The 68,282-nt window shown below is 54.5% G+C and overlaps 3 protein-coding genes across 5 annotated transcripts in view; 2 read left to right on the top strand and 1 right to left on the bottom strand.

The window, feature by feature from the left end:
* ANKS1A (ankyrin repeat and sterile alpha motif domain containing 1A) overlaps nt 1-6,196 on the top strand; it is a 109,795-nt gene extending 103,599 nt beyond the window's left edge. For 2 of the 3 annotated variants that reach the window (XM_010584661.1, XM_010584665.1), the window contains one exon: nt 835-6,196. In XM_010584661.1, coding sequence (XP_010582963.1) covers nt 835-954 — 120 coding nt within the window. In that variant the 3' untranslated portion in view covers nt 955-6,196. The remainder of the gene's footprint in view (nt 1-834) is intronic. The other variant, XM_010584662.1, reaches the window with a different exon arrangement.
* Nucleotides 6,197-8,437: 2,241 nt separating this feature from the next.
* On the bottom strand, nt 8,438-15,887 carry TCP11 (t-complex 11, testis-specific). The gene is made up of 10 exons (XM_010584792.1): nt 15,153-15,887; nt 14,969-15,059; nt 14,681-14,816; nt 13,842-13,962; nt 12,887-13,107; nt 12,372-12,508; nt 11,464-11,684; nt 10,968-11,152; nt 10,281-10,444; nt 8,438-8,676 (listed from the first exon to the last, which is right to left on the bottom strand). The coding sequence occupies exons 1-10, from the start codon at nt 15,885-15,887 to the stop codon at nt 8,438-8,440; spliced, it is 2,250 nt and encodes a 749-aa protein (XP_010583094.1).
* A 13,383-nt stretch (nt 15,888-29,270) lies between these two features.
* On the top strand, nt 29,271-64,864 carry SCUBE3 (signal peptide, CUB domain, EGF-like 3). The gene is made up of 22 exons (XM_010584660.1): nt 29,271-29,355; nt 38,382-38,504; nt 39,508-39,633; nt 42,749-42,883; nt 46,068-46,193; nt 47,116-47,232; nt 54,967-55,083; nt 56,695-56,817; nt 58,693-58,809; nt 59,948-60,070; nt 60,675-60,791; nt 61,123-61,215; nt 61,301-61,417; nt 61,503-61,664; nt 61,942-62,145; nt 62,252-62,413; nt 62,712-62,879; nt 62,980-63,141; nt 63,394-63,591; nt 64,060-64,212; nt 64,403-64,482; nt 64,657-64,864. The coding sequence occupies exons 1-22, from the start codon at nt 29,271-29,273 to the stop codon at nt 64,804-64,806; spliced, it is 2,958 nt and encodes a 985-aa protein (XP_010582962.1). The 3' UTR covers nt 64,807-64,864.
* Nucleotides 64,865-68,282: the final 3,418 nt, after the last annotated feature.

Here is a 68,282-nt window from a genome sequence, read left to right as displayed (position 1 = left end):
TCAGGTGCCGCTCCCTCCCGACACTCGCTGTTGTTACTGTCACACCTGTACAACACACCGCCCCTCCTACCTGCCGCTGCAGTCTGTTAGTCCTGGAGCTAAGGTCTTTACCCTTCTTCCTGCCATCTTCCATTACGAACTGACCCGGGCTGCCCCAGCTGCCACTGGCCCGCCTGCCTCCCCGCTTCCCGCGTCTCCTGCTGTGGTCCCGTGTCCTGCCTCGCTGCTGTCTTCCCTCCCCGCTCGTTCCAGGGCCGTGCCATGGGCTCAGATGAACCCCAGGGATAAACCGCTCATGTCCGCCCCCGCTGATGTAGAGTGGCAGCTCTCAACTAACCACGTTGCTCTTTCTGGTGTTGTTAACCTTCCTGTAGGATCCTGATTTAGGAGGACAAGATGAAAGAGCCATGCTTGGTCAGGAGAGTAAATCACATGGGAGCTCACCTGCCAGGAGCTGTCTCCCTCTCTCTCCCTCTGCCTCTTTTTTTGTTTTTTGTTTGTTTTTTTTTTTTTTTTATAGTGCCATCTTTATAGTGCTCAATTTTTCATGCTTATTTGTGAGATGAAGCGAAGCTGTCGCTAATGGTAATAGGGGCTTGCAGGCCTAACGCAGGAAGTCATCTCAGGGTGCTGGGTTGAGACTGACGTGGCTAGACATGTTCTGGCTGTGAAGGACTCGAATGCCTCCCCAGCGAGAGCTGCTTCCCTGCACACGTGCACGTTTTTGGGATGGGCGTTAGGCAGAGCAGCAGCCTCTCCGTGCTTTGAATCCCCACTTGTTCTATCCTGGAAGCATGGGTGACCTAACATGCCCTTTCTCTCCTTATTTTCTAGCTGGAGCCCCCTGAAGTGGACCAAGATTCCCAGTCTCATGCCAGTGTCTCCTGGGTCGTGGACCCCAAACAGGACTCCAAGCGGACCCTCAGCACTAAGTATGAGACCACTATCTTCTAAAGCAAACACACCCCGTGTCCACCTAGTCTAACCGTGCCTTTGCGATCTGATCTGTCTGCTGTTCTAAACTCCCTCTTCCTCCAGCTGCTCGCACTGAGCCCCGCGTAGGCACTACGTCAAAGGCAGCAGCACTTAGGAGACTGTAGACTTAAACGGCTTTTGTACCTGATCACTACTGAACACTGTGAATTCTCCTTACTCGGAAACAAGGGTAACACACTGTTAGATATCTGTGAGGTGGGAGGTGCAGAGGGATGCAGGCTGGGGGGAATCAGAGATGTGGATCCAGGAAGCCGCCTGCCGTTTTCACGTCTTTCCCCTCGCTCTGGCACTGTGAATCCCTGGGGGAACGTGACACTCCCCAGGCCTTTTTTTCTATTTCACCTTCTTATCCTTGGACTGATGGAGACTTCTTGTCTCTGCGGTGCACGCACTCCCTCCTCCTAGATCCTCTTCTTCCCGACTGAGCCACGGCTGTGTACTGTTCCAGTGAACTCACCCCTCTTCTTACCTGCCATTCGAATCGACACTAACCACTGTGATGCTGTCTGCAAATAACACACGTTCACTAGATTTCCTCACGGGGACCCTTGCCCACAATCTCTCCCCTCAAAGCCTGGAGCAGAAAACCTGCTCTGACGGGAGCACTGGTTTGGGCCGGGTGTGATCGTTCCCACTGTGAGCTCTGTCCCCTCTCAGAGACGAGGTGCAGTTTTGGTTGCATGCATTTCAGTCCCTTGTAGGATATTTTTCCCCGCCATAGTCCTTCTGTTTACACTCACCAGACTTCTCGTGAGCTTTGGGCGTAGTTCTCACTTGGCAGATTGTAAAGAGGTTAAGCTTTTAAAGGCACATGTTGTTAGCCCCGTGTTGGGAAGGAAAGGTTTTTGAGAGGGGCTGGTTACTGCGCTGTTAGAGGTCTGATAAAGCAGACGGAGCTCTGCTGTGTTCAGCAGGCTTACCGCAGTTGTACTTTTTTTGCTGAAGGGAGAAATGTGATTGAAATCAGTCTGCTGCTGATCCCAAAGCTTGTTTTCAGTCTACAAACCATTGCGTGATGAGGGCTATAGGGATCTTGAAACATCTGTCGCTTTCCATCCTTGAGAGTGAGGATTTCACTGAGAGATGGCCCTGCAATGGGCGCCTCTGCCTTTTCTGGCTGTTTCTCAAATGCGCATGTTTTTCCTCTGGGAAAATGTCCCCATTTCTGTGTATCTCAGTAGAAGCAGCTTTTAATTCCAGAGTATGACTGGGAATCGTTTGCGTGAGACCGCAGGGCATTTGGCACAGGTTGGAGCAGAGCTGGGACAGGTCTGGGAATGCCGTACGGCGGTTCGCAACCCAGCGAAAGCCCCTATGAGTCGGCCATGGCCCTACCCCTGGTTCCTTCGCTTGCGTTTGCAAAGCTCACCGAGATGAAACTGAGGAGGAGGAGGATCTGATGAATAACAGCACTGGGAGGCAGGACTCCTGCCCTGGTGCTGCTTCTCCCTGACTTGCTGTGCGTCCCAGCGACTTTGCCTCTCTTTACCTCAGTTTCCCCGTATACAGGATGGGGACGTACTCACCTACCTCTCGGGGGTGTAAGGCTCGCTCCGTTTGCAGAGCACTTTTAAGACCCTTTAGTGAAAGGCACTGCAACTTCCACACCGTGGCAGCAAACCCCCGATGCTCAGCCTCGCTCTCCTGACAGATGAAGTACTTAACTCGCACAAACGGCCTCGTAGCAAAGCTGCATCTTGGACCCCGACCAGCTCCTCGCAGGCAGCGGCTGTCGCACCTTTCCCAGGGAGAGGGCTGAGCAGATGGAGCAGCGGGAGAGGGGGTTGCAGCCGTGCGGTAGTTGGGCTGTACAAAACTCACTGATGTGCACCTTGAGGTGAATGTGAACTCACCTTGGGTTTTGCATCTTGGCAAAATCCCCTCGCAGCCCAGTTTTGGAGAGGTGGTTGTGACGGTGGGTCTGTTAGAGAGCTGCGAAGGAAGGTGGACGGCAGCTACCCACTCACCTCTGCGTGACGTGTCTGGGTGGACATCTTAGACATAAATGGGGAAGAGGGTGCCTTCGGATCTCTGGTGAAGCTCCATTTCCAAAACAGGTTTTAGGGTTTACCCTGAATCTCCCTTCGCGATCACCAGTTGGCATCACTGGGGAGAGGTCAGAACAGCAGCCCTGGCTTATTTGCACCTGGTATTTAGGGGCTGGAAGAAGCTTGTCCGAGTTTTGCTGAGGCTTTGGAGCTGTTGGCTCAAAGCTTCTGTTCCCCCAGACTTGTGGTGAAATCTGATGTTTCAAAATCTTTATTCAGCCCTTTCTCAGGAATGAGTTTCATCTCCCAAGTCACTTGTGGCGTGATGGCACTGAGTGGCAAACTGACTTCAAAATAAGGGCCAGGCTAGTAAGAACCCAAGTGAGAGGACTGAAAGGATTTTGTTAAAAAAAAAAAAAAAAAAAAAAAAAGGGTAGTTCAGTCTAGTACATGTATTTCATATGCCATGGAGCCTTTTAACATAGAGCCAGCGCTCTGCCTAAAGAAGGGCTGCAGTGCCATCCTGCCAGGCAAAGCGTTGTGGACAGCAGAATATTACTGTGTCTGAGGGGCTCCGAGAGATTGGGTTTGGGTTCGATCAGCATCTTTCCAAGCTGTAAGAGTGCCCTGAGGGTTTCTATATCCTTCAAAGAGAAACTGAATTAACCGTAGCAGTGGTAGTGCAGTTTCTGTGTGTAACTATTCACGGTGCAGTTGTCCACACGTACGCCTGACTTTAGAGGGTCTGAGCTCATGCATCTCCCCCTGCTTTCAGCTGGGCAGGGAAGATTCCTCAGCACCTCCTAAAACCGGGTCACTAGAGCATGTGCCTTTCTAAGGGTGACCGTCCAAACCCAGCTGGGATCACAGGCAGCCCTACCTAAACTACAGAGCTTCCGCTGTGTGTCCATAACCCTCACGGTTGTGTCTCATCTCCTGGCCGTATGCCTCATCTTTCCCAGCACTTGTTTTTGTATGACTCGGAAATCATTCATTCCATTATCTTCCTTTCTGTTTGCCTCTGAAAAGCTGATCTCCGGGCAGCTGTCTCCTACCACGGAAATGTAGTAACGGGGCAGAGACCTAAGAAGCAGTGGCCTGCTGACACGAAGATCATCTCCATCTGGCACTGGTGTCTGCCTCGGAGTGGGTGCATGGCTGCTCAGTGAGGGCTCCCAAAGCAGAGGGGGGAAAGGGATCCCAGCCACCAGCTGAGAAAAGCAGCTCTCTCCATTTCTAGCAAAGGAAAGTTGAGACTTCCGAGGCTGAGAGCGATGTCACCTTTTCTAGTTTGAGACAAACGTCTTTCGACCCGTTTCTTTTTAAACGTGCAAAATGATACAGAGCAAATCCAGTTCATGGTTTAAATGTAGCACTGCGTTTTTTTGGTGAGGAAAAAAAAATATATTCTTATTTACTGAGAATCCACGCAGTCCGCAAGGAGTACAATAGAAAGTCTTAGCAGTGGGAGTGGTGTGTGCATCTCTAACGGTACTTAAATTTGCTTCAATTCTGGGTGAACAGTAGAGAACGCCAAATTCTTGGAAATAACTTCCTCCAGTGTGAGAAGCCTTGCAGGGTAAGTCTGCATCCTTCGTTTTCAAAGCTACTCCACACTTTTATAGCAAATGGAAATAACTTAAAGAAAAGAGTCTGCAAAGGATCTTTCACCCCAGAGTGGTTGTGGCCAAGTATTACCGATGGTACAAAGCTTGCTTCCCCAACAGAGAACTGTTGTATTGCAATACTTGACATTTCTATGGCAAGGACACAATTTCTTCCCATTTAGGCACTGACTACCTGGAGACGACTCCCTTCTCCAGCCTCTTGTGCACCTGTCTTGTTTTTAAATGCAGTTATGCCCTGAAGGGTTGGGGGGTTTTTTTAAGTATATTCAATTGTGATTTAGCACTTTTTTGATACTAGCTCATTATTTAATTAGTGCGACAGTTTCAGAAGATGAACAAATAAGGAGTTAAATTTTGGGCATTATACTGAAACAGTCCATACCTGAGGATAGATTGTATCAACCTGAGGATGGCTTGGCCCCCTCTAAGTCGGGTATCCCCAAATACCACCATCTCGAAGGTGCTGTGTGCTTACTTTTCTTGCAAATTACCAGAGTGTTTAACAGTAGTTTTGGCTGACTGATGTGTTTTCACAGTATGGTTCCCCTCAAGGGAGAGATGTTAAAATGGTTGCAATTTTAATTCTTCAGATGCAAAAATGTAGCGCAGCACGTTTGTTATAATCTCGACAGGCATTGTAATGGTTGGGGATGTGGTACCCTGCTGCTTTACTAGAATGATATGCCCAAATAATTCCTGTTTAACTCCAGTTGCTGCTGTATGTCAGGATTTCATTTAGTCTCTCTAGCCAGTAAGGCTGGGAGAGAAGTGAACCGTAATCCCAAGGGCATAGACCTGTAAATGATTAGGAGGGGGAAGTGGAGATTTTTTTTTTTTAAGTTGATGAATTTAGGAAACCTAACATTCCTTGTTATGCATATGTTGCAATTCATACTGGTGTAAGTGTAAATATTTGGTGTGTTGGCAACAAGTCTTTTTGGAGAGATTGCAAATTGAACCTCTGCTTGGGAGGAGGGACACCTTTCTTTTTGATGCAATGAGCTTTTTGAAGGTTGGCTTGGAGGTGATGTGGTGATGAAGACTCCAATCTTCAGGGGACTGGGCTTGGTGACCCTGGTGGTCCTTTCCAGTCCTGCGTGTAAACCTATGGTTGTCTTTAGTGATCCAACAGTTCTTTAGCCAGATACTCTCTTTCTCACTTCATAGGCAAAGCAGTTGTTTTGGCAGTGCATCTCCCCTTTTATTTTGATGGGTTTTCTCAAGGTACTTGCATGCTGGAGCCTGATCCCGGACCGTGCCCATTGCTGACTCCCAGTAATCTGTTAGCCCATCCATTGCACAGTATTGTGGCTTTTCCTCTCTACAGGGTTTTGTGGTAGCTGGAGGAAAGTGCCCTAAATTTCTGGTGCTGAATATGACTTTGAATCAAAACGCATCTGCTGTATTACCTGCCTGGGAAAAGGCGGTGCTGCCCTGGGCCTTGTTCCCCTTTTTAAGGACAGATTGTATTTTACAGACTTCGGTTTGTGCATGGCATGAGTCCAGGCAAAGAACTCAAGATAGGTAAACTAAGATGCAGAGTTGTCTTTTTTTTATATAGGAGGGGATTATTATTTTTTTTTCCAAAATTTAAGCTGCTTTATCCTTTTTAATTTTGTATTTACAAAAAAAAAAAAAAAAAGCTAATCTTAGCACTTCAGCTGTCTTTGAACTTGCTTTGGGATTGTTCTTTTAAGAAGAAATGATGCAACTTTTGCAGGGTACATGCCTGTCCCCCTCCCAGGGAGGAGATACGGCACCTTCCAGGATGTACCTCCAGTGAGGATTTTGTACCTTCCTGAGGCTGCTGAGACACAGACCAGATGCCAAATAGTCCCTTCGAACCCCTCCAGTTCTGGGTGCAGCTGAAGTGGAGTCAATGGCTTTAACGCTCCTTCCGCCCCACTTCAGAAGTTTCTAGCAGCAGACTTTCCCCTGGCTTTCTTCTGCTCACATCACTTCTGTGCAATCAGATCTTTTAGAGCAAGCACAGTGTTTGCAGCGCTGTCTTGTTGCAAAAAGTCTCCCTTTTATGTCTCATATTGGCATTACTTACTGCATTTTTTTTTCTCCCCCAGAAGAAAGTAACTGTGCTGCTCTTGCAAAGTCCATCTAGCTCAAAAATTTTTCTTACCCATGGAAGAATAACCTGAGATTCCCTAACAGGGCAGAGAACAGTCAAGTTCAGTTTGCAATGTAGACATTTTTGCTAATTGTGATGTACGGCAGTGGGACTGATTTGTAATACAAATGTTATTTAATCTGTCTGTATTTTGATACTTGAATTTCCTTTTATTTCCTGTATATACAATTGTTAATCTGTTCAAATTTGTCTGAATTTTAAACATCTTGTGGTACCAAACATAACCAATCTGTGCAACAACATAGACTGACCTCACTACAACAAGGCGAGATTGTAAATATTCCTGGGCTTCCAGCAGTCGTTTTGTTGTTTTCATAATTGTACAACTTAGAACAGACTGAATTAATAAACAAACTTAGACACATATTTGTCCTGTTGTCACTGTGACCTCAGTGTTACATCGAAGCCTCTTGCTCGTGTGTGTTAAAGCAATGCTGTTCTCGTCCTCATCTAACAGACCTGACCTGCAAAGGTTAAGAGAAAAGGGGTGAGAAAAGGGCGGGAGCTGGGGGGTGTTGAATTAGCTCAGTCGAGCACTGCACCTGCTTTGTAAATCCAAGGAACAAGAAAACATCAGAGGGTTGCGCAGAGATGACATGCTGCAGTTGTGGAAGCAGGGCGCAGGATGCTGATAAAGCTGGGAGCAGTCCTGCTGTAGTTCTTCGGTAGCGGAATCAGGGGTTTGTGCTGTCCCAAGGTGTGTAGAAGGGAGAGCACTGGCTGCCAAGTAGTCACTTTGGTTGAAGCTGCTGCTCTTGCAGTTAGTCATAACGACCGCAAATATTGAATATTATGATTTTGTGACAAACTAATTTATGCATAAAAACACAGCCACGTGTCTAAAGGTAGACCTACCTAAGCACGATGGTCTCCAACTGCTTTGTGTATGCTCTCCACATGATGGTGAGAAAAAGCTCATTTTTAGCCCCGTTAATGTAACTCTGCAAGGATTGTTCCATTGGGGACTGTCAGGACCCTAATTTACTCATGATTAACAGTAAAATCGCTTTTCTGCAGTACGGCAGCAACTGATTCATGTAACAACTGTAAGAGTTTGGGCAGCCACTGTATATAGTATTTACCCAGCAAAGATTTTTGGCTTTCCAAGAAGTAGGACGTTTTCATTATGTAAAATTAGAGCAAGAAATCCAGACACTTAAATACAGGTTAAAGATCAGGTTTTCATGTCAGGTAAAGTATGTCTGATGTAAAATACTAAATACACTGGGGATTGCTAAACTTATACCATATGTTCCATTTCTAATAATTCAGTAAGTCAGGTTTTCAAGCTAACATTGAAATATATTGAGCCGTTTTAATGATTTTAAATACCATGTGGCTTTATCAAATGCAAACAGCGTCCCTGGGCTGTGACTAACGTTTCAGCAAAGTAGGTTACAGGCCCATGGCAGAATTAACGCCTTGAATTAAAAAAAGCCTAAGCTGCACTGCAGTTTTATAAGCTCCACATCCCATTGCCTTCCCCACCAAATCATGGCAGTTTTTTTGGGAAAAAAAAGCCACTACCTTTTGTAGTTGAGAGGTTTATTCAGATACTGACATGCCAAGAGTCACTTCCCAGTAGCAATGCTGGCCTTGGTGGATTTGTCCGATTGATTTTTAGAAGCTGATGCATGATATGAGAAACTGTTCCACCCCTGCCTGGTATGTGGTGAAGATGATCAGAAAGAATCCATCCCTGTGTCCAAGTCTGGTTCTGCGTCTGGAAGAAGCACCTTCTTGAGAATTCCTGAGTAGTAAGGTGCAAACAGCTGCCTGTTGTGCTGGATCACGCTTCCAAACCTGTGCCCAACTTCCAACAGCTCTTCCTGAATGGTATCAAGGCCCTTTGGGAAATCTTTTTGAGAATTCAGTCCATCAGGGGAAATGAAAAGGCTGAGGAAGGAATGAATCCGCTGCTCAGTAGGGAGCAAAAGTATGAAAACAAAAAAAAAAATCAACAGTCAACCTTTGCACAGAAAGCTAGTTTTGAGACAAAGCCTTCCTCACGCAGTCAAGAGCAGATCGGAAGACAGCCGCGTCGTGGCAGGATGTTGTGGACAAGTGATGCTCTGGATGGATTCAGGGACACAGTGGATAACTAGTCCTCTTCCAAACACTACGCAGATGAAACAGTACCCAGCACAGGAACCGAGGTGAAACTGTGACACAAGGAGAGCACCCAAGTATCAGGTGTACTTGCCTTGTTCTCACTTTGTCCTGGGTAGCTGCTTCTAATGATGGCTATTGCTGAGGTATTGGGCTGAAGGACTTAAGAATGGTCAAATCTAACATTAGAGTGGAGCAGGTCAACAGTAAAGATTTTTTTCACCCACTCTTGAGAGTTTTTGTACTGCATTGAAGTGTCAAGCATCTTAGAAGCATAATGGAATACAGAACTTGAGAGCCCAGGATTTATCTTGCCTGCCACAGCAGCATTTTGAAATTGAAAGCATTCAGGAAGACTCTCTGAGGAACACAGAGCTGAGATTCAACTACCCGGCTGCTTCAGATGTTCTTGCACTTGAAGTGAGTATGTGGAAAATGTTGATAGTGGCCAAGAGTGCAGGCAAGACACAGGTTTGATTTTCTAGACACGGAGCAGGGGAAGGCTGTCTAGTTCTGCAGCTTCTAATGCTACACCATCAATGAGTCACTGCCATCACACACTGCCCAGCCTGTAGTTTATCGAGGTTCGGTTTAGGCTGTTAATTCAGCCTTCTGAATTGCATCAAAACAAAATAGCCTGTTCTGACATGGAAAGAATAAACCCAAATAAACAGTGTGGTGGAGTCTGCACAGGCTGGGAAGGATACTTAACTAGATGAAGCAGTGGGCAGGAAGAGCCTCACCTTATTTTCATAGCTGATACAAGCTAGTCTTCCATGTGGAAATAATCCTTCCTGTAGTGTACCCGCTGCCTGTGGCACTGCAATCTGATGCGGAGTTAGCGTTCAGAGTACTAATAAGAGGTCAAAACAACCAGCTCTTACCCAAACCATTTGAATAAATATTTTGATGGAGCAGCATTGTAGGGCAGCTGGTTAGCTGAATACCAAGCAATGCACTGCCTAGGGATAAATATTATTTAAAGCTCTAAGCATGGTGCTTTACTACAGCCAGTGATTAAGCTCTCACTCCACATCCTAGCCTGAAGATTGCAACACTACCTAGGAACAGACCTTGCACTTGGGCCTGGTCAGTTTTTAGCAAGGATGGGAGGCTTTAAGAGATTTTTCAAAGCAATTACTGTTTGCGAGTGTTTCACAGTTAAATAGGAAAATCAAGGCAGTTTTGAAACCTAGCTTCCTGACCCTCCTCTCCTGTGCAGACTAGGTGGAGCGGCCAGGCACTGAACTTGGCTCCCACCCTCAAGCAGTAGTTCTGCTCAGTGCAAGTTTGTTTTGCTAGTACCAATCCTAGACCTATCCTGCATCCTCCAGCATCACTAGCCTCAACCTAAGTTGTGGCCTACGAGTGCAAAGTGGCTTCAAGGTCCAGTTAGAGATAAGCTCAGAGACTCACTGATGATGTGCCGGACTGCATTGCCCTTGTCTGCAATGCTTTTTATCTGGCCTTTCAGGGAAGCACACTTGTCAGTGGTGAAAGCAGGGTAACCCAGCTGTGAGAGAGTCCTGCTGACTTCCTGGAGCACTTGGTCACCAACATCTTCTAAAGCTTCTTCACACCTAAATCATACAAAGGTACATGTGCTCTGGCCACGACTCGCATTGGTTGGGTGGTGGCATCTCCAAGAAGGGACACTGGTGGCCAAGGGATGGACAACTCGCATTGGTTTGGGAAGGGGTCTTGCAGGCACAGAGCAAGGAGGGAAGTCTCCCCATGTGCCCGTGGAGTGTCACCACAGCCAGCTAGCATAGGACAGGCAACATTAAGCCAGAGCTCTGTGAACTAAGCTTCCCTTCCTGGCTTTTTGGCAAGCAGTAGGCTGCCCTGCAGCTAACTCATGAAATAGTGATCAGCACTACTAAGTATCCCCTGTAATCAAGAAGGGACTATTGCTCTAGAGAGTTAACTCCCAGCTAAAAATGCTGGCCAGCTTCCCCCACTCCTTGCAGTAGACCTAGCTGCTATTTGGATCTCAGATCCTCTTCCACTCCTGGGAGAGATTCCTGCTGCTCATCCCACAACAAACCAGTGCCTGCATACTCACTCTTCTCCTTCTGGAAAAGAAAACTCAAAGTAACCCACCTGGTACAAGACAGCCCTTCCAAGAGGACCTTTGTTACCCGTTTCAGCCTAGCTACAATCCCAGGTGAGCCACATAAGGTGCTTCCACACATGCCACTGGTCACTAGCAGGACTGCAGCTATGATGGTAAGCTGATTCACCTGCGCTTGTACTTCCTGCAGTCGGGCCTGATCCATCAACAGTGTCTGTGAACAGAAACCAAAGCAGCCTGAGGGCATAGAAACGGCAGCTGTGACAGCTCAGCAGATCTCAAGCCATGGAGCAGGGCTGTAACATGCCCATGAAGCCGAGTGGAAGGCAGCTGCCTGGCAGCAGGGAGGTTTAGGTTTGTGAAAAATCCCAATTTGTTTCACATAGGGAAAAAACACATGCAGTGACTCATAGTGTACAGGGGACAGGGACTCTGGCCAGCTCTTTCTATAGAAGATGCAGAACCAGTACACTTGTTCATTTTGTATATCTTTATGAAAAAGCTGTGTCCAAGCACATCTCCTACCTCAGGGTATTCCTTTTGCCCAGGCTCCCAGCAGAGCAGATTCATGTATCCTCGATTTAGCACGGACCCAAGACTTGGCACAGTTGTGCTACTGCTGGCTGCCCCTGGCAAGTGTGTGGCAGCTGAGCCACTGACTGCGGGGTGGGGTGGCGGCTGCGAAGAGGATGCAGACACTTCTGCTGCTGCTTTGCACAGCCACTCTCTCGTGAGATCCAGGCTATCTGCAGTGGGGTAACAAAAATGGATGTTTCCAAGAACAGACTGGTCAGGCTAAGTCAGTAAGAAGCGGGTATGCTATACTGCAGGCTGAAGGGGATGTGCGTTTGGAAGGCGAAGGCATCGTGCTGGCTCCTGGAACGGTGAGGAATGGCTTAACACACAGTATTAACGTCCTGTTGCCAGGGCACAGGGTTAGGCTGCTGAGACTGGTATCCAGAGAATGTTACATTGTATAGGGGATTTCAGTCTCCAAGAAGCACCTTTAATGGAGTCTGATGAAGGAGAGAGGCAGCCAGAGAGAAATCCTCTACAGCCTAGCAAAAAAGAGATGTCTACATCAAATGCAGGCTTTCCTCTTTAAATATGCCTCCTAACAACATTTGGCTTGTTCGTCTGAGGACCTCAAAACACTTTAAACTCGTGAGAACTTACAGTTCATCATGAGAGAGCTATTAGCTCTGTCTTATGCATGCAAAAACTGAAGCACACTAACTTCTTTTCTGCAAGGTATGTCCGTGAAGAGCCTTGAGGAAGGGACCCAGGAGAAGTCCAGCTTTTAGAGGCATTTCTCTCATCTGTTACTGAGCACAGGATGAAAGCATCAGCTTTGGAATACTTGGGTTCCGTTTTAGTGTTTTAATAGCTCCTGTAGGAGTAGCAGTTCTCCTCTCCCTTCCCCACTGACTTACTAGGCAGCTTATCCAAGAGTTGCTCGAATTTCTTCCGTTCATACTGGACAGTGTGGTCTTGCAAGTGGGTGCGGAGGGTCTGGATGGTAAAATTTAGCATATCCATTTTCATCAGGCCCAACACCCGGAAAATCTCCCTGGGATGAGACACAGTGAACTGAAGGTTCAATGCTGCAGTAAATGCTGTATTTGGGGCCATTTTAAAATGCTGAGAAAGGGGAGTTCAGATCCTCTGATGTGATTCCATTTTCTCACAAAAGGTTCACTCTAATTGGAGTGGTCCCTAAAAATTACTAGATCCACCAGATTTACTTCACTAAAGACTCTTCTACCATCTAAATTGCAGCTGGGCAACAGGAATATGTCTACACTGAAAAACAATAAGTTGTAGCCCAGAACGCACAAAAGGGTCCTTGGGCCATAATCCAAGGCAGTTACCTCTTATCCCAGTGTTTTATTGTTGAAAGTTTTGCCTGCTGGTCTGTGTAGACGAAGGCAGAGTCAGCATCACCCACCTGAGAAGTTGAGTTGGGTCTGTGAGGCTTTGCAACCCTTGTACTTCCTCATCTCGAATGGGCGCGCACAGCCTTGCCATTGTGCCAAGGACATACGTGGTGAGACCGTGGATATCCAGAGCACCATGCTCAGCCTTCTGTCTAATCAGCTCCATGTCCAAGGCCTCTTCAATCTGGCTTCGCAGTTGGTTGTGCCATGGCAGCAGCAATGATAGCAGGGCCTGCCCAAAGAAGCAGCAGTCTCTTTTTGTTCCAGGAACTCGACAGTTCTCCAGAGTCGCTCAGCAGGAATCGAGGCTGGCCTTGTATTGAGGCTAAGCTAACTAGTCAGTACGCAAATTCTGGGGCACACAAGCGCTTTAAGGGAACGCTCAACTCTAATGACTCACTTCAGGATGTCTGGCTGCTGTTTCAAATCTTGCAAAACCTCCTTTGCTGTCATGCATGAAAGAAGGGAGTTATCTGTCTGGAGTCTAATGGGAACGCATAGACTGAAAAAGCAAACTATACACGGCTTCACGCCCTGCTAAGAACACACATCTTTTAGTGCTAAACCATGTTCTTATTCACTACATTGTACATTTACATAGTAGATACAGCTCCTCATATACCTAAAGCGATGTCTTTGTATAGAGAACTGCAGTTTTTGTTTGGCAGACCCTGCACCAGGAATGGCCTATGGCTATTACTATAACCAACAGTTCAAACAAAAGCTTTCCATCCTTTTGGTAGATTGTGTTTTAAAGATCCAGGACCAGAGAATGAGTTTTCTTCTCAGACAGGTTTTAGAAGGTGCAGTTGTGTAATTTGTGTCTCCCTATAAACTACAGGGAGCCTATTTTCTCCTCCCTCTTACGCATGTTCACATAGGAATATTGGATGTAAGGGGTGAGGTAATGATTCAGAGAAGACTCATTCTAAGGTAACTATCTTCTTTGGTTCAGGAACAACTCACCTCTTTTATCTCCTGCAGCAGCTGGATTGCCCAAGTGTAGTCTGGGGGACTAGCAGAGAGCTGTTCTTCCAGGTTGTCCCAGAAGGCTTTGTGCAAGGTCTCCTTCACTCTGTTTTCCAGGCTAAGACAGAAGAGAGGAAGGGAGGGGTTTTCTGTTAACATCAGACAAAACACAACCTCTTGGCTTTCACTGTGGTTCAGGTCTTTCGACATGTTATTCTGTTGGTCTTTATTCCCATCTGGCAGCAATGCACCTCACCTTTCTCCAGCTCATGGAAATCTCTCTCAACCTAAATTTCCTATTCTTCTAAAGTGGAACTCCTTCCTTTTAACCCTGTTCATAAAATGCAGCACTTACCCTGCCTTAACTGAGGGGTAAAAAGAACATAGCATTTTTCAAGGAAACTCTCCAAGCCCTCAGAGAAGATCAGCAGAATGTTTTTCTAGCTAGTGCTTGTTTTTTGCAAAGTCACTTAAACAGATCTTCAGCTAAAACATAGGCACCTCAGAGATCTCCACTGCAAAGTCTGCTTTGTTCATGCTGAAGTCACAGTTTACGCAGCTGAAGCCTCTAAATCTTTCAATATTAGGAGTCATATCTGACATTCATTGTATTTAAGAACTTCTTAGTAAATCATGGAGCAATGAATAAATAAAACAAGCTTCAACTTTTTTTTTATTTCAGGAGCTATCTTGTTTTCTTGTTACTTCTGCAGTCAGATGCAAACCCACCTCTTTTCCACATTCTCGCGTTTTCTGTAATGTGACAGAGAGAAGCCAAGTCTGAACACACACACATAGATATATATATATACACACACACACACCCACACACACACCCCCCTGTCTGGGAGAAGCTGGCCGCTTGCAGTTTGAAGTCACTGTTGAGCACAATTTCATGCACAATGGTCAGTTTGGAAATGTCATCGGTTATTTCCTGTAGCTTGTTCATGGAGAGAACTTGGGGAGGGATGGCTGTAGAAAAGCAGAATAAAAGTGAGTAAGGGAAGGAACGCTAACCACAGTCTTGTGAGAGAAGAGGGTTTAAAACATTACTGAACAACTTTTAAGTGACAAAGTGAAAACGCGCAGATTTCTTTATCGACAATACACCTCACTTTCTGTACGTGCAAAGGGACCCTCCTCCCTCTCAACGTCCCCCCCCGCCCAGCGGCGGCCGAAGCCCCGCGGGCCGGTCCCACGGAGCGCGGCTGACACCTAGTGACGAATTAAATATCCAAATCTTAACATTTAACTCCGTTTGAATATCGGCGGCAGGGCTGTGGGAGAAGCCCCGAGGCCCCCACGTACGATGGCCCCCGGCAGGTCACCGCTTCCCCGCTCTCCGAACCCCCCTCGCCCCGCCTTCTCCGTACCGGGTGACGGTCCGGAGGCCGGCAGCTTCTCGCCGCGGGACCCGCCGTCCTCCCGCGGGGGCTGATTGTCGCCGGACCGGGCCCGGGGCCGAGGACTGGGCATGGCGGTGCTCCCACGGGGCGGCCGGGCCCGGGCCGGCGTCTCTCCCCTCACAGAACCGCCGTTAGCCCCGCGGCGCGTGCCGGCCCCGGCCCGCCACACCTTCAAATGGGGCCGAGCCACGGCGCGGCGGGCTGGGGGGAAACCGAGCCCGCTGCCGTTGCTTCGGGGGCGTCCCGCAGCCACCCTTACGGCGGCTGCGCCTCGCCAGCGCCAGAGAGCCCCCGGCGTTCCTCGGGGCGCAGCGCAGAGCCGCCGCCACCCGGGCGCGGCCTCGTTGAAGGAGCCCGGCGGGTCGAGCACCCCTCCGCGCTGGCGCCGATGGGCCGCCCCGCAACGGGAACGGCCGCAACGCCGGGGTCCTGTGTCCCCCTCCCTCGCGAATGGAACGCGCCCGGTGCCGTGCCGAGGCGGCGCGGCGGGGCTCTCCCATCGGAGGCGAGGGGGGACGGCGGGTGCGAGGAGAGAGGCGGCGGCCGGGCGAGGCGTCGCTGTGAGGCGTTTCCAGGCGCGGCCGGGGGCGTCGAGGCCGGTCGCCTTTCCCTCTGAGGGAAGGGGCTTGCCTGCCATCCCGGGATCCGCCGCTTGGGCGTCTCAGGAAGCCTGGCCTTCCCTACCTGTCCCCTGCCCTTGTAATGCGTTTTACAGGGGGGAGCTGCGAAGGATTTGGGAGACCGTGGTATGCCGAGCGAGGAGGCCGGAGCCGAACAACGGGCGGTCGCTGTACCCGGCTGCCCTTGTTGCCTGGGGAATGGCAGAAGCTCCTCTGTGTCCCGCTGTCCGCGGATCGTTTTCGTACCTGAAGCCTGCGAGGGGCTGTGGCTCAGTGCGTCAACTGCTGGGGTGTTAAACTCAGACCTGTCAGAGGGAATGAAGTGAAAAAGACGACTCTGCAGAGCTGGAGAGGCTCCAGAGAGTGCTGCTGGGTTTGCAGCAGCCACAGCATCCTTCCTCCTCACTTTATTCATGTGGTTTTGTCCATTTTTCTTTCTGGTGGGCCCAGAAAGCAATGGCTGACTCCAACCACCTACTCATTTGCTATAACCTCCCCTTGACTTCGCTGGGATCAAGATTAAACCTTCTGTGGGGCAAAACACCCAGCCTGGGATGAAGTGCCTTATGCGCCAATAAACAATTTGCCTTTCTTCTCCCTCCCAGCATTTATTTCCCTTCTTAATTTATTTCCCAAGCATCCAATAACACCCACCAGCTGACACCTGTGCAGCCAGGGGCTGGAGCTGGGAGGTTATGGAGCACCATGGGGCAGGGGATGGGATGTCTCAGGGTCTCGCCATCCCCCCAGCTCCACACGGGTGGTGATGGGTGCTCAGCCCCACATGTGCAAGGGACAGGCATGAAAGCCAGCCCCTTCAGGAGCTGGGGCCTTGATCTGCCCCTCATAAAACAGTCCTGGCACAGCTCTGTCCTCTAAAGTCTGTGAAATGCTTAAGATGTCTGGGTGTTGTGGCTGGAGAAATGCAGAGGATGAAAGGCGCAGGGCTGGCATGCCATGTGGGGACAGACAACGCCTTTACCACCCCTAATTAGTTACAGTTTCACAGCTGGGCTCTCTTCGCCTGCTGCCCTTGCAAAGGAAAATATCTCAGGTGGGTTTAAAGGTGGCTGGAGCTGCCACCATTGCCCTGGGTTTGCAGCAAGCTAGGGGTGAAATTAATGCAGCCCAGCTGATGAATTGTAACCGGTTTAGCTGTCACAAATGATTGCATGCTGGGGTGGTAGCCATAGCCTGAAACCATGTCTGTCCTGTCTGCAGCACAAGGTGGTGTTGGAGTGATCTCCTTAAACTGTTGGTGATTTCCTCAAGCCCCCGGGGAGCTGTAAAAATCATCCCATCAAACAACAATAAGGGAAAACTGCTTGGCTTGGGCGGCGCTGCAGCTACATCAGACGGCGACTGGCCCTTGACTTGGGGGGAGACGCCATAGAGAAATGAGCTGGGAAAACCATCTGCCCCGAAGCGCAGACAGCTCTTTCCTCTCACTTGAAGCACCCCAAGGCCCATCCGGCACATGGGGTTTGCCAGGTCACCCGGACCCCGGGGGAATTCACCTCCTCCCAAATAGAGGGCTGTGCAGGCAGGTGAACACAGTTTTTGGTTGGTTGGGTTTTTTTTAGTTTAACTTTTTGCAAGAGAGAACACACACCTCAGTGCAGCAGGCCGACCGTGGGGAGAAGCAGGGCTGTCTGCTCACCACGTGCAAGCTGACAATTACTGTGTGAAACTTTCCAAAAATAGGATGTGCGATGCCTCGAAGAGGCAACTGGAGCAGCTCTTGGTGGCTCCCACATGGAAAACTCAACACCAGGAGAAGGTGATGGGGCTCCGTGCATGCGATGCAAAGGTCACGTTTGAACTTGCAGGAGCATCCACGCGGTGGTTTCATCCCAAAGAGCTCCTGCACCCACGAATAGGGGCACAAAGAGGCTTTGCGGGGGTGGTTGCTCTGCTCAAAGCTGCAGAAAGGGTGCCTTTTGGGCAGAAAAGCAACTGGTCATGAGAAATAAAACCAGTAAAGCTCATCATGGGACTAGTCTGGCCCAAATCCTGTTCAGAAGTTCCACTGGTGCTCCCCATTCAGCTTTGTGCAATGCCAGACCCAGCTTCTGCCCTTTTCTGGTCCTTAGCTTCATGTGATGAAGCTGAGGGTGGGGAAATAGCATTTATAGAGAATAAAACAGCACAGCACTTGAGGTGACTTCAATTTGCTCTTGTCACTTTCTGTTTCAGAGCAGGGCCCACCGCTCCCAGCCTATAAATCCTGATCCCAGAGGAGGCAATTGTATGTATTTAAATATATATGCATTGCCCTGCATTCATTTCCTTTCCCAAGTGACTGGTGACATGAAGAATTGTAATAGCAGAATGTATTTTTAATGCATTTCCTGCAGGTTTCTGCAAGGGAATCCAATTCCTGGGTGGCTATAACTTGCAGAAGACCTCAGGAGCAGTAGTAATAGGCAGGGTGGGTTTTTTTAATCTACTGTTTTAATGAGCTCCATCCATCTCTCTGATTAGATTAATCTCATTTATTTTAGCCAAGCCATCTAGCTGAAATCCCAACTGAGGAAATTGGGATTTTGAGTCTTTCAGGGTGAGTGCTTGAGTGTCAGGCAGCAAACTCCATAGGGACATTTCCAATTTGCCCTTTTATCACCTCGGAAATTTGTAACCCTGATGATCACATTGGAAAGGGACCATCCGAGCTGCGAACCTGTTTGCATCACCGACAGCATCAATGATGTGCCATGGCGAGCCCACGCGTCTCTCCTCTGCCCTGTTTCAAGCAACTCCCCTAAGAAAGCAAAGCCAGCCCAGCAGGAAGGGCTCAGCTTTCCAAAAAAGCTCCTATTTTCCCAGCAGGAGAAGAGAGAACTCCATGGCTGGAGCATCTTCACCAGTGGAACGGCTGTGCTTTTGCAAACCCACCTGCACGACCCTGCCAGGCACAGCAAGGCAGCAGCGGGTGGGAAGGGCCTGCTTGTTCAAACAGAAATACCTTCGGTGGCAGCCGCAGCCGATGGAAGGGGAAATGGATTTTTTGTTTAAAAGATGGCGTTGTTTTTTCAGGCCTGACGAATGTGAAAGTCCCCATTTAAAGGAGTCGAACCGGCAGTGAAATTGGTCACTGTTTGCACACCCACGCGCCGACGGAGGCAGCCGAAAGCAAACTTCCTGGTGTATCCTGATCCAAATCACCTGGGAGAAAAGCTTAGCAAGCACAGTGCACCGAGCTGTGAGCAGCCGCCCAGCCACGGAAGGCTTTCTTTGCAAAAAAGCAAACCCTGTCCCAACAGGAGAGGCAAAGCCCAGTTGGTGTTACAGCCCCCCACTTCCAAAAAATGAGGGAATTTGGAGCCTACAAGGTACAGCTTTGGCTTCTGTTAGAAATTCTCCTTCTAGGAGGAAGGTAATCAGGGCGGAGGGCAGAAAGTGTTAGCAGGTGTTTTGGGAGGGTGTGGAGGGGAGAGCTGGGGAAGCCAGGAGTTTTCCTCTGCCCCATCAGCCAGGAAAGCTATTTTTGCAGGAGCGCCTGGGGCACCAGACAAGGTCAGGATTGTTTCTGTGCTGGATGCTGGTGCAAATATGTGGGCAGGCAGCTGGATGCTGAGGAGCTCACAGCTTCCCTGCAGGCAAATGAAGTGTTGTTGTCCGTCTTGTCCAGGTGAGAGGATGTCTTGGTGTTAGGTCTGCTGTAGCCCCTGATTTTGGTTCGGGAGTCCTTTGGAGAGGCAAGTGTCTGCTGTGGTGATGGCTCTGGTGTGGGTGTGCAAGGTGTGTATATGCCTGTAACACACCACATGCTTCACCAGCAAATACAGCATCTATTAATTCCCTCCTCCTAAGCTGGTGTGTGACCTTTTCCATGAGACATCCCATATGCATGAGCTGGCTGTTGCCACCTCAGTCACGGCACACGTGTCCGAGCTGTGGCGACTGGCCACTTCGAGCAAACCCTCACCCATCCTGCCCAGCCTCCTGCGGCCAGAACCCAATCTTGGGGCATTTCAGACTGATCTCATCATCCGCGTACTTAGGGGATGGGTTGGTGCTGGGTAAACTGAGTCTTGCAGGGGTTTGGCTCGTGGTCACGTAGGCAGCCTGGACGGAGCCCAGCCGTCGTGGCCAGCAGACGTGCATGGAGCTGGAGCATGGAGATGCTCCTCATGCTGTCTTGCCCCGTTGGACACCCCCAGACCCAGAATCAGTTTTGGGCTCCATGTGCAAATAGCTGGTATGCTGCCGGTGCTGCTGGCTCTGGGTAATCTTCGTATTTGCTGACTTTACTTAATTATCACTCGGTGGAGAGCTCAGCTCTAGCGAAGCTGCTGTATGCAGAGGCCCAAACCACACACAGCGCTTGGGGAGGGATTTTGATCAAAAAAAAAAAAAGTTCAAAGGTGTTTTTGGCTTAATGCGGTTTATCTAAATTGCTTTATGTTCGTTAATCTGGATTAACACAAATGCTTTTGGAACGGCTGGCTGGGGAAGGGTTTGCTCAGCTATTCCAACAAGGACAGACTTTTCCAAAAGTGAAAAGTTTGAGCTGGAAAAAAAAAAGCGCCAGGTCCTGTCTGGCGTTGAGTACGTGCGAGCCCTGCAAACAGAGCAAGGCTGTTTTTATCCCTGCTGCCCAAGTCCAAGGGGTCCCTTCGAGGGTCATCCTCAACACCCGTGTACCCTAATGACTGATCAGCTTCCCCTGCTGCCAGTGGAGGATTAATCCCCCTCGTTCTCTCTGGGACGATGTGAACCCCTTTTTCAGCTGGCGTGCCAAAGCAGTTGGCACGATTAGCTAGTGAACTTCAAGGTAAATTGGAGGTCAAGCTCAGATTTGAAGGTGGTGGTGGGTGCAAGCGTGACCCAGGGAGCCATGTGATGTGGGCGACATCCTGGAAAAGCAGGTGATCTCCCTGTCCTCTCCTTTCCCTGGGCCTGGGATTAGGAGAGATTTTACAGCTGGGTGGCCGGCTTCATGTTAAGATTCAGTTTGCAATGGCTCAGCCCCCCAGCCCCTTTTCAGGAAGGACCTTTTAGGTCGTTTATGGCCATTTTGCATGTCAGCAGGGCGGTTCACGCCTGCCAGGGACCTGTCCCTGGAAGGGATCACCCCTTTGCATCCGTAAGGACCTCCCACCTTGAACAGGCAGAGAAACACCCAGTGTGGAAACTGGGACTCATGGAAGAGGATCGCAAAGCCCAGCACTTTGGAGAGGGTTGTCTCATGCTTGTGCATTCACCTGGGATCTGGGTGTACTGTCTTACCCTGCAAAAGGCTTCTCGTGCAGCCTCAGGCAGGTCCTTGCACCTTGGAGCTTGGTTCCTCCCATGCAATGGGGAGAGCAACCCTATCCACCAGCTGCCTGTGATCAAGGATGCTCAGGTGCCATGGGGAGGGGGCCAGAGACCCACTGGGGACCAACAGATCAGCTCCATGAAGGACCCGACTCCAGCTCTCGCCAGCTACAAGCGGCAGCAGGCAAGTGAAGCGCTCCTGCCGAGCTGAAATGGAAGTTGTAAGCAGGACCTGGGCGCTGCCCAAAAAACAGGGGACTCCCTCCTCCCCCTGCCCCAGTGCAAACAGCAGATTAACAATTTATTTGACGTGTTGCGGCTGGTTAGCTTCTTCGCCCGCTCCCCTGATCAGAGGGAATAAATGTTGCAGTGTGCAATAATGTTCATTTCAGGTGAGGGTAAATATAGAAAGGAAAACCTGCTGAGAGCAAGCCATTTATTTCTGCGTTTGGAAGCCTCTGCTCATAAACAGTCAGTCATACCCATTTGGAAAATCCCAGCGTGGTTTTCTTGGCCATCCTAGAAGAACGTTTACTTTCCTGTAGGTTAAGAAGTTCGTTTTAAATTAAAAAAAATAATAATGGCATCTCACTTCCAGCTGCCCTCGGGTGTTTAGGGCTTGTTGACACACTAAGGCCGCTCTGTTCTCGTGCGAAACTGGTCTGGTGCAGGATCACGGAGGAGATCCTGCAGGGCATTCCTGGCTGGCGGTGCTGGGGGAACCTTGTTCTTTGGGTTCCCCTTGTTCCCCTGCTTGTGCTGTGCTTGGGATTTTGTCAAACCTTTTAGCCATGTGCGAGGTTAAAAAACCCAGCTTTTGGGGGTGCCGGTGGGCGAGGATGCAGGGAGGCGCTTGGGGGCATCTCGAGAGCCCTGTGGCTCGGGACCCGTGCTCAGGAGACTGGGGCAGAGGGATGAACCCGCCGCACTGAGCTCACGCTGGACCAGAAAACCTCTGAGGGTTTTCGGGAGAGTGTGCCAAAGACAACAGGACGGTGTGGACTGCAGGAGCATCCATCAAACAAGCCAACAGCCAGGCTAAGCCCATGCACTGCTGCTGCAGCATAGGAGAGATGCCCCAAAACAGTGTCGTAGGAGGGGGCTGAGGCAGGTGGGGGACCCCCATCTCGGCCAGGCTCTGTGTCCCTCCTCTATCCCAAAAGTGGCACCGAGGAACTGTGAGGGAGAGAGTGAAGCGGCCAGCTTCAATTGAATGGCTGCCCTGGGTTGGCTCTCCATGGCTGGCACCGGCCGAGCAAGAGCCAGCTCCCACCTCTGAAGTTTTCTGCAGTCAATAAGGGTCTCTCCGTGTTTTCCGACAGGCTTTGGATTTGGCTCGGGTTTGCCTTGGTTTCCGAAGGCAAGAGGCAGTTAAGTCTCTTGGAAGAATGAATTAATTAGCAAATGCCTTTGGTCAGGTCAGTGCCCTTGAGTAGTGTGCTTCATGCTTTAAAGCAATGCCTCTGCACCCAGGTAAGCCGCTCTGAAAGGCTTATATTACTCTTAGTATTTTAAGAGCTATACATACATCATCCCCGAGGAACCCTTTTTGAAAAAAAAAAAAAAAGTGAAAAAAGCCTCCCCCAAAACGCGGTGTTGACTCTAATGGTGGCATTTGTGTAAGCAACAAAATATTGACGCAGTTGGCTGGGGTCTGGCTGGGGCTTCTGGAAATAAACTGCTGCCTTGTTAAATTGTAGATGGAAATGCAAGTGGGAAAATGACTGACATCTTACACAAGGCGGGCAAATAAAATCGCTGCTTTACTACAGTGTGAAAAAACTCAGGAATTAATAGGTCTCCTTCTGCTCGGGGGTGTTGGATTTATCCCCGAGTAAGATTCATAAACTATTTTAAGGAGAGAAGTGCTACTTTTAAACACACGTCTGGGTCCTGGAGTTAAAGTGGTGTCACTGGTGCCGAGTTAACCCTTGCCTTCTCACGGCGTGCTGGCCCCAGGATCAACGGCAGGCAGAGCAGGCAGCCCTGTTCTTGGCAGATAGCACTCTCACCGAATATATAGACATATCAACACCTGATAAATGCTTTGAGTTTATTTTTGAAGTGTATTAAGTATGATGTGTTCCAACAGCTTATGTCAGAAATGTGTTTCAGGCCTCAACCTGAACTCTGAGCTTGATTTTACCTGTGTGGGACATAAAGTGTATTTAAAATAAAACACCTGCTCCAAAGCTATGCCTGGGATGAACTTGAAGCAGATGCACAGAGCACTGCTGAATCCATCTGGGGTGTGATCCAGCACACCCCAAAAGACTCCTTTTGACTTCAGTAGCTGTAAGAGCTATTATCAGGGTATCTTCTATGGGAAATACGATTAAAAGCTTTAAAGAGTGATATATCACTTTCCTTTCTACCCAAAGCCCTTTCCTTCTCCACCCACATCCTGACAAACTGCCAGTTGACGTACACATGCTCATGGAAAAGCAGGATGAGATAAAAGCCGTATGGAGCGTGCAGCAAGTCTGCCGGCGGCGCAGGGTCCGACTCATCAGCAGCAATGACACCGGTGTAATTATACGTGCTCCAGTACGATTTCCCAGTAATTATTCTGGAATAAAAGCCTGCCTATTTCTGTAAGAGGTTATGTCACTTGGAAAGCTGTTATAAATTCAGCTGGAAAAAGGGACCCTTATTCTGGGATAAGTGTGGTTAGTGGTTAGCTGGGAACGGGGCTATTCCTGGCGCTGCCATCGACCTTCCTGGTGACGCCGGGTAAGTCATCTCACCTCAGCGTGTGTCACCTTCTCCCGCTGCAAACTGGGAATTACAAACAAGGGTTTTCTCTGCACGCAGCGTTTTGGGAAGCTCTGTGACACTGGAAAAAAGGTGTCACAGGGTGACAGGCAGTCATTTAGTGGGACTCAGTGCTTTTTTACCCACCTTGGAGGCATCTTGATAAAATTGTAGGTTGGGGAAATGAGTGATGTAGCCGGGAGCTGGAGAAGGGGACTGGCTGAGTTGCTCAAGCCTGGGCCGTTGGCGTATTACTGGGAATACAGTGTTTTCCTCTCAGTTTTTAAAAATAGTCTATTCTGTTCCAAGTTGTAGACCACACCCCTCGCTAGGGCATCAAAATGTCTCGGCTGCTGTTTTCTCGAGCCAGCTCCTTCCAGCGTGCAGTGCTGGGGTACGGTAGCAGCATTGATCATCCCAACTGCCAGGTGCTCTGGATGCAGCAAAGAGCTCTGGTCCTGCCCTGGACTGGCAATATTGTGTCTCTGGTCCTCATGGACCAAAGGGAAAGGGAAATCTCCTGATTCACAGCATTGTGGCCTCTTCTTCCTCCAGTATCCTTGCCTGATTCAATAGCTTCTTCTGCAAGCCCTAAGGTCCTTTACGGGAGTTTTGTTTCTGCCTGTTACTTCTCAGCAGCTTCTTGTGCAGTCTCAGAAACCCCTTTTGGCTCCAACATCATGCAAATATGCACGGTCATTGCTGAAGATGTGGCTCGTTCGTAGCATATGGCATTAAATTCATGCTAGAGATGGGGAGGTCTAGTTTCAAAGTTTTTTTTCACTTGCACAGATAGTGCAGGGTGGCTCACAAGCCAGAATTTGTCCGCTTTGACAAAGCGGGCGTTGCCCACGGAGCAGATGGACCAACATGCTGATGCCAAGAGGTGAAGGGAGAGACTGCCCCGGCGCATTCCCGCGACCTCCGTCCCTGCGCAAGCACTGGAGCAGGGCTCACTGCCACTCCAAATTGGGCTCGAGCCAAGGAGGCAGAGGGGAAAAAGCTTTTTACAGCCCATTAGTGCTCCCCAGAGCCGTTCAGCCCTTCTCATAATGAAAGTGGTGGAAGCGACAAAAACATTACGGCTGGTCTGCAGAAGATGCTGGTCTGCAGAAGATGCCAGCCTGCCTCCCGGCTCCATGTCCCTTCCCAGTGGCTTTGCCGGAGCCGCTGACCCTCCCGGCAGCCCCGGCTGCTGGAATTCCCTCTGGGAACACAATAACAAGCTGGCGAGGGCTGGTCCCCTGTCCGTCCGGAGCTCTCCCGGCAAAATGTACATGGGAGGGTTCCAAGTGCAAATGTGTGTGTGCTAATGGGAAATGAATTGCCTCTTGCCCCGAAGCCTTGCAGCTTGAGGAAAACAACGCAGGGTCTAGGAATGACCTCATATCGCCTCCCAGGGAATGTTTTGCCAGATGAAGGGGGGAGAGGCAGCATCAAGACAGCACAATGTATGTATCTCTCTCCCTGTGTAAACATCCCTGTAGCTGCAGAAACCTCTTAAAACCCCGGATGAGAGGAGAACAGCTGCTTTGATCTGTGGATGTGGTTGTTATTTTCTAAGTGTGGATCCGTTCTTTTTTTAATTTTGCTTCAAATTAAAAAAATGCCTGTTGTGATCTTTTGCTTTTATTTCTTGGCTAGGGACCGGAGCAGGGTGCAGTAAATTTTCATTACTCCCCATGTAACCGTTTCAGCATGGTTGACAATTCCTCGCCGGCTCTTCAGCGCCGCAGCACAATGGACCGAATCTTCTGGCCCTACATGAAGCCAAAGCAAATGGATTTTGCCCAGAAGTGCACGACGGGGAGTGGAGGCAGCGGGGAGGAGAGTCCTGCCACCTCCTTCCCTGCCCGAAACACACACACACACACACACATACACATGTGTGCACACATGGCTCAGGCTGGCAGGGTTGTCCCAAAGCCTTTGAAGGACTCTGGAGAGAGCTCCCGGGGACGATCCATGCCAGCCCCGCACGGCGGCAGCAGGAGCTGGTAAGGAGCCATCGGAGCCGAAGCGCGGGGCTGTCTTGCAGGCGATTTAAGTGTGATTCATGGCCCTCCCTCCAGACTCCCTGTGTGATCTCGGGAATCTCCATCTGCTTGACTTTCCCATCTGTGCATCGGGCAGGAGGACGGCCCTGTGCTCGGAGGGACACTGTGGCATGCGCAGCCCTGGGACCTCCATCGGCCCTTCTTCTGCTCAACCAGGCAGCATGCTTTTGGAAGAAAGCAGGATAATATATATTTGTAGGGAGTTTCTGAACATCAGCAGCTCAGCCCAAACCCGCTACTTGTCGTGGTGCTTTGCAACCCTGTTGGAGGAATGAGACATGGGGCTCAGCCCCTTTGCTCCCCATGGCATGAGCGATGCTGACATTGGCCAAGGACTCGCCTTCAAATGCGAGATCCACCCCCCCAGTGTGAGGCACTGGTTTAACTGGGAGCCCTTGGCCAGACACCCATCCTCGCTGAGGCAGTCCGGGCACGAGCGAGGAGCTTGCTTGTCCCCCTGTGCTGTCACATGACTGCCCGGTGTTTTGGCATTTTGATTACATACGATACTGTGTATTTAAGACTGGTTTATGGGTGTTTATACTAATGTGTAAACCTGTAATTTAGCAGCTCAGTTATAAATCAACATTGCTGAAGGTCTTGTCCCTCATGCCTTGAGATCAGTCTCCAGATTTAGAAGACAGGTTAGAGAAAAAAAAAAAAAAAGACTATTTAGTTTTCCTCTGGTTATGATGATAAAGGATCACGGGAAGGGATGCGAGCAAGTCCTGCTCCGAGGTGCGGCGGCCGGGCACAGGGATCTGCTGGCATAAGCGAGCGGAGAGTTTCCATTTTGGCTGTGCTCTTACAACAGCCATAAGTGAGACTTGTGTTGACATGGCAAATCGCAGCCTGGAATGAAAAGTGGTGCCACAGCTGCCGAGCCAATACTCACAGGAAGGTGGTGGCATCCCACTAGCAATGCTCTTGGCTTGTCCCAGGACACGGGCTGCAAGGACCAGAGCCCCTTCCCGCTCTGCACCGCATATGAGGAGGAGCACCCTTCGTCCCCAAGAGCTCCTGGCACAGACTGGGGCTGGCAGGAGAGCCAGAAGCCTCCTCCAGTGGCAGTGTCAAGCGGGATAGCACATTCTCGCTGGTGGGTCATGGTCCTCTCCCGATACATCCTAATGATGACACCTCTGCATTCATATTTTTATACATAAAATTCTTTTACAGCTTTAGTAATAATTTCTGCACCTTTGCCCCTTCCCAGGCTGCCCTGGAGCGTGGCTGGGCCAGGGATGGTTTTGCATTACTGGTTTGAGTCAATATAGCTTAGCAAGATGTCCTGTGAGTTGTTGGGGCTGGTCATGTTGGTGCAAGTGCTCTTCTGCTGGATTTCTTATCCAACTGGGCTATGGCAGAGCCAGTTGTCCCTGTGGAGAAACCCCTTTTAGCTATGATGGGCTGGAAGCTGCCCTGTGCATCTGTCCTTCAGCTGATGCTAGTCTCCTGCTTCCCTGGAAGGGGTCAGTTCCCACATGGGTTTAGGACCCCGACGCTTTGCCTGGGTGACCTGCTAGCAGCAAGCAGAGCTACGTGGGTGCAGGACAGCTCCGCAGGGCCAGGAGAGAGGGCCTTGCCCTTGGCCTCTGCCTTTGGAAAGACCCAGCATGCAGATGAGCTCCTGGTTTCCACACATGCTGCTCTCCTGGGCCAGCCACACTGCATCTGTCCTGTCTAAAGCAGACCTGCTCTTGCAAACTCCTCCATCAGGAAAGGTCCCTGTCCCATGAAGGCAGCCCAAGGGTTATGTGTTTTTGTAGGGAAAGCATAACTAGACCCATGGACTCCACAGCATTCTCCTGTCCAACTGCGGTCCCTCCCCTCCTCCCCGCAGTGTGATGGCAGCGGGTGCCTTGGCTTAGCTGGACATCACCTCCAGCCCCCTTTATTGTATCTTTAGGGGTTAATAGGACAAAAGGGGATACGAGAGGCTGCAGGGGCAGCACGGTGGGCTGGGAGGACCCCGTGGGCAGGATGATCCTGTGGGCAGGGTGACCATTGAGGCTGTGGGACCCCACGTCCCTGGACAGGTGGGATGACTGCACATCTTCCTCCCGGCCCCGATCCTGGCTCCCAGCCTTTTCTCCCGCTGCAGTTTCCTGGCTGGCAATGCCTCTCCTGACTCAGGGAGCAGAAACAGCCTGGAAGAGAGATGGTGCCAGCAGCTCCCAGTGCAGGGACAGTCACAAGGTGTAGCAGAGGGTCCCCCTGCACCCCTGGGATGCCAGCTGCATTGGGCCAGGCTGCAAGAGGCTCCTGCAAGCAAACAAAAAACCCCTGAATATTTCAGAAAGGTCTTCCTCCCCCCCCCCCCCCCCTTATTTCCAGTCCCCCCTCCCCACCTCTCCCTTGCAAACAGCAGAGCTGCTCTCCAGTCCCGCTTTCCATGGGCCCAGCACCCCAAGACGCTCCTGCAGCCGCCGAGCCCAGCCAGGTCGTGCCATCTACAAACTCTTTTTTTTTTTTTTCTTACTTATATATATGTATTTTTTTCCTTCCCCTTTTCTTTTCCACCCATTGCCTTTTCCCATGCCATACACCTCCCCCTGCTCCCCCCCTCCCCTTGCCACCACCCCAAGCCCTCGGCTGGCCGAGGGGCTGCGAGGTGCGGGGTGGGTCTGGGGGTTGCGGGGGGCTTTGCATTGATGCATTGATCGCCCATGGTCTCCGCCTGACCTCCCTGCTCCCAGGGAAGCAGTCTCCATGGCTACTGGCCCTTCTCCTCCAGCGCAGACTGTAAATTCCTGCAGGCAAAGCCCAGCCTTGGGGGTGCGAGGGGGGGAGCCGGGAAGGAGTAACCAAAGCCAAATAGAAAGAAAGAAAGGCTGGGAGAAAAAGGGCGTTGCTTGGATGGGGCTCTCCTTTCCACTCCCCTTTCTCAGGTCCCCAGCACCAGGGCAAGGCGCCTGCTTCCCCCCTCCAGCGCTGCTGCTCCTGCTGCTGCTGCTCTCTTGCAAAACTGGAATTGGCTGGGATTATTTAAGGAAAAAAAAAAAAAAAAAAAAAAAAGAGGGCAAGGAAAGGAGAAGGGATCAGAGCAGCCGCCAGAGAGAGGGCGATAGAGTCCACTTTCCTCCAACTGCCCTGGGTCTCCTTCCCTCACTCTCTCCTCTTTAGCAACACCAAGAGCCCCAAACTGAACCCAGAGCAGCTTTTTCCATCAGTTCAGTTCCCTTCCCTCCCTCTGTCTCACACACGGCAAGAAGAGAGCCCCTTCCTCCTCTTGATTTCCCTTCGCATGCTCAGCCTCTTGTTTCCTTTAAAGCACTAGAAATCCCCCCTTCTTGCCCCCACTCCTCCATGCAGACTGGGATTGCAATGGGAGCTTTGCAGATTGCTGGATTTTCCATCCTTTTCTTTCTCCTCCACTCTGGAAACACGCTGGCAAATAAAGCCAGTCAAGGTAAGAGAAAATCTTCCCAGCTCGAAGGTTTGCTGTTTGATGTGCGTATTAGGCAGCCGGACCTCCTCTTTAGATCTGGGATTTTATATGCAGGCTGGAGAAATTAGCAGCAATAACAAAAAATAGTGGAGGGGATTTTAAATGTTGCTTGCAGATATTCTTGCCTGCTGCCTTTGATTGGGGTTGGTTTTTTGTAAACTCTTCAATGAGTTGCATTTCTTACACTTTATTATTTTTGGTTCGGACTCTATCTCAAGGCAGGGGTGCAGAGGCAGAAAATGAGGGGGTGCGAGCAAGTCTGCACCCATCACAGGGAAAATGTTGCTATTTGGAGGGGCTTGGGGGGCTTTTCTGGTTTTGGGGTTGCAGTGTCTGTGAGATGGGGATAATACCCACGGCGGTGTGGGCGAGGAGGGCTTGTTTCGGGCTGGGTTGGAGGGAAGGGACGGCGGAGTGGGTATCTGTAATGCTGGGAGGTTGTATCTGCGTTTGTGTGTTTTACATAGGCGCGGGTTGAATCTCAAATGTTGTGCTATAGGGGTGTGGGCTGCACAAAACTTCGGGTAGCTGAACACAGCAAAGCCTGAAAAATACTGGAGCTCTTTCCCTATCTCTAGAAAAGAGAGGTATGTCCCGTCGTTATCAACTTCAGGCTTTTCTGTTTCACCACTCCCGTATTGAGCCAGAGGTTCTCCTTCACAAACATACACATGTAGCTTTATGTATGGGCTATCTATACCTTAGGTTTTCTATAGCACCTCTATATTTAGCTCGGATTTTTCTCTACACACACGCGCAGGAGTGCGCGCGCACACGCAAACACACACAGCCCTACGTGCATGATCCTGTTGGCTGTCTCGAAAGGGTTTTTTCTCCTTAATTCACCACTATCTATACAATCTATTGGGTTTTCTTTTTTTTTTTTTCCATAGTGCTTGACAGTAAGATTTATCAAAACCAGCTTTGGCTCTTGCTATTGTAGTAGCTGCATGTTTATGCGTACAGCGAGATTAAATAGAGTGTGAATGAAATATAGGAGCGCAGGATATAATTAAAGATCTCTGTAGGCATTAGTAATAGGCATATTTCAGCCACGCACATGGTCGCCCCGAGCACTGTCACCGACAAAGTTAGAAGGAATTTCAAGGCTATTGTCTTATCTGGCTTAAAGTGTTTTTAAAACAATAGGCGACTTTTCAGGAGGGCAGTCTGGGCAAGCACAGAGGAGATTTTCCAGGGCAAAGGTTTGGTAAGAAGGCGTCCAGCTTCACGTAAAGCTTTATGATTTAGGCTTAGAAAGGAATGCTTAGGTTTTTATCCCCCCTCAAATTATCTTGAGTGTATGCATTGCTTTCATTTCTTATCATAATATTTATTTATTAAGGCCTTTTGGTTTCCAGTTCCATTTAAGCCTGAGCCAGAATTGCATTAAAATAGCAAAGTAAAATTCCATCGTGCAGAGACTTGACAGATCCCTTCAGGGAAGTAGAGGGGTGGAGTGGGGGTGGAGAGAGGTGAGCTCAATCCTGCACCGGGGTAAATCGCCCGCCGTACAGCCAGGATGGAGCTGGCTCCTCCTTGGCCCCCGGCGAAGGCACCGAGCAGACCCAGGGAGTCCGGCCGCTTTGCAGCCGGGGGGGGCTTGCAGTGGAGATTTAATCCCCCAAGCTGTTGCTGGGGGGTTCTGCGGGCTGGGGAGGGGGAAGCGGCCACAGAGGGGTGAAGGATGGTGCCCATGGGGATGCGAGGGCTCTGGGCAGGCATGGACATGGTCCTTTTTGGATGAGGCTGAACTCTCGGACCCGGCATCACCGACGGCAGATAAAACTTGTGCTTTTCCTAGGAACCCGCTACCGCCTGTTTTGCTGCATGCACGAGCATCGTTGAGCCCTTCGAAGACAACCTGTGCGCCTGGGGCATGTTTTAGTAGGATATTTCTGAAAAGCATCAGGCATCCCCTGCATCTGCGGGGTGATGGCCCAAGGATGGGGAACACATCACCCCTCCGCCCTCACCGAAGCCTTTGCCCTTTCAGGGGACAACCACCCTTGCCAGGTGACTGTCACGGGCTGGGGATGGCTCCTCTCCCATCAGATGGGCTTGTTTTGCTGTGATAACATCGCGCCATGGGTAGGGCTCGCTGGGTCATTTCTCCCACTGAATTGCCCCGGAAAGTTTAGTCTGTAGGAAAGGAAGGATTTACAGAGCCGTCCGCCGGGCCTGGAGGGTGTCTGCCAGAGGACCTGGCTGTCTGCAGGGTTTATTGGGTCACTTTAGGGCTAGGAAAGCTTTCAAGAGGGGAACTAACAATATAAATCCAAATAACCCTGGGGAGGGTCCTGTTACGCACTCAGCTGGGATGAAGTCTCCCCCTGGTCCCCATGCCAAGCTGCCCGAACAGCCCCAAGCTGCTGCCGTACCCACAGCTCCCCTGTTTTTTGGACAGGTAATGACACCCCTAGTCCCATCCTGTCATCCGTCACCTCATCTCACAGCCTGCCAGGCAGAAGAGCCTGTCCTGAGCTCCCACTCTCAGTGGAGCAGTGCCCTTGCCCATCGTCAGCCGGCATCGGTCCCTCCCTGTGCCCTGGGGAGGATGGAGCCCAGGGGCTGGCAGATTTGCACCCTCCTCTTGTACCAGTCAGTGCTCAGATCCAGCCTTGCCACGGTCCTCTGGCAGCACCCCCATAATGGGAGCCGTGTCGTAGGATTCGCCACTTTTTCCTGGATTCGCCACTTTTTCCTGCAACCGAATTGCACGTCTCCTCGGATGGTGCCTGGGGAACGGGGCTGGGAGGGAGATGCATCATCTCCCTGGGGGACCCCAGCACCCCAGTTTGCAGCCCCTGGCACTCCCATAGCCCTGGCCACCCACCCAGTGTGGGGTCCTGAGTGGGCCCACGGCCCCAGCCCAGCTCGATGGTCACCTGTGGGTAAAACCAGCCCTTTTGGCTGGTGCCGTGCAGCCGCCCAGGGACGGAGCCGCATCCCGCGCGAGGGGCTGGGTTCGATGGGGATGCACCTGCAGAGCCTATGCCGCCAGGGATTATTTTTTTATTTTTTTATAATTTTTTTTAGGAGTCTAAAATTTTCCAATTGCAGCGTGGAGATGCTGTTTGATTCCCCTCCCATCTCCGCCAAACCTCCTCCCCCTTGGCCTCTGCTTTCCTCCCTCTCATGCATTCACAGTGTGCGACTGTTGTGCCTGTCCCCTCCACCCCTCTGAAATATGAAATGTAAAACTGTAAACATTTCAACATACAGCAGTTCAAAGGAGATCTTTGACTGAGGGCGTCTAACATGCCTGTACCGAGATTAAAAAGGGGAGGGGGGGGTAGGAAGGAGGGAAGAAGAGTTTTTTTGTAACTGCCAACGGGAGTATAAATATTCAGACACCTTGAGTCTTCCAGTGCGGAGATGTATTGCTGTCTCCAAACTGCTCAGGAGCTGGGGTTTTTTTTATTTTATTTTTATATAGATTTTTCCTTTGCAGACGGTCACACCGGAGTAATCCATTTAGGAAAAAAATATGCATGAATAACCTTAACCTTCACTTTCAAAATTATAAGTCCCCCGAGAGGCTTTAGGAGAAGCCTGGGATGGCAAATAAAGTTTGCTCTGTCTTGCGGCGCTGGAGGAAGCCCGGCCGGCCGCATTTCGGCGAGGCTGTCTTCCCCACTGGAGCTCTTGTGATTGTTGCTCCCGAAGCCAAAACCAAACAAACACTTTTTTTTAAGGCAAGGCTTGGTTGGCCTGATAAGCCAAAGGAACAACAGCAATGACAATTCCCTGGGGAGATGAACGCGCCTTTGACATGGAGTATCAAACCCTCCTTGGAGAAATCGCGGCCGAATTGAGCCAAAGCGACTGGCGTTGGCACAAGGAGGTGGGATGGGGATGGAGGGACCGTTTCCATCCCAGGGGATGACGAATCTGGTGGTGGATCTGGGATCCATCAGGATGACCCGGGCTGGCGCAGGGGATGGGGAGCTCAACCCGGCTCTACCCCCATGGGAGTGGGAAGCATTGATGGGGGGAAAAAAAGCCCCTTTTGGGGTGCTGCCAGCTTTAGAGAAGCAAAACCCAGGGTAAGGAGTGCAGAGCAGGGTCTGGCCATGGGGCAGTGGGGTCACCAGGCTGGAAACACCCCCAGGTCCTCGCTGCAACTTGTGGTTCCTCATCCTTCATCCGTGCTCCATCATTCAGCAGGGCCAAGCGCTGTGGCTGCAGCTACCGGGTCCCACCTGCTTTTGGGAGAGCTGGGTGGATGTGTGGGGCGTTGGGCTCCTGCAGTGGGATGCGGAGTTGCAGCATCCCCTCTGACCCGACCCGAGAGCGGGTACCCGCTGGCACGGCATCCCCGGCACGGCATCCCCGGCACGGCAATAAGCCGATGCCGAGCACCTGAGTTAGGATCTCGAGCTCGGATGATGCATCTTTGGCCAATTTGCAAAAAGCCACCCCGCAGAACACCTTCCGCCCCTCTCGCCAGCCCCTGGCCCCCATCCCCTCCCGGCGGAGTGTCACTGCCTGCAGCCGTGCCCCGTGCCCATCCTGCCACAGCGCAGCACGAGTCGCCCTCGTGAGCTCCCTGGGTGAACAAATGATTAATAAACTGCACCACAGTGTCTGAGGTGGTTATTAATACCCTGGTAAAAAGAGCTACTGAAGTTATAAAGCTTTAATTTGGCATTAAGGCCGAGTGGAAACTCCATGTGCCTGCCAACAGCTACACACACATCCCTATACAGACAGGCTGTTAATATATATGCCTATATAAAAATAAAGAATAAAATTAATTTGAAAGAAAAAGCTGAAGCGCTTGCAGAAGAGAGAAAAAGGATGGTGGTTTTGTTTGTTTAGGAGTTTTCTGGTGGGTTTTTGCTGCCCTGTCTCGGCCCCCTCCTCAACTTTATTGGGACTTTGAGCCTATGGATAAAACCATCTTTTATCATCTATTATTTTTTTTTAAACAAAATAAGGAAGTAAGGAAAGAGCCTCAATCCAGGCTCTAAAAATATACGAGCTGTTGCTTTATTCCCCCACTCACTGTCGCATATTGCCGGCGGCGTGACGCCGCAGGGCAGGGTACAAGCATGAGACCCGGGTGCCTGTGGGCTCCACCACCGCGTCCCCCACCGGCCTCAGGTCAAAGCCCTTCACCTCCCCAGTGGGTGCATGCCGGTCCCGGGGGGTTGGCGGTCCCCCCGCTTTTGGCACGCTCGAAATGGCAGTGGCGTTGAAACTGTCTGCCTCCACTGCCTTTGAAATGGAGAATAAAGCTGCAGCTGGAGCGGAACGGGGCCCAACAGCCAGCGCTGGAAAATCCCACCCACAACGGAATAAAAAACATCGCCCGAGGCGCGGGGTGAGTGCCGCAGCCTCCTGCCCTTTGCCGCAAACCCCCCGGCATGGTGTGGCGGCGATGCCGAGGATGCTCTTGCCCTTTGACGGGCCCTAATTAGCCCCAAAGTGTGGCGGGATGGGGAGGTGGGGCTGGGCAGGGAGTGGGCGCTGCCGGACATGGGTGAGACCTTGGGTCCCCAATGGGACTTGGCATCTTCATCAAAATTAAATTCCCTGCCTGATGCAAAATCCCCTGGTTCTGAGGATTTGGGGCACGATGTGCCCATCTGCGCCGTCTCGTTTGGGCCCATTTCAGGCAGCTTTGGGTGAAAAAGAGCATCTTTGATTATTCGTGCAGGTCTGCAGGGGGTCCTGACTGGCAACCCCCCCCCAAAAACCCACCTGGATTTGGGACCTGGAATTCAAAAGATCCCCCCAAGCAGGGGGGCGAGCAGGGCGCACTCCAGCAAGGATTTTGCAAGAGTAAATAGGGACGGGAACATCAATAAGGATTTTATTTTTTTTTAAATCTTCTCTTTGCTTGGCTTGAAAATGAAATCCCTCGCGCCTTGGCGGTGGCTGGGAGCACCTGCAGCGCAGCCGCGGGCATGTTTTTGGATGGAGAAAATTCTCATTGCAGGAAAAGCGGGCTGTCCCAACAGCAAAGCTTCCCTTTCGTGGGAAAATGCCGCTTGCGTTGACAAAAATGCAAAAATTTAGTTTTTCAGAGATTTTTTTTTTTAATTCACTACATCATTTCTGAAGGATACTTCTTAGGAGCCAAAATTTCAGCATTCTGAAATTAGGATCTTTGCCAATCTTGGGATGGCTCCTGGGGTGCCGAGGAGGGTATTTATTCACTCTTCCCACACACACACACATTTTTTTCCCCTTTTTTTTCCTTTTTTTTATAATCCTGTAACCTTTCAGAATGTCTCCAGCTTTGGAAAAATTACAGAGTGGCAAATTTATAATGTTTTCTTTTGTACTTTTGCTGCTGTGTAATCTTTCCAAAGTTAGAGAAGTTTTTAAGTTACAGAATGGAAAAAAAAGATAGGAAAAAAAAAAAGTATACATGTGCAAGTGGGAAAGGCACAGCATTGTGTTCAGTGCCGCACAGTCGTTGTTCATTGTCTTGAGTTTGAGGGCGCAGGAGGAAAAAGAAATAGAAAATAACCCCCCCCCAAAAGTGAAATTTCTGGCAAAAGGCTGGGAAAATGTCAATGATGTGATGTCTGGTAGAAGCTTCACATTTTGGATGTTTTTAGGGGAAGGGGATAGGGGCTGATGGATGGTCTGTACTGTTTGGGTGCTGGTTCCCACCTGTATGTCAGGGTGGGTGCCCGGGGTGCTGGGACCCAGCAGCTCTCACCTTGAGACCGTCGACTCGAAGCGTCGCGATGTGATTTATAACTTGGAGGGGGAAGAGCCGAGTGAGGGCTCCGAACCATGCAGGGCCAGGACCAGGATTTGCGAAGTCGGTAGATCTTTGGTTCAGCACCGGCTTCGTTGCTGTCAAGTCCCCGCACCCACCGCTGCCTGCGAAGCAGCGTGTGCTCGACGCCCCCCACGTGTCCCCCCGCTCCGGTGCCACATCCCTCCCGCCACCCACCCGAGAGCCCTGGCGAGGGATGCTGGAGCCAGAGGCGAAGTCACTGTGATGCCAAACGGCGCTCGCCAGCCATGGAGGCGCTTCCTCCTCTGCCGAAAGGCTCTTTAAGCCTGAAAATGTGGCTGGGAAGGAGTGAGCTCTGCACTCCTGTGGCTTTTGCAGGTTTTTTTTCCACCGGTGATTATTCGCACGTGCTTTTCGGTTTGTAGGATGGGGCCTTTGCAGGTGGGTCAGGGGTGTGGTGGGGCAGCTGTGCCCCGGGGTAGGGATGGGGTTTGCAGCCACATGTGAAGTTTGGCTGGGGAGGAACGGAACCCGAGCCACGCTCAGCTCCCCGAAGGAACACCGGCCCCCCTGAGCCCCCGCGGGACCCCTGGCACGGGCCAGGCTGCGAGCCTCTCCGCGGGGATGCCGTCCGGTGCTGGGGTGGTCGCGGCGTGGCGGCACCGTGGCCGGTGCCGTGGGTGCCAGAGGCGACTGTGCTGGCCAGGAGCGGGGTGCAGGTCTCCCATGCAATCCCTCCGTCGTCCCCGCCGTGGTGGGTCAGCCTCCAGCCAGTGATTAATGGCCCAAGGGAGGCCGTGGTGGCCGCGGGCCATGGCTAATGTCAAATAACAAATATGAATGCGGGCTGTAAATATTTATACAATGCACAGGCACGTGCCGCCTCCCTGGTGCAAAGGCAAAGCTCTCCTCCCCCCGGCCGGGTGACTCACATCTCCCGGCAAAAAACGACCGGGGTGGCCGGGAGAGGGCTCGGGCCGGCGCTCCCGCGGCCGTGGCCCCCGTCCCGGTGGGGCTGGTGGGGCTGCCTGCCCGCCCGCGGCTTGCAGGGATGTTTCATGTCTTTGGAGACATTCTGGAGCACTTCTGTTCTTGAGGTTGCTGAAAAGCAGCTTTTTAAAGGCAGCCTCAGGCTCCTCTTTATGGGGTACAGGGAAGCTGGAGGGACCCTCAGATCCCCCTTCCCTGGTGAGACCCTCCCCATCCCCATGGGAGGCGGTGGAGGCGAACCTCCCCCCTGGGAGCAGCACTGACGCTCCCCACGTGCCCGTGGAATCGGAGTGGGGAGCCCAGGGTGCTCTGGGAGCCCTGCCCGTACCCGAGGGGCCGCGGGCGATGCTCAGCCCCTGACTCCCCTGCGGGGGTACCCAGCTGCCTTACACCGCTGCCAGGCATTGACAGCCAGAGAGGGGGATGTGCCCGCTCCGGGGTACCACGTCTCCCTTACTGCCTGCCCAGAGAAGGCAGAGAGCAGCCAGGTGAGCAGCCTCTTGCTCACAAACCTCCACCCCATGCGCTCAAGGCTTCTCTGTTTCCCAAATACCATTAAAGCCTCCGCTCCCGCAGCCTCCTGCCATGGCAAAGCCTTGGGCATCGCCGCTTGAGGCCATCACTGGCGTCCAGTGCTCTGGACGTGATGTCCCAGGTACCATGGCACTGCATCCCGGATAAGTGGGTTGAGGGGCAAAGGGGGTATGGGAGGTCTGTGGATTTTGGCTGTGTCCCTGAGGAAGCCTTGGTGTTTTTCCCAGTTCTCCTCCTGCTTCCCGCTCCCAGCTCCCAGGTTTATTTCGTGCGGTCCCTGCTAATTCGTGCACATTCCTCAGCGCCTAAGAATAGAAAGCGATGACGATTATTTGGGTGACTGGTTGGCTCAGGAAACAGCTAATTGGAGACAGAGACTTTCACCTCTGCCTGGGCTGGCTCCAGCCTGGACTAGGGGCGCCTGAGCGGTGTTGCCTATCATCAGACACGTGAAAGGGTCGGGGAGTCTCAGGGTGGCTTGTATGAGAGTGGGGACACAGGTAGTGCTGTTCGGGATTGGACTCAGCGGCGCACCGTGTCCCACAGCCAGCCCATCAGCCATTGCGTCAGGGCTGGGTGCGGCAAAGCCACTAAGGAGCAAAGCGGCAGCGTTGTTCCCTCGAGCCTTTCTGCTTCATGGGCTGGTTGAAAAGCCGGAGGGCTCCTTGGTTTCATCACCTCAAGCGACGGCTCCCGTGGGGAGATGGGGGAGAGCTCCCCCCGGCTCTCCCCATCGCTCCCCCTGCCTCTCCCCTTGCAGATGTCGACGAGTGCGTGGAGGGCACCGACAACTGCCACATCGATGCCATCTGCCAGAACACCCCCAAGTCCTACAAGTGCATCTGCAAGTCCGGCTACACCGGCGACGGGAAGCACTGCAAAGGTAGGGGCGCGCCACTGGCACCGGAGCCGGAGCCCCTCTGACGAGTGACAGCCCTGGCAGGTCGAAGGCAGGCGGTGGCTCATCGGCAACGTCCCCTGCCCTTGCAAAAAGGCTGCTTGTTTACCCCAGCCCATTGCAAACTTTTTCTGCCCCTTTTCTGCCCCAAACCCCTGCCCTGTTGACACTGCAGTGCATGGGGACAGAGAGGAATGTGACCGTCCTTGCTGGTGGTGGTGGCAGCCATCGTGCTCCCTCCCCTGCTCTGCAAAGAGCCATGTTTGCAAGGCTGGGGCTGCCCAGGCCCAAGAGGATCACCTGGGGCTTGTTTTAAACAAAGCTGGGGTTTTTTTCCTGAAGGTTTTCCAACCCAGAGGCTGCAGAACTGGGTTAGCAGCTAAAACGTGAGACGCTTAAAAATAAGATATAGAAATACAGATGATATAGATGTAGATGTAGATGTAGATATAGATGTAAATGTAGATATAGATATAGATATAGGTATATGCAGCTGAGTGAAAGAAAACAGGCTTCTTGGAGGAGCAGCAGCAGGAAAGCAGGAATGGGGCAGGGGAAAAATTCCCGGCTCTGCTCGGAGCGGGTCCAGGCTTGGGATGGGCTGAGTACAAATAGCAGAGGGATTAAAGCGCGCTCCAGGCACAGCAAGGCTTCGCCATGGAGACGGGCTGCTCTGCCCACCACTGTGGGGAAATCCCGTGTGATTCCCAGTGCACAGCGCTGTGCCGAGGCTTTAAGACAGCGGGTTATCTGGAAGTCCAGGGCCTAGACTGGGGACGATGGGGATGTTTTTGCAGGGTGTGGAGGGATGCTGTAGGTAATAATGGAGCTGGGGACCTGCTGGAATAAGCAGAGACAGCAGAGAGCCCAGGGCACAATATCAGCCAGGTCGCAAACACGCTGGAGATGGGGAGCAGCACCCCTGCAGCGAGTTGTCCGTCCTCAGCCAGGGCAGCCCCACAGCTCTCCTGCCCTCCTCTCTCCGCAGACGTCGATGAGTGCGAGCGGGAAGATAATGCGGGCTGCGTCCACGAGTGCGTCAACATCCCCGGCAACTACCGCTGTACCTGCTACGACGGCTTCCGCCTGGCACACGACGGCCACAACTGCTTAGGTGAGGGACGGGCCCCCGGCACGCACTGGGGTGGGATGCCGGTGTGTTGCAGCCACTCAACACCTTGGGATCAGCCTGCTGGCTTTCTTTACCGGGCACCTCCTGAGTTCTGACCCCCCCAGACCCCTTGCAGAGACGGGGGACCATGGTGGCACTCCCAGGTCAGCAGGCTGGCTGCACATATGTCACATACCATGATGGCTTGCTGGGGACAGGATTGCTCCCCATTGCACGGGGGTGATGCTGGGGCAGGATGCCCCGTTCTGGGAGGAAAACTTGTTCCATGAGTCCATCCATAGACTGGGAGATGCTGGGGTAAGGCAAGACTGGGAGGGTTGGGTTTGGGGATGCTGGGCGTGAGTCGCAGCCTCCCCACGGCCGCATCCTGCTGCGGCGAGCGGCCGGACCGGCAGCTCTGCTCCGCTGCCGAAGGCAGGACCAGCCGGCGGGGCTCACCCGGGCCCTGCCGCTCGCTCCGCTCGTGCTTGAGGTCAGCCCTGCACCTGCCAAAATAGATGAGTTAATAGCAAATATGGTGGGGATGGGAACCAGCAAAGGGACTGGGTAAATAATCCCCGGGCCAAGACAAACCCGGCATCTGCCTACGGAGCGGCCGTGCATCCTCCCGGCCACTTCCCACCGCCCCAAACTCCATCCGGCTGCGGCATAGCCAAAGCTCCCGGCAGAGCCCCGGGGCTGGCCGGGCTTCCCGCTCCCCGGCACCCGCTTCCTCCCGCAGCACCCGCGGGTGGGATCACTGGGGCACGGGGCCGCCCGCCTTCCCTCCGCCTGGAGCTCATGCTATTTTCTAATTAGTGTCTGCAGAGAGGTCATTAATGAGCTCATCACTGGGAGGAGGAGGAGGGGGAAGGGATTATGGACACATACGCTTTGCATTAACCACCATCACCGGGATCTTTGCGGCCTCCTTGGGGAGGGGGGAGATTTACACAGCTGGGAGGAGGCGCGGGCGGGCGGCTCTGCCTTCCTCTCCCGGGGGAGGATGAGCCCAAGGAGAAGAAAGGAAAGCCGGGCTCGGCAAGCCGCAGACGTCATGTGTTTACAGAGTTGGACCGGCGGGGATGGAGGTGGCTGGGGAGCAGCTGGGTGAGGGGGGACCTGGGTGGGGGCAGCCCCGGCTCCCCCCTTGAGCCCTTCCTCGGCTCGTCTCAGTGGGGCATCTTGGCCGTGTTGCTTTGCTGTAGGGATGGTGCAGGTTTATCCCCTGGAACCCATTTTACAGATGAGGATGTTGAGACCCTCTGTGTTCCAGCTGGGTTTGCTTAGCGGCTGCTTTCGGGGGGCAGCAGGGATGAACCCCAGTGGGTTTTTCCCCATCGTCCTTCCCCCCCATCCTGACTGTGCTTTGCCCAGCCTGCAAACATCCCCTCTTAGCCAAAAGAAAGAGAAGCAGAACAAAGTGGAGGGTCATGCTCAGGCTTTGCTGGTGCCATGGGCAGTGGTCGAGCCACCAGAGCCCAGCGACCCCCCCATCACCCACCCCAGGCAACCTTTTGAACCAGGACAGGAATTCGAGCCCCCGTCCTGACATGGGCCGTGCTGGCTTCTGCCCATCTCTGTTGTATTTAATAAAACAGGTATTAGAGCGGCAGAGTCTCATTTCAGCCATTGGGTTTGAACGGCTGCCTCCTCATTTTTGTGCGGAGCTTGAAGGAGAAGTCGCAAGACATTAAGCCCTTGTTATAAGCGGGGGGATTTGAGGAGAGTTATTGGCGTCTGCAGGACATAGCTTGGCTGGGATGAGCCTCGGAGGAAGCTGCAAGCCTCCTGCCATCATAGAAGACGTCCCTTTTGTGTCTGGCTGCAGCCCGGCTGTCAGCTCTAGCCTGCCCCACGGGCACCCGGGTGTGAGATGATGTTTTCAACATCTCCTTTCCAAGGTAGCGGGTTTGTGGGGTGCTCCTGGCTCTGCTCCTGCAGCAGTTTCCAGTTGGAGCTGCAGCCCCTGCCTTGATTTCCGAGCATCCCTCGGGACTGCAGCATCCCCTGGGGTTGCAGCATCCCCAGGGCTTGCCCGGAGCTGGGGCATGGTGCAAGGCACCCACGCTGCTCAGGCATCCATCCGTCCATCCATCTCTTTGCCCAAAAGCAAGGGGTTTTGGCGCATGCCGTGCCGCTCAGGGAGGAGGGCAGTGCCGGGGGGGGGGCCAGGGCTGGGACCCCCCCCCGGCACGTGCCGTCACCAAAACTCTATTCCGGTGTCTCCAGTGGCCGATGCTGGTGGGGCTCAGCTTTCCCCTCGGCTGCCAGCTCTGCAACGCTCAAGTTCACGGAAGGTTTTCTTTGGCACGGGGCCCCTCGCTCCCCAGCCCGACGCCATCGCCCGTCCCCGGGACCGCGGGCGGAGGGGGCAGGGGTGGCCACGGCAGAGGTTTGCCTTTCTGCCTGAGCCCAGCATCCCAGTTGCTCTGGCACCTTGGGGCACTGGTGGGTTCAGCTTGGACCACTGTCCCCAAAAACCCTCTGGAGAGAGCAACGGGCTCCTCATTAAACGAGGGGTTTGCAGGGACGGAGCAGGAGCAGCCCGGGGCGAGGGCATTGCTGCTGCCATGGGTGCACATCTCGAGCCCCTTCCAGTCTTGGTTTGTTAAACCAAAACAGGCACAAGGGCAGCAGAGCTGCCGGGGATTTGAGTCTCCTTACAAGTAATTATCCCCGCTCTGGGCTAAGGTTTCCCAGCTTCCCCTAATGAAGTGCAGGCATCCCCAGCCGGCTTGGAGGGGCTGGGAGCAGGGGGCGGCTGCAACCGGCATCCCGGCCGAGCATCCCGGGTGCTTTGCGGAAAGGGGTCACAGCTTGCTTGGGGGTCCCAGGTCAAGGAAAATCCCTTTCTCTGTGGTTTGGTGCTCCCATCTGTACAATGAGACCTTTTTTGCCCATCAGCCAGGGAAGCTGTATGGCCTCTGCAACCCACCCCTTAACACGTTTTGCCTTCATCCCCTGCAGCCCTAAAGCATCCCCGCTTCTTCTAGCTGAGGGATCACAGATGTAAAGCAGAACTGATTTGCTATGTAGCAAATCTGTCACACCCAGCTCCCCATCCCCTTGGCGTGCCACCGTGCCATGCTCACCCCCTGCCACCTTCACTTTGCAGACCTGGATGAGTGCTCGGAGGGCAACGGCGGCTGCCAGCAGACCTGCGTCAACATGATGGGCAGCTACGAGTGCTTCTGCCGGGAGGGCTTCTTCCTCAGCGACAACCAGCACACCTGCATCCAGCGCCCCGAAGGTTAGTGCACGGCATCTCCCCGCCGCAGGGCACCCTCCATCCCCTGCATTTATCAGGCAGGTCTGTCCCCCATCATCCCTGGCCATCCCTGCACAGTGCCTGGCTTTGGGTGCTGGTGCTGGTTCATGACCCTTCTTGGTGCTGCAAATTTAAAAGCAAATTTATTATGAGCACATTGGGAGAGGATACTACGGGGCTAATAAACATCTCCATAACAAAATCTTCGCAGGGCTCTTTATCAAGCACAATAATACCAAACGGAGGACGTTAATCCTATATCCAGAGCGTTTTATTAAATAAAAGGTACCCGGAGATCCTCACACCACCCTGCGAGACTCATCTTCTCCTCCCAGGTCTTGTGAAGCACCGAGCCCTTAGTCTCGATATCAGCTCTAAATTGCTGCCGTCTGGAGCAATCTCTTAGCCAAAATAAGAGGAAATGAGAGATTTTTGCATCTCTGCTGATTTTTATCTCTGCTGCTTGGCAAAGCCGGCTGAGTGTTTTTACTTTCTTCCTTCCCCCTTCCCAGCTGCATCGGTCCCTCCAGCTCCCTGGGGGATCTCGCCCAGCCCAGGACAGCTCAGTGGCCACAGTTCCATCTCCCATGTCCCCATCCTCTGTGTGTCTGGGAGGGACGAGCTGGCTGCTCCTTTGTCCCAGTGACGCAGTGGGTGGCCTCCACTGGGGACAGGGATGCAGGTGCTGGTTTTTGAGCTGATTTTTTGAGCTGAACGTCTGCAGTGTTGTTGGCCTGGGGAGGTCTGTGTTGCTTCTGCACCCCGAGATTGATCTCGTAGCTGCTACGTGGTCCCTGAGCTCAGGCTCAGGAGCGGCTGCTGGGAGGGTTGCAGCTGGTCCCTGGGCTATGAGCCTGGAAAAAGTGGAGAGCTGAGGCCAGTTGGGGTCCGATGTTAAAGCCTGTTCTGACTTTACTCCTGGCTCCTTGGGCACTGCCAAGGCAGAACCATTTGGTATTAGAGAGCTAAACCTCAATGTTACGACTTCTTCCTTCCTGCTGGGGTCCTTGCCAGCTCCTTGTCTCTCTTCTCCTACCCTTGCAGGAGGCTTTCTCCTTTTCCTCTGCTCTTTCTCTGTTTCTCAATCTCCCTCTTGCTTTCCTCTCTCCCTCCTGATGCAGAGGGGATGAAATGCTGCTGGGAGATGGATCCCAGGACCCTCCTCCTGCAGCACCACAACCCTCTCCCTCGCACCAGCCAGTCCCTCCCAGTAAGGAGAGGCCAGGGGTTGGGGCTTGCTGTGTATCGGTGCCTTTAAACCCTGTCGCGCTCAGCCCGACGATGACAGCGGAGCCACTGAAAGCAAAAGGAGTGAGCAGGGTCCTTGCACTGGTGCAAGAGCAGATAACGATGCTGCACAGAGAGGACGAATTAAAGGGGGTGCATCCCTTCCCGGGCGGTGGCTGTAGGCACTGAGGGATTGCTGTCTCCTGGTGTCGTGCAGCGGAGGAGGGTGCTGTGCCCGGGTGGAATCATCTGGGGAGTCTTAGGAAAATAGTGTGTGGCCGTCCCGGCCTGGATGGGAGCCAGGGCACACGGACACCAGAGCTTGTGTCTCTGCTGGGATGTGCCGGGGGATCCCTGCAGACTGCCGGCCGTTGGGATCTGGCTTCTCTGGAAGGTGGCATCTCAGGAAGGGGAGCAGCGGTGCAGCAGGGCAGGGTCAGCCTCAGAGGTCTCTGTGTCCGCCGTGGTACCTGGAACGCGGTGGAGATGCTGCCAGGTAGTAAAGAGCAGCAATAAAAAGGAGGAGGAGAGAAAAGCTGCTGTTCAGCGGAGAGGCTGGGAGCACTTGGCTGTCCCCTGCGTCCCTGGGGCATTGCATGTCCAGGGCAGGGCTATATGGAGCACAGGGGTTTGCAGCACCTTCCTGGCCCTGGGACAGGCTGGAGGGTGCTGGGGGGATGGAGTGGGGCTCCCCACAAGTTGGGGGTTCCCAGCATGGAGGCCAGGGAAGGGAGGGCTGGTGTGGTTGGAGACGGAAGGCTCTAATTACAGAGGGCTCGACTGCCACTGCAATTACAGATGATCGCCCTGTCCTGGAGCCAAGCCAGGCGGGATCTGCCAGGCAGGTGATGGGGAGCTACCTGGGACACTCACAGGCTCCAGCCTGTGGTTTTTAACCCTTTCTGTGCATGCTTGGTGCATTTCAGCATCCTCCTTCAAGGTGCCCTGACCCCATAAGGATCTTCCCTTGCCCTTCTGGCCCAGGCTCTTGGCGCCCCACAGGCTTGCAGCTCTGCCCAGTCCTCCATCCTGATGCTGGCACTGCTTACCCCATGGTGGGCTCAGCCCTGTGTGCCTGGAAAGGAGCAGACCCCCTCCCTCTGCCAGAAAAATGCCCTGAGCAGGCGGTTGCATCTCCCGGAGGGCCATCCCTGGCTTGCTGTGGGTTTTATTAAATGTCTCATAAACTCCTGTTGATGCCCTGTTCAGCATCCACTGAACCTGGCTTTCTGCAGCTGACTGTCCCCATGTCCCAGGAGAGGCTGGTGTGAGAGGGTGCTGTGGACAAGTAAGCGAGGGCGAAATGGCAGCTCTGATAATGGGAACCAGCAGCTCCCCAAACCCTCATTTCCCAGGGGCAGCCAGCGTGTGAACCCTTCCCAAGCTGTCAATGCATCCCATAGCTTATGGGCATGCCCCGGGGCTCATCCCGGTGGAGCAGCTCCATGGCTCTCCCCACCAGCAGCCAGCTCTGCCCCCCCAAACCCTTCCTTGCTTGGCTGAACAATGCCACAACTGCCCGCCCAGGGGTCTGTAATCACAAACATGCTCACCCCATCTTCTTCATCTTCCAAAAAGGAGATGCATCGCTCCATCCCGTTGATGCCAGGCAGGGCTGGTGGGCAGCAGCAGCTTCTACACCCGCTGCTTGCCCCGAGGTGTGGGAGTGGGGTCTCACCCAAGGCAATGGGAGGGAATCAAAGGTTCAAGGCTCCAGGGTGGCTTTGCCCACCTTCTTGACCCACTCTGTGCCAGGAGGTGCTGCCCTTCAAGGCACTGCTTGGGGTTATCCTGTCCCCACTAAGGTCCTAGCTTTGCAAGGTTTTCCCCTCATTGCCCCCATCTCCCTGTCCCTGTCCCACCCCAGACATCCTTCTGCTGCCGTGGACCATTGCTGGCAAGGTTTTGGAGCTTTTCTTTGCTTCCTTCTCTCTTTTAGAAGGAATGAACTGCATGAACAAGAACCATGGCTGTGCCCACATCTGCCGGGAGACCCCCAAGGGGGGCATCGCCTGCGAGTGCCGCCCTGGCTTTGAGCTCACCAAGAACCAGCGCGACTGCAAACGTAAGGAATGCACCAGGGACGGGGATACGGCCTCCTGGGGACCCCTAACCTTGTCCCAGTGGTAAATACCCCTCCTGGCCCTGCTGCAAAGCCCTGACCCCCCCATGGTACTAGTTGATTTATCGAGCCTGAAGCCCTCTGGCTTCATTTTCCTCTGGCATCCCGCTCTGCCATGTCCCCACGAGACATCATGCCCTTACACTGAGCAGGCTGAAATGGCAGCTAAAGGGGGTCCCAGAGGCGCAGCATCCCCTGTCCCACCATTTTGCTTTCCCAAGGGGAGATGAACAGGGAGAGTACAATCGGCACAGGAGGAGCGCAGGAATCCTTTCCCTGGGGGTCGTGGTGCTCTCAGCCTGTCTGATCTCCTGCCAGCATCTCACTGGCACTGCCAGGGTTATTAAATAGATATGGACATGTTTATGCAATTATTTTTATTTTGTTTCTCATTTGCTGTCTGCAGCAAACGTGTAAAATTGCTGATGAAATGGAGTTTTAATCCTATGAGCCTATTTTCCCTCCAAGCTAACTGAACAGTACGCCTCGCCCCCCGGGGAGGGCTGGCAGGGATTCCCAGGAGCACCTGAGTCATTCCAGAGCTCGGGAAAGTCCCACCCTTCCCTGTAACACCAGATCCAGGGTCAGGGGCAACCAGCCCATCGGTCCCCTTTGCTCCGGCTCCACCGGTGGCATTTAGCAGATATGCAAACGGGAAGACGCGAGAAACCACATAACAGTTTGCATCTGCCAAGATCCTGCAGGGAAAGTCAAAGGGCTCTAGAAATTATCCAGGAGGGAGGGATCTCTCCGAGGGTACAGACGAGGTTTTTCCAAGCTGGCTTTATGCTACTGCTTGGGGATGCTGGGCAGGGAAGAGAAGGGCTGGGGCTCCAAGTGACAGCCGGTGCTTTGCCTCCCGCAGTGACCTGCAACTACGGGAACGGGGGCTGCCAGCATACCTGCGACGACACCGACCAGGGACCCAAGTGCGGCTGCCACGTCAAGTTTTTGCTGCACTCCGACGGGGTGACGTGCATAGGTAGGTGCAAGTCATCACCTGGCCGTGGGGACATGGGTCGGGGTATGGGATGGCTTATCTTACTCCCTAGGCAATTTGCTCTTGGCCTGATGAAGGGGGTTTTTTTCAAGCTTTGGGGATGCGGCGTTTCCTTTTGCTGAGATCAGAGAAGCTTGGTGTGTGTGTGAGGGATGCTGCGGGTACCTGTGGGGTGCAGGGATGCGTCGCTGCTCAACCATGGGGAGTGAAAGTGGCTGCAGGGATGCTTGAGGGGACATTTGGGGACATATCGGTTGTGCCCGGGTGCGGGCAGGGGTCCGTGCCTGCCTCCGTTCTGCTGAAGAGAGAGGGGTGAGGATGTCCCCATGCTAGAAATTGTTACTGTCACTGTCACCGGCAGCATTCAGGAGGGACATGGAGGGGACAGATTTGACCGTGGCGATCTGTTCGGACTTGGCGTCGGGGCCTCGGCTCAGGAGCAATTGTCTTGCAAAGAAAACCCAAAACACCAACAACCTGACAACTCAACCACCCCCAGAATTGTCCTTTTCCTGTGTGTGTTTTCAAATTGTAAAACATCAAACAGAGATAGAAGTTTTACTGGTTTCATATGCTTGTGCTGTTTAACAGCTGATTTGATTTAAAAAAATGTTACATTCAGGGAGTGATTAAGTCCACAAATTGCTCTAGACATTTGAGTTCTTATTTTGCAAAATAAAAAAGGAAAAGGAATTGAAAGCAAGAGAGAGGTTTTGGCTCCTCATGTCTCCGCTGTGCCTGAACAGAAAACCCTCTGCGCTTTCCAAAGACAGCTCCGTCCTCAGGGAAAGTGGCGGAGGAGCCCCCCGAACCCTCGGCTGCTCACCGCCAGCTCGAGGGATGCTCGGGGCTGAGCCCCCACCAAAGCCCTCCTTCCTGTCAGCTCGGCTGCCTGCTACCTTAACGTCACCACTGTCACCCAGCCCGCTTCCAGGATTAATCCCAGGCCCTCCTGGCTGCTGGCAGGCGCTCGCATTGCAGCCCCTTGTCCCCGCCGTCCTTATATTTGCTCCCGCGGCCGCTGCATCCCATCCCACCCGATGAGGACCTTCCCGTGGGGTTATTGCTATGCCCGGGGTGGGGAGCGCTCCTCCGACGGGGATTTTGGGACCCGGGGGTGCATCAGCTGGTGCATTCCTCCTGGATGGTGGTCCCTGCGCGTGTGATGTCTGTGTTGGTGCGAGGTCTCTGACACCGAAATGATGCTCCTGACCTGCTGGGTGCAGGGGGTGGGAGAGCAGCTCTCTGAAGCATCTTGTGATTTGGGGGATGCTTGAGAGGGGTCTGTTTGCCAGAGAGTCTCAGCACTCGGACCCCGGGTACCACAGTTGTGCGGGTGGGATTTGGGGGTTTCCAAAATTGCTCATTCTCATGGCCTTGGCCAAAATCTCCCCTTTCACCCCCATGCCGTGCACCGTACCTGCTGGGGAGGCATCCCCCAACCAGAGCCGGTACATCGCCGTGATCTCTCCCCTCACCCACCTTCCTGGGGGAAATCAAACACCAGGATGGAGGATTTTAGGAGCAGCACCAGCCCAAAACTCACCGCCGTGCCTTTCGCATCCCTTTCGGGTCTGCAGCCCCCTCTCCGCAGGAAGGGGCCTGCCTGCCTCCCGCATCCCCCCGGGGATTCTCGGCCCCCCAGCCCTGCCGCGGGAACACTGTGGGATTGTGCTCCGGCCGCTGGGAGCCGGCAGCTGCCCCGCAGGGATGCCCGGCCGGCAGATTTACGGCCGAGGTACCTGCTCAGATATTTATAACCACCCTTTCTTGTTTTACAGCTGGGGCTCAGCAAACAGCCCTCCCCCATCCCCGGCGCTCCCTCCGCCGCCCCTTCCCCATTTCCTCTGAAATATTTCATCATTTCAAGGGGAATAAAGTTTCCAGCAAGGGGAAACGCAAACTCGCTCCCCGGGCCATGGGCTTTGAAATTGTACGCGGTGCGTTTGATGGGCTGCCGGGACAGGCCCCTGGTCCAGGTTCCCTTCAGATCACACCACGCGGCAGGAAGCACGATCAGCCCCTTTGAATGACAGTTTCATTAGGCCACGGCCGGTGTTTTTCATTTTTCCGCTTTTTATTGCTGCTTTTAAAAATGCAGATAATGAATAACATGCCTCTGAGCAAAGTGGGGCCAGCCCTAATGGCTCCCAACATGTCTGCAGGCTCGAGGGGGAGGGGGAGCCGGGAGGGGAGGCCGATGACCTTATGTATTTATATATGTGCTCAAAAACCAGCCTTTTTTTAAAAAAAAAAGAAAAGCACATAAAATCACCCTCCAGCAGCCCAGGGTGCAGCGCCCGCAGGGAGATGCAAACCAGGCTGTGGAGGTTGATGCAGATTTAGGCTTTCCAGGAAGATTTGCAAGCCAGGGCATCACTGCAGCTCCCTCGAACAGATATCTGGGGTGCAGCAGGGCCGTCGCTGTCCCCCGGCTCACGGCGAGCACCGGTGGAGCGGGAGGTGGTGGATGGGAAGGAAATACGATTAGATGGAGAAGGAAACTAAACCAGCTCAAGTTTTATGGCCGATTTCCTCACCCGCACCCGGGCGGTTTGCGGCGGCACCGGTGATGCTCCCCAGCTTTGTGAAGCCGGCAGTGCCGGGAGCAGTGCCGGGAGCAGGGGCTGCACCGGACCCCGCTGCCGGGTCAATGCCGGGGACACTAGAGCAAAGGGAATGCGGCGTAGGAGGGCTCTGGGAAGGGGAAAGCAGGGCACGGGGATCCGAGGCGGGTGGCTGTGGGCATGCCGTGCATGCTGCTCCGCACACATCGACCTCCCCGAGGAGGACACGGTCCCTGCAGAGCCTCGGCATCCCGTGTCCCTTCTGCTGAATCTCTGCCCTCAGCCTCCCGGGACAGCACAGGCACAGCCGGGGGCTGCGTTTCCCTTCTTTTCCCCTTCCACCATCCTCCCCTCCACACGGACCCGGCATCGTTTCTCACTAAGCGGGGATGCACTCGTCTCCCCTCGGTCCCGTGGGTGATGGGCTCCACATGCCCTGAGCACCCCAGCCCCACGCTCACCCGGGGGCTCTCCGGCTTTGGTCCAGCACTGCCATGGGGCTCTGTCCCCACATGGGAGCAAAAAGAAGTGCTGGGGTGCCTTGTCCCCTTCCCAGAATGACCGGGGTGAAGAAGGGACATCTCCCAGCCATGGATGGGTGGTGCCAGGCAGAGTTTCCTTTGCAGGGCAAAGGTCAAGCTAATTTTCTGGCACAATCCCCAAAAGTGATCCCTGGGTGTTTTAACACCGATTTGGGGATCTGTGGCTTTGCCCAGGCTGCTCTCAGCCCCTTCTTGGCCATTTGTCCCCCCCAGGCTCCCACACACTCCCTCAGGAACTCAGCACCCTGGGGCTGTGCCGTGCCTTGCCAGGGTTCCCCGCACCCAGGCGCACCGACACACGGGTGAGGCTGAGCAGCCCAAGCACACCCAAAATTTGGGCTCACCTCCAGCTTGGCTGCTAAATCCAAGTGGTGCAAGTGCCACCGGTGGGACGCGGTCGCCTTTCCGGAGACCATGGCTGTGCAGCATCCATACAGCTCCTCTCAGGGATTGCAATCCACCCCAGCACACACTGGTTTTGCTCTGGCAAGGACGAGGACCCGACTCCCCAGACTAACGGGCTGCACTAACGCTCCTCGTAACGCGCTTCCTCCCTCTCGCATGGGGTTCCAGCCAGCCCAACACAGAGCACGAAACCAGAGGGGGTTTGGAGAGGCTGTGGGACACGGGATGCTTTGGACAGGGTGATGGAGGAGTTGATAGCACTGGACACAAACCTCAGCTTTTAGCTCTTTTGGGAGGTGGGGGGGAGAAAAAGCCAAAGGGACAATTTCCACCAGGCTGGAAAGGCAGCAGAGTCAAACCCATTGACGTGTGACACCAACCGAGCTCCTTGCTGGACACTGTTTCTAAATCACTTTTTTATAATGTTAAACAGGGGAGAGACACTTCCAGCAACACGTTATCCTTGAGACGTTTTCTAATGGTAAATATTTTTGTTCTCTCTATCTCTACAAAGGGGTCTAACCGTAGACGGTCTCTCATCTCGAGATCATAACCGGGCTCGGGGGGCTGAGCTGTCACGCTAACCGCATGCCTCACTAACCTTGTCCCCCACTGCTGCTTTTAAACCCTGCAGAGCAAGCCTGGCCTCGGGCTGCAGGCTGACTTTGCTTTTGGGGACAGAGAAAGAAACCCTCCCCTGGCTGCGCTTGCATGAGGCGGGGGCTCTCGCATTGCTTTGATCGATCCAGCCCGGTGCAGGGGGTGATAATCCGCTTTCCAGTGGCTGCGGCAATGGTTATCCACCCCCCCACCGCCGCCAAGCAAGCCCGAGAGGCTGCCGGCGGCTGCGTGATGGGGAGGGGGATGCTCGTGCCCGTCTCTGCGCTGTGCGCTCCCAAAGTTGCCCCTACCCACAGCCCACCCACTCACGGACGGTCCCCTCTGTGGGTGCGGGGACATTCAGAGTGTCCCAGAGTTTGGCCCAGGAGAGCTGCTAACCGTGCTCAGGGGCACCTAGCCCAGAGCTGCAGCAAATTGCAGAGCTGCGATGACCCTTTATTGGGCTCGGCACCTCGTCTGCTTCCCCAAGGATTCCTTTGCAACCCCCGTCGGGTCTCTAAGCCCTTCATAAAGGTAAGGCGATGCCTCTGCTCTGCCAACAAGGAAACCAAGGCAGTCTGAAGGTGCAGTGACTTGTCTGCGGTGGAGAATCTTGTTCATGGATGTGCTGGGTGCATGCAGACTCCTGGCACATCCAGGAGGAGCTGTGGGTGCACAGCTCCCCGGTGGCAGGGAGCACCAACCGCGGCTTTCGGGGGGCTCTGCAGAGCCTTTCCCACAGGGGTGGGAGAAGGGGGGAACCCCAGCTCCGTGCCATCACCGAGCTCCAGCCAACGCGGCTGTAATCCCTCCGATTACCGCGCAATTATCTCCTTAGGCTTGTGGGATCGCAATCCTGCTGCGATTGCCGCTTCCCGGCAGGTGGAGGCGAAGCCGGAGCGTGTGCGGGCAGGGTGCTGCGGGGGCATGGGCAGGGGCTCCGTCGGACCCCGGTGACGGCTGGCGCGGTGAAGGGTGTCAAGTGGGGTGAGGATTTCCACGGCACGGTGGTCAGGAAGCGAGACTGTAGCTGGGATGGAGGAGGGTGGGAAAGAGTGTGTGTGTGTGCAAGCTGCTTTGTCTTCTCCCTCCCCGAGCGATGGAGGCCCTCGCCAAAGCCCTGTGTGGTTGGGTGAGTCACGCTGGCTCGCACCAGGCTGGGAGCAGCCCCCGGGCTGCCGGCACCGCCGAACAATGCCGCTCTCCCGGGGCCCCGCTCCAGTGCCTGGCCCCAGCCACCCCACCTCGGCTGCCTCGCAGGTACCCCAGCAGCCCCCTCCAAGCTTTTTGCAAGCCTAGGACATGGTGCCCCTCTTTACAAAAGGGTTTTCAGTGGTGTCCCAGCCATGCCGGCTCAGCTCCCACCCCATGCACGCCCCAGGCAGCGGCCGCATCCTGCAGGGGATGGCGGGTGAGGCTTGCTTTACGTCTCAGCCGAAATTCCTGAAGGTGCAAAGGGGCCGGGAGGGGAGATGGGTGCTTCAGCGCTGCAGGAGGCTGTGAGCATGGTGAAGCATGCCCAGAGCACTGTGCTCCCCAGAGAGCCCTGTCCTCCCCGGTGCAGCCGCTTCTCCGGCTCCCCGATCCCGCCAAAAGCAGTGCCCGCGCCGAGCCCATCGTCTCATCTCGGCGGCAACCCTGTTAAATCAATCCTCCCTGGGCTGCTTCTGCATCAGCTGCTGAAACAAAGGCTGGCATTAAATAATTCATCGGGCTTCCAGAAAGTTTCCCTTCCCTTTGGCATGGTGTCACCCACACCATGCTCTTCGCCCCGGTGTCACCGGGAAGCCGGGGGGACGGTCCCGGCGTGGCCAGGCTGCATGTGGCACGAGGACCTGGCTGGAGGAATAATATCTTCAGAAATCCCTCCCTTGCCATTAGGTTTTGTAATTGTGCTGGCTATTAATTTCATAAAATGGTCCCTTTTGTTCTCTTATTATGGGACATCATAAAAATAGCAGCGGCAAGACGAGCACAGAGCGATCCCAGCTCCCTCGCCCTGCAGCAAATGGTTGGATGGTTCAGTCATTCCCACCCCATGCGGCGCTCGCAAAGAGTGGGAGAACCTGGGATTTGCTCTTTCCAAGGAATTTCTTCAAGGCATTTTCATCTTGGGTTCCTTGAAGCCCAAATGCCTCATTTATCCAAGCAACCATCCTTTTGAAAGGAATATTTTATTATCCTTTGTGAACAACTTAATGCACTTCAAACCATTGTTCTGGTGGTTAGGACTGAAATTGAGGATTGATCTCACAGGGAAGCTGTCAAGCTGAAAATGCTCCATTTAAATTAGTGTCCCTTCTAGTCCTACCAGCAACAGCTGACTTTGATAATACTGAAATAATTAGCTTTTTTTTTTTTAAATTGGTCTTTTTTTTCCACTGATGCTGCCTGCCTCTGTGTGTGTGTGTTCTAATTATACAAAGCGTCTCCCAAATTAGCCTGCGACACTGGACCGGCCAGCGTGCCCGAATGGCGGGTGACGGTTAGGGACCAGCAGTGCGGGGGGTCACTGGTGGCTTTGTAGCCCAGTGGCTGTGGTGGCAGCAAGGGGGACAGGCCCCCCCCCCCGCTGCCATCTCGCCAGGGGACTGGGGCTGCGCACCTGCATCCCTGGGGAGCCGCAGCCTGGGCACCCCCAGCGAGACCCGGCTCTGGGTGTGTTTTGCACAGCAAGTGCTGTGACTTTGTCACTTAGAAATTCAATTCCTCCTCATTGGAACTGCCAAAGCTAGACTCCACCAGACCCTGTTTTTGGGGGACACGCAGCCCCAATGCCAGCGTGGGGGCTGAGCATGGCGGGATTAATCCCATGGAGCCGCTTTTCCCTCCGTCAGCTGAAAAGCCGATGCGTTTCGGGAGCGTAGAGCCTCTGTTGAACCACCTCCGCTTTTCCCAGCGCCCTGAGTGTTGGCTGTTTCGCAACAGGCAGCAGCTCTGCCTGCACGTCCCTGCCTGTGTCCCTGACCCCGTCCTCTCTGGGATGACTGGGTGCTACTCTGCTGCCTGCCTGCAATTAATAAAGCATCCTCTAACGAGGGGACAGGGCTGTCCCCACTCCCCTCTCTGCCTTAAATGCAGATACCCAGTATATAAGAGCAGGTTGTTGGAAGGTGGGAGGGTTGCGCAGGGGTTTGGATGGGGAACCAGGAAATCTGGGGGCTTTTTCCTCCCTTAGCGTTGCCTGCAATGTGGGATGAATCACAGGAGCCCTTATTTCACCACCGAAATCCCTGGGAAGCAGCACCCGGATGCGATGGGAAGGCAACAAGCGCTGGGTCATCTGCAGAGGCAGAAGATGCTGCGGGATCACCAAGCATTAATGCCTTACCCTCCCCGGCCCTCGCGCTCTGTATCCGGGATGTTTATTAATTTGGGGGGCTCTGTGACCTTGTTAACGGCTGTGTGAAAAGCCAAGGGCGGTTTTGGTGGGCTCTGCAGGGAGGTTTGCACCTGCTGCCTCTCCCAGGCTGTGGTGTGGGGACAACTGGGTGGCATGGGGATGTTTGGGTGGCATGGGGACATCTGGGTGGCATGACTCCCCCCCCCGACTTTTAAACACCGGTCCATCACCCCGGCCACTCTCTCCCCTCTCCGTGCAGAGACGTGTGCTGTGAACAACGGGGGCTGCGACAGCAAGTGTCACGACGCGGCCACGGGTGTGCACTGCAGCTGCCCCATGGGCTTCATGCTCCAGCCCGACAGGAAGACGTGCAAAGGTAAGTGAGTGCGAGCGGGGCCGGGGTGTTCACCCGTGGGTGCCTCAGACCCCTCCTCGTGTCTTCGGTGCCCTTAGAAAAGGTGCAGTTTTAGCTCGGCTCGACGTTGGCCACAGCCTTGGCTTGCTTGGTGTTTGCATCCGTGGGATGGGGACGGGGATCACCCCCAGGCGCGAGAACTCAGCCGCCTTGCTGAAGGCACCACGGTCGGCCCCGCTCCCCCGGGAAGCCTATGGGGAGGAGGAAAGGGGAGTCAGGTCAAGTCAGAGGTGATGGCGTGGTACTTGTGGGGCTGGAGGGTCCCATCCCACCTTGCTCCACCCCGCTGCCTCAGTTTCCCCATGGGTAAGGTCTGGGCGTGCAGGAAATCCATACCCACTCTGGGAATTTGAGATGCGTAAGTCTCTCTGCAGTCACTGTCCGGACGGGTCCAAGCACCGTGTCCCGCTTCGGGGAGGACACCACGGGATGCCACGTGCCTCTGCACGCACCCACCGACATCCCCATCTACCTGCCTCTGCAAGGGGGAACAGTCCAGACTGGTTACCCCAGCCACCCAAACCTGACACCCCCCCGGGCAAGGGGACGCCGCGACCCCGGGGCTGGCCGATGCCTGCGTTGTGTCTTTTGGCAGCTCTGGGAACTTGACCCCGGTTGAAATGCAAGCCTGTCCCACTGCCGGCTGCCTGTCTACCTGCTGACTGCTTCCAGAAACCCCTTGCCCCCTGTTATTTTATCAGAACATACCCCCTCCCTTCTCCAGTTCTGCAGTTTCCAGGAACGTGCAATAACCCAGAGCCACGTCCCCTGTGTCTGGGGGTTTTATTACGGCTGCGGGCTGGTTTACAGCTCGGTCCTTTGCAGTCATAAAAAGAAAGCCCCAGCCCCAGAGAGGCAGAGCTGCCGCCCTGGCGCTGGCAGCTGGGGGATGGAGGGACGGGGAAGGCGGCTGCCTCTTCCTGGTCTCCTTCCATTTTACAGGTCATTTCCTAGCAGTAAATTTTGTGATTAGTGGAAAAAGGAAAAAAACCCAACCAAATAACCAAGTCCCGGCCTCTTTCCAAGTTGTTGGGGCTCTTTGCAGTAATTGTCATTTTTAGCTTTGTTTATGGCAGGAAGGAGATGGCAAGCAGAGAGGTGAGGGTTGAAAAGTATTTATTTTGTCAAGCGGCTGTTTTTGAAGGAGGGAGTGTCCCCTCCCGGTTTGCTCTTTCGTCCTGCTGCTCCTGGTCCCCAAAAGTAGCCCCCAGCCCAAACCTGTGACTCTGCATACTCTGGTCTGGTGCTTTCCCCAAGCTGCGAGGCTCTTTCAGAGACCCTGGCCCCTGGCTCTGCTCTGGGGGATGCTGAGACCTGCAGAAATTAAGCCTTTTGCACAACTTCCAAGAGGACCTGAGCCCAGGAGCCCTGGCCTTCCCCAGTGTCATGCATCAGCTCCCCAAATACACCCAGATAAAACCAGCAGCCACATTCCTCCGGTGACCATCAGAGCCCAAAGCGTTTCCTCTGTTTGCTGGCTCTTGGTGGGGATGGGGTCCGGAGGGGAGCACCCCGCTCTCCCAGCCGAGCAGCCCAGCCGGGGTACGATGCCATGTCCCCTGTCCCCACCAGACATCGACGAGTGCCGGCTCAACAACGGCGGCTGCGACCACATCTGCAGGAACACGGTGGGCAGCTTTGAGTGCAGCTGCAAGAAGGGCTACAAACTGCTCATCAACGAGAGGAACTGCCAAGGTAAGGGGCAGCGAGACCCTGGCACCCTGCCCTGCCTGGGGACATCACCTCTCCCTGCCCTCCGGCGTTTCTCAGCCCTCCCACAGCTGCTGCTGGAGGAGCGCTGGCCCGGTTATTCATTCCTTTTTGCTTTCCTCTGCACCGCATACATCCTTCGGGGGATTAGTGTTGGATTTGGGTTCTGGTCTGAGGCTTAGCCCTTTGATCTGCAGAGCTGGGCTGCCATCCCAGCCCTGCTCCCGAGTTGGGGATTTCTGGTCTCTTCTCGCGGCAGAATTAAAGCCAGCAATTAGGCAGATGCCAGGTGAAATCCTCTGGCCTTACTCAGGGCTGGGATGATGGTCATGATGTTCCCGGCAGCCCCATGAGCTGGGATGCAGCTCTGTCCAGGCACAGGGAGCGTCCCCGCCGGCAGCCCTGGCAGTGAGCACACCCTGAGCCCAGAGCTGTCGGCTCTGCTCTGGAGCACCCGTGGCAGGGGACCAGGGGCCCCACCAGCACCCCATGAGTCCTGGGAGGACATCCTGAGCTCAGCACCCAGCCTGGCATTTCTGGGCTGCTCCCAAGCTTCTCCACTTTATTGCGCAAAGTTTTTGCTAGCAATCCTGCAGCAGCACAACTGTAGCTCCCTGCTAAAGCGCACACACTGATGCACTGGCTGCTTGCTTCCCTCTTGAGAGGCCACTGTTTTCTTGGGCTGGATAACGGGAAGAGCAGCAGGACATGTCCTGCCTTGCCTCTTCCGCCGCTGCCAGCCACCCTGTGGCAGGGGCTGGATCGTGCCCTGCTCGGGGATGCACCATTTTTTGCATCGAGGCAGAGCAAGGATTTCAGTGGCTTTTGTAAAAGCGTTCCTCCTTTCCCCATCTGTTGGAGGGCAGGAGGGGAGCGGGAAGATGCATCCAGCTTGCTCCGGAGGGAGCTGGCTGCTCTGCGCTGCTTTTCCCACCTTTTTTCTCCCTGTCCCGAAGTCTTCCTGCACACCCCACCTAAACCCAGCAGGTTTAAAGGACCTGGAAGGTCACTGGGCCATCCCCGGGGGGAGCACGGGGCTCTGCCCCCCCAGCCTGCGGCCAAGGCCGACACGGTGGGTGTGTGTGAGCCCAAGTGTTGCCTCCCAAAAGCGCGCGGCCGGGGAAGGAGGGGGCTGGTGCGCTTCGGGGCTGCGACCGCTTTCATCTCCGTCCAGGTTCCACGCTCTTGGGAGTTTGACGCGAGCACGGCAATTAACTTAATGAAGCCAATGAAATGATGCTCAAACCCGCCAGGGTGGGTTCATCCACCCAGCCAGGGCCTCCCTGCCCTGGCGAGGTGCCCCGCGGGGCCGAGCAGACATCGCTGGCACCATCCCCAGGGCAGGATCTGCCCACGCAGCATCTCTCCCTGGCACGGGGCAGTGCCCTGGCTGGGCCACAGCCAGTGGCTCTCACAGCCACCCCGTGCCCAGGGCACAGTGCTGGCCCTGTTTGGCCCGTTTGAGGTGCAGAGGGGCTGCAGGAGCTTAGGGCAGGGGGAGATGCTGGGACAGTGGGCTGCTGCTTCCATGTAGCAGCAGCTGGAGTGGGCAAAGAGGGAGCTCGGAGGCAGGCAGGATGGGAGCACAATGTTCCGGAGCATCCCGGTGCTGGATCCCCAGAGCAATCTGGTGCTGGGTCCCCAGAGCATCCCAGTGCTGTGTCCCAGAGCATCCCAGTGCAGGGTCCCTGGAGCATCCCAGTGCTGGATCCCTGAAGCATCCTGTGCTGGATCCCTGGAGCATCCCAGTGCAGCCCCCAGCTTGCTGGAGCAGGTGGAGCAGGAAGGGGACAGCCCTTGTGCCGGGGGCTGCCCCTCTGCCCCACCAGCCCTCACCTTCCCCCCTTGCCTTTCCTCCAGATATCGACGAGTGCTCCTTCGACCGGACCTGTGACCACCTCTGCATCAACACCCCCGGTAGCTTCCAGTGCCTCTGCAACAAGGGCTACACGCTCTACGGGCTCACCCACTGCGGAGGTAGGGCCGGCTGGATGCTGGCAGGAGGAGCCCATCACCCCACCGGGTTTGGGTCCCATGGGGCACCCAGGGATGGGGCAGCCCCACGGCACGGTTGCTGTGGGACCCTTGGGGATACCGCTCACCCGGTGGGTTCCCCATGTACCCCGAGCTGGGGCCAGGCAGGGAGGGGGCTCGCAGCCAGACGCTGGTGTCTGCAACTTCAAACGGAGCGACAGGAACAATTTGCGACTTGTCTGCAGCGGGAGAGAGGGAGAAATCCCCGGCGTTTTTGGCAGGGAGCTGGGACGGGGTGGGAAGGGAAACATCAAAAGGGTTTGATTTAAGTTTCACAAGGCAGATAGCTCCCAAGGGCGGGGGCGTGCAGCGCCCCGGGAAGCGGGGAGGCAGATGAAACACGCTTTAGGGAGGGTTGCTGGAGCGTGTCGCGGCAGCGGTGCCGTCGGCCCAGGGAGACGGTGGCACGAGGCCGGGTGCTCCGGCGCTGCCTGGCCGGCGAGGGTGGGCGACCCTCCTCCTGCTCCCGAAACGCCCAGCCGGCGTGAGCCAGCACGGCCCCAGGGATGCTCTCGGTGTGACCCCGCGGCGGAGGGATTGCTGGCTCCCACCGGTGCTCCCGAGAAGGGGGAGCCGGGCAGGGACGGGTGTTTGGGGGGCAGCTCCATTGCTGGCCGCTCCCCATCTCCACCCCTGCTTCATGCCAGACCTGGAAGATTTGACCCCCAGTTTCGGGCTGGGGCGGAGGGTCCCCGCTGTGGAGAGAGGGGCCGGAGCTGCTGAGCAGCTGCCTTTTGAATTCGGCTGCTAAGTGCTTCCATGTCGGCTCCGTCTGCCGCCCCCCACAGCTCCCCAGCCCGCCGTGGGGCCGGGGCCGGGCTCAGCCTGGGTGGGCTGCACCCGTCACCACCCGGCCCTTGGGGACACCGAGAGTCGGGGTTTCCCTTGTCCCCGTGGCTGCAGGGAGGAGGCACGGCTGAAGTGCCCTGGGGTGTACGTCCCCCATCTCCAGCTGGGCATGGGTCATGCAATTTATCCATCCAAAATCACAGCCCTGAGACAATGCAGCGATTCGGTGTCGGAGCCCTGGGGGGGAGGTCCGGCTGCCCCTCGCCCACCTCCTCTCCCTTCTTCCCCGCAGACATCGACGAATGCAGCATCAACCGAGGGGGCTGCAAATTCGGCTGCATCAACACGCCCGGCAGCTACCAGTGTACCTGTCCCGCCGGCTGCAAGCTGCACTGGAACAAAAAGGACTGTATAGGTATGTCGGGGCAGGACACACGATGGCTGGGGATGCTCCTGATGCCCCGTGGCCCCTCCGGCACTTGGGGCTGTTGGGATTAAGGGCAGGGCAGGGGGAGCACAGAGGTTTTGGGGCATCCCAGTGCAGCGATGCTCCAGGGTGGGCTGCTTTTGGCTGGGGCCCCATGTCCATCCCGCATGGGTCTGGATGAGAAGTGTTGTAAGTTGTTGCCCTGCTCCCTCTGCCCTTGGTCATCTCGTTGCTTTTTCAACTATACTTGGGGCTGGCCGTGAGCTTTTGCACCAGCAAATGTCCCTAAAGGGGCTGGGGGCTGTTTTCTTGGCTCTGGCTATGCCCTAGTACTTGACTGCCTCCCCTTCGCTGAGGACAGGCTACCCCCCCCCCCAAAAAATTGAAATCCCAGCAGTCACATCTCACATCCAAAGAGGAGCTGAAGGGTTGGGATGCTCATCTGGGGTCCCTGTGCCGTGCTCTGGCACCATCTCCTCTCCGGTGAATCCCCCTGTGACCTGAGAGCGTGCGGGGGTCCCTCGCGGGGCCCTGGGCTGTGCCAGCCACGGGCATCCCCGCTTGTCATCACCAGCCGGCGCGTGTCCCTCAGAGCTGGTGAAATGCCTGCCAGGTTCGGTGCCGCCGCGGGCCACCCTCACCTGCAACAAGACGGGCAAGAAGGACAGCTGTGCCCTCACCTGCGCTTCCAAGGCCCACTTTCTGCCAGGTATCGGCGCCGGTGCCACCACCGGCACAGGCAGGGGGGGTCCCCATTTCCCTGCATGACCCAAACTGGAGGGGGAGAGGAGCGGCTGCACAGCCAGGGTGCAGAGCACCCAAGTAGTAGCCGGGGTGAGGGAGGGAGGTGGCTGCTCGGGAGGGCTCATCGTTGGGTGTAGATCTGTGGGATGGGTCCCTGGTGCAGGATACCCATGGTGGGATGCTGGGCATCGTCCCCCCACGGCGCAGCCGTGCCTCCCTGCATCACCCTGGCAGAGCATCATGGGGACCGGGCAGCCGCTCCAGCATCCCCCGACCCCCGTTCCTCCTTCCCGCAGAATCCGACAGCAGCTACACGGTGAGCTGTGGGACCCCCGTCCTGCGGCAGGGCGGCCAGCAGAGACCCACCAACGGCAGCCAGCAGTGCCTCGGTAAGGGGGCTCCCAGGTTGCCCATGGCCACCACTAGCCAGGCTGCCTCACGCCGGGGTTGTTGAGCACCCGCCTATTCTTTTAGAGACTGTCGCTGCGCCAATCAAGCAAAAGGCTTCCTTCAAGATCAAGGATGCCAAGTGCCACCTGCACCCGCGGGCCAAGGGCAAGCAGGATGAGGCCGGGAAGGCTGGGGCGCAAGGTGAGGTCTGATGGCAGGGGGGTGGCGGGGATGCCCGTCCCCCCAGGAGGGATGAGGTGCTGACTACATGTCCCCCCAGGTGCAGGCAGTTCGGCACCTTGCTCCGACTGCCAGGTCGCCTTCGTCAACCTCAAGTGCGACTCGTCCAAGAAGGGGAAAGGCCGCCGGGCTCGCAACTCCTCCAACAAGGAGGTGACGCGCATCACACTGGAGTTCGAGGCAGAGATCAAGCCGGAGGAGATCACAGGTGGGCACGGCACTGGCTTGGCCCGTCTCGGGTGCAGGCAGGGGTGGTGGGACCAGGGGGATGGCCGACGGTGGGACCAGGGGGACGGTGCCATCCCCATGCAGCAAGGAGAGCCGAACCAGTCCTCACCCCGCACTGGATTGGGATGTGTTGGGCAGCTCTTGCAACTGAGCATGTGGGAGGTGGTTTTAATCCTGCTGGGTTTCCCTCTCCATCCCTCCTTTCTCACTGCATCCCTTTTTCCCCCTGCACCCCCATTCCCCCCCCACACCCCCAGCCAGCTGCAACCTGCACTGCCTGCGACAGAGAGTGGAGAAAAAGCTGAAGTCGGCCATCAAAGCCCTGAAGAAATCCATCAACCAGGAGCGGTTCCTGCTCCGCTTTGCGGGGATGGAGTACGAGGTGGCAAGGAAGCTGAGCGTGGCCCCGGAGCGGCAGGAGAGCTGCGGGCCGGGCCAGCAGCGCCTGGGTGGCAAGTGTGGTAAGGAGCATCGTGGGGTGCCCGGGGCGGGGGAACCGTCCGCGTCCCCCCCGGCAGTGACAACCTCCCACCCACCGCATCACTGACGTCCCCCCCCGGCTCTCAGTTAGCTGCTCGCAGGGAACGTATTACCACGGCCAGACGGAGCAGTGCGTCCCCTGCCCCCCCGGCACCTACCAGGAGAAGGAAGGGCAGCTCTCCTGTGACCTGTGTCCCCGCGGTGATGCTTTCGGACCGGTGGGAGCCACCAACATCACCGGCTGCACGGGTAAGGGGGGGGCACGGAGAGGGGCTAGGAGGCACGCTCGGGGGATGTCCAGGGCTGCAACCTCAACCATCAGCTGTCAGCCCGCATCCAGAAGAGGGGAAAACCCTGAGCATCCCCAGGACCCCCAGAAGTTGCTATTTTGGGCATTTATCAGTTAGAGGGGCACCGCGGGAAGGGCAACGCTTGCTCTGGATATATTGATGCTACCAAGGCTGGGGAGAGAGAGGAGCCAGGGCCATGGGGTGGGCGAGCTCTGGGCATGCGGGATGCCAGAACTGAGCGATGCCTGTGCCCGCAGGTCAGTGTCCCCCCGGCCAGCACTCAGCCGATGGCTTCAAGCCCTGCCAACCGTGTCCCCGTGGATCCTACCAGCCCGAGGTGGGTCGGGCACTCTGCTTCCCCTGCGGCGGGGGACTGACCACCCGCCACGAGGGAGCCCTCTCCTTCCAGGACTGTGACACCAAAGGTAGGTCAGAGCCGGTCCCTGGGGATGGGGGCACCCAGTGGGGCCGTGTTGGTGGCTGACGCAGCCCCCTTTGCTCTCTGACCATCCATCCTCCCCCCAGTCCAGTGCTCCCCTGGGCACTACTACAACACGAGCGTCCACCGCTGCATCCGCTGCGCCGTGGGCACCTACCAGCCCGATTTTCGGCAGAATTACTGCATCGCCTGTCCTGGCAACACCACCACCGACTTTGACGGCTCTACCTCTGTGTCCCAGTGCAAAAGTAGGCGAGCTGGGGTGCAGTGGAGGGGGGGACAGGCATGGCGTGAATTGGGGTCTTTCCTCAAAAGTATCTAAAAGTCTCTTAAAATAAAGTTTTGGGTCATTTCTGTGCTTTATGCATGCAGGCAGGCATGGGGGGGCATGCACGGAGCAGTGCTAATAGAGCGCTCCCCCCCCTTGCCCAGTAAACCTCCCCCTGTCCCAGTGCCCGTGCCACTGGTTCCCAGTTGAACTGCCTCTCCATGCCTTGCAGACCGGCAATGCGGGGGGGAGCTGGGCGAGTACACGGGCTACATCGAGTCCCCCAACTACCCGGGGAATTACCCCGCCAACGTCGAGTGTACCTGGAACATCAACCCGCCGCCCAAGCGCAAGATCCTCATCGTGGTGCCGGAGATCTTCCTCCCCTCTGAGGACGAGTGCGGCGACGTCTTGGTCATGCGGAAAAACTGTAGGTAACCGAGCGTGCTGCGGAGCTCATGGGAGAAGCTGGGGGAGGAAAAGGCTGGGGTTTGGCAGAGCTGCCCTGTGCAAAGGGAGGAGGCTGCGTCCCCGCGTGGCAGGAGGGGATTTTTGGGAATTGGGTGAGCGGGGGGATTGGCATCGCCCTGCTGCCCTGGTGTCTTGCTGGATCAGGGGGACGTGCATGGGCTAAGCATGGGCTGGGTTGCACACCCAGGTCTCAGCACTCCTTTTTGGGGGTAAAAAAAGCCCCATTTGGAGCTTTCCAGAGCAAGGAAGGAATGACAACATCCCTGGTATGTAACATGAGGGTTGGGGGGGGACTCGGCCTTGTTGAACACGGACAACCCCCATCCCTGGTGCCCCTCTTTGCCCTGAGCATTTAAGCACAGTAAGGCTGGGGGTAGCTCTGCTGATGGGCATCCAGCATCACATATCCCCTCGCCATTCCCCACAGCCTCCCCGTCTTCCATCACCACCTACGAGACATGCCAGACCTACGAGAGGCCCATCGCCTTTACTGCCCGGTCTCGGAAACTGTGGATCAACTTCAAAACCAGCGAAGCCAACAGCGCCCGGGGCTTCCAGATTCCCTACGTCACCTACGACGGTGAGCACAGGGCACAGGCAGATGCCATCCCGGTGTGCCGGTGCCTCCCCGACCAGCGCAGTACCCGGGTCACCCCCAATTCACACCTCCCATGTATTTGGGGGGGGAGCAGACTCAGGGATGGGGACCAGAGGTTTGGGGACAAGTGACAGCTCATGCCCTGACTGTGTTTTTCGGCTGGGTGTTGCAGAGGACTATGAGCAGCTGGTGGAGGACATCGTTCGGGACGGCAGGCTCTACGCCTCCGAAAACCACCAGGAGATCCTCAAGGTGAGCGTGTCCCCACCCAGTCCTCGCTGCCCCGGGGGATGCTGGCATGCAGGAGCATCCTTCCCTTCGGATGTGCCCCCGTGCCCTCCCTGCGCTCGTGGCTTCGGTTTGGAGCCGCCACGGGGGAGCACAGGGTGAGATGGTGACCCTCCCTCCGGCTTGGCTCCCCCGCAGGACAAGAAGCTTATCAAAGCTTTCTTCGACGTGCTGGCGCACCCCCAGAACTACTTCAAGTACACGGAGAAACACAAGGAGATGCTACCCCGCTCCTTCATCAAGCTCCTCCGCTCCAAAGTCTCCAGCTTCCTCCGGCCTTACAAATAGCCCCCCGCACCCCCGCTGCCCCCAGGCCACCCCGCAGCCAAGGAAACCCTCTTCTCCCTTCCTTCTCCTCTCCGATTTTCTCCTTCCTCCGTTCGGCTCCGGCAGGACTGCCACCTCTCGCCCCGCAGACGTCCCCCCACGATTTCTCCGCCGCTCCCCACAGAGCCGTGCCCCCGGCCGGAGGGGGATGCTCTGGTCTCATCCAGCTGCCGGCGAAGCCGCTCCTCTCTTCCGAAGCAGCTTCTTCGTTTTAGGAAACAGAAGCACCGGTCCTTTCGCCATCCTCTGTCCTCCCTTTGGTTTCCTTTATGCCAGGTCTGTCCCTGTTCCCCGGTGCCACCAGCAGCCCGGGACATCGGGGGGTCATTGTCCTTCCAGCCCATGGAGCTGGCACCAGCTGCAGCCCCACCGAGCTCTTTCACAGAGGAGTGCAAGAAGATAACGCCATGTTTATCACAGCGCCTGGGTCGTGGGTATCGGCATCGCTTTGCAGAGATCGGGGGAAAAGAATTTAAAAAAGCATACTTGATTAAAAAGAAAATTCAAAGGAGAGATCGGCAAAGCACGCCAGCAAACGGCAACCGTGGTGGCTCCAGTGGCCGTCCCGCCGGAGAGCCGCGCTGGCGCTGGGAGGAAAGCACAGCCAAGCCACGTTCCCGGAGAACAATGTCTGGCTGCACGGGAGAAAACAGGGAGCAAAGGAGAAGGACTTTCAGCCGGGTTTGTTTTTTTTTTTTTTAACCCCACCCCAGACACTTGTGCCAAGAAACCAGACTTTCTTACAAGCTCTGCCAAAGAGTAACTCGGAAAAGCAAGCTTTGTGAAGAGCAGGAGTAAATGTTTGTGCACTAGGATATCCTCCTTTCTACCTTTTTCATATGTATTAAGTGCAATCATTTGAGTCTTCTTTATATTATTTAGAGGGAAGTGTTTTTTTTCTACTAGAAACGACAATATTTATACCTGCCTGAGAAATGAGAATGTGCATTTGTAACAAAAGAAAAACCATCCACCCAAAGCAAACCCAGCCCTGGGCTGCCACTGACTGGCAGGATGGCGTTTTCAGGTCTTGCAACCTTTTCTGCCGCATTTATCCCCGATAAAACCCCTGTTCAGGGGCAGGGGGAGATGGTGCCTCTCCTGCTCGGCGTGTGATGGGGTGAGTTTTTGCAAGGGGGTTCGAGGTGTCTCGGTCTGTCCATGGAGGAGATGGAGTGGCTGGGGTGGCTGTGCACTTTTGGGCTGATCCTTCATGGTTTGAGGGTTGTTCAAACCCCATTGCAAGGAGGATGCAAAACTCAGCCCCATCACCTGCTTGTCACAAACCATTTTGCTTCCCTGCAGGGGCTCAGGGATGAGTTGAGACCCTGGGGGGAGACTGGGGGCAATTCCCAAGGCAGGGTTTGGGGCGGGGGGCAGGGTTTGGGAGGAGAGGAGAGCTGCCCCTCTACTCAGCCCCAAAATCACTCTCCCAGGTATGGAGATCTGTGGAGGGAGAGCCATCCCTCCCAGCTCTGGGGAAGCTTTGTGCTTCCAAGTCCCTTCAGGTGCTTTTGGCTCTTTCTCTCCGCGTGTGCTTGTCCCTCTGGGATGCTGCAGGAGACCCTCCCCAGGGAGCAGGTTGCGGATCCTGGGGGGGGGGGGGCGCCCCCATCCTGCCACCCACCCCCCCCCTTCACTGCCACCTGCCTTCCCCGAGCTTCGCAGACAGGCACGGCTGGGGACGATGGCCAGGTGGATGTCACCAGTGGGTTTGTCCTCCTGGCATCTCCACGTGGCCAGACAGGACCCCCAGCGACAGGCGACCGCTGCCAGCAGTCATCCCTCTTCTTCCTCCCCAAGCCTCTCTGCCTTTCCAGCCTTGCCACTGGCTCTCCGCTGTCACCTCCCCGTGCCTTCATCCCCATCTTCATCCTCTCGAAGACCTGGAGCTGCCAGGACTAAATGTGGTCCACTTGCCTACAGCTTTCCTCTTGGCAGGTCCTCTCCCATCCCTGTCCCCACTTGTCTCTCACTGTCCCTTTGACCGCATCTGGGGCGAGCCCTGCTCTTAATGAACCAATTATTTATTGCTCTGCACATTCCCCTGGGCCAGTCCTTGCCGAAATCGGGAGGCAGCTGCTCACCCGTGTTTTCCCTCCTCAATCCGTGCTGCTCCAGAGCTTCTTCGGGGCTCTGTTAGGGGCTGCGGGCTGGGTGAGCGCCGGCAAAGGGGGCTGAGGTTTGTCCCCAAGATGCGTCGGTTGGAAAAGTCTCTCCTGATTGATCCCAGCTGTGGATTTACCCCTCCTGCCACCCGGCTCCCAGCCTGTTTGGAAGCTCGACATCTGTGGGCTGAGCTGTTTGTCACTTGGTTGGTGTCTGAAAGCAGCTGCTTTGATGCACAAAAGCTGTTGTAGGGATTTGGAGGTGGCGGGGGGGATTATTGCTTTGGGGCAGTCGCAGTGGAGCAGTGATCATTGAAAGGGTCTTTCATATTTAGAAGGAAAAAAAAAAAAAACCAACAGCAAAAATAAAAACCCAGGAATGACTAACCCCACTGTGGTGGCCCCGGTGCGATGCAGCCACTCGTGCCCACAGAGGAGTTTGTTAATTCTTTTGTGATTTAACAGCGGGGTTGCTGTCGCTCTGACCCTGTGGGGCACTGGGGCTCCCAGAGCCTCGGGGTGTCCTGGTTGCCACCGTTGTCACTGCACCGACCCCCTCTGCTCCCCTAAAGCAGTTTTGGAAGGGTGACGTGGGCAGCACATCCTGCTGCAACGGCCAAAGCCACCTGATAACATCTCCTCCTCCTTTCACCAAATATATTAAATAAACCCCCAAAGAAGTCCACAGGGCCACCAGAACCACCCCACTGCAGTTCAGTCCCTCTCTTCACCCACACCCACGACTCAGAAAGGGTTTGAAAGGCTGAAAACTGCATCATCAGCCACCTCTCAGATGTATTGAATGTTTCAACACAGTGAACATAAATAAGGGTTGCTGGTTATTTTGGTTTTTTCATGTCGGAATATTTATATCTGCCTTTTGCAGTGGGCCACAACTTACCATTTCCAGCAAAAATGATTAATGAGAAAGATGTAGTTCATGAAGTTATTTGCACTTGATTAAAAGAAAAAAATGTATCTGAACTTTGTAAAAAGAAATGTTTGCATTTTGTATTGTCTTTTTTTAATTATTAAATGGAATTTCTTGGTGTTGTGTTGATCTTTCAAAAACTGGCTCTGATGCTTATTTTAAAGGTTTCTAACAGCAGGATCCAAAGCTATTTTCATTGTTTTGTTCCCTCGGATGCTAAGACAAGCTCTTTTCAAGGGCATAGGGCTTTTTTTTTCCCCCAGAAGCTTAAATCCTACACACTTCCATAAGCTCGCCAGTAATGTATTTATACAATGTATTTATTTATATACATTAATTAGAAGCAACATATCTCATTTTTAGCCCAGAACATGGAGTTGGACAGGCACTAACTCAGA

The sequence above is a fragment of the Haliaeetus leucocephalus genome, unplaced genomic scaffold (genome assembly GCF_000737465.1).
Source record: "Haliaeetus leucocephalus isolate CR32 unplaced genomic scaffold, Haliaeetus_leucocephalus-4.0 Scaffold1000, whole genome shotgun sequence".
Lineage (NCBI taxonomy): Eukaryota > Metazoa > Chordata > Aves > Accipitriformes > Accipitridae > Haliaeetus > Haliaeetus leucocephalus.
Note: the sequence above shows the minus strand (reverse complement) of the source record. Positions and strands in the feature narration are given on the sequence as shown.

What these genes read in the sequence shown, in the direction of transcription:
- TCP11 (XM_010584792.1), bottom strand. Translation starts at nt 15,887, where the DNA reads ATGGCAGGCAAGCCCCTTCCCTCAGAGGGAAAGGCGACCGGCCTCGAC. An exon ending in TGCTGCAGGAGATAAAAGAG is followed by an intron (nt 13,108 to 13,841) that starts GTGAGTTGTTCC and finishes TTCTTTGGGCAG; the next exon opens with GCCCTGCTATCATTGCTGCT. An exon ending in GGCAAAAGGAATACCCTGAG is followed by an intron (nt 11,153 to 11,463) that starts GTAGGAGATGTG and finishes TTCTGTTCACAG; the next exon opens with ACACTGTTGATGGATCAGGC.
- SCUBE3 (XM_010584660.1), top strand. Translation starts at nt 29,271, where the DNA reads ATGGGAGCTTTGCAGATTGCTGGATTTTCCATCCTTTTCTTTCTCCTC. An exon ending in CGGCAGCCAGCAGTGCCTCG is followed by an intron (nt 61,216 to 61,300) that starts GTAAGGGGGCTC and finishes CTATTCTTTTAG; the next exon opens with AGACTGTCGCTGCGCCAATC. An exon ending in ACCACCAGGAGATCCTCAAG is followed by an intron (nt 64,483 to 64,656) that starts GTGAGCGTGTCC and finishes GCTCCCCCGCAG; the next exon opens with GACAAGAAGCTTATCAAAGC.